The 53,873-nt window shown below is 53.5% G+C and overlaps 1 protein-coding gene and 1 long non-coding RNA gene across 5 annotated transcripts; one reads left to right on the plus strand and one right to left on the minus strand.

Annotated features, from left to right (window-relative positions):
* Positions 1-760: 760 nt before the first annotated feature.
* Positions 761-52,624, plus strand: MRC2 (mannose receptor C type 2). 4 transcript variants are annotated; one of them, XM_030296254.1, is made up of 30 exons: positions 761-1,119; positions 29,471-29,872; positions 30,564-30,737; positions 30,936-31,100; positions 31,322-31,435; positions 31,919-32,062; positions 34,661-34,849; positions 35,005-35,159; positions 36,097-36,204; positions 38,141-38,256; positions 38,729-38,877; positions 39,451-39,668; positions 40,355-40,497; positions 41,534-41,636; positions 41,901-42,039; positions 42,169-42,204; positions 42,520-42,680; positions 42,767-42,834; positions 43,563-43,663; positions 43,962-44,104; positions 47,759-47,873; positions 48,005-48,168; positions 48,333-48,441; positions 48,975-49,213; positions 49,382-49,550; positions 49,645-49,794; positions 50,133-50,252; positions 50,447-50,626; positions 51,134-51,160; positions 51,282-52,624. In XM_030296254.1, exons 1-30 carry the CDS (start codon positions 993-995, stop codon positions 51,503-51,505), a joined length of 4,452 nt encoding a protein of 1,483 aa, XP_030152114.1. In that variant the 5' UTR covers positions 761-992; the 3' UTR covers positions 51,506-52,624. The 4 variants fall into 4 exon arrangements, with proteins under 4 accessions (XP_030152114.1, XP_030152116.1, XP_030152113.1 ...); XM_030296256.1 differs by having other exon boundaries at positions 51,285-52,624; XM_030296253.1 differs by lacking the exon at positions 761-1,119 and having other exon boundaries at positions 28,614-29,872.
* Positions 15,860-17,802, minus strand: LOC115501274. The gene is made up of 3 exons (XR_003964761.2): positions 17,453-17,802; positions 16,463-16,674; positions 15,860-16,225 (listed from the first exon to the last, which is right to left on the minus strand). It is a non-coding gene; the product is annotated as an uncharacterized LOC115501274 (long non-coding RNA).
* Positions 52,625-53,873: the final 1,249 nt, after the last annotated feature.

The following is a 53,873-nucleotide window of genomic DNA, read 5'->3' on the forward strand; positions in this document are numbered from 1 at the left end:
AAATTTCCATTCGGCCCTCTGCGACCGGCCAGCAGTATGGTTGCTGGTAAGAGTGAGGACGTCTGTCTTCAGTGGACAGATTTTTCTCTGGGTTTCTGGATGCAACCCCAACTAGCAAAAGCACTGCACCCCTTTGCGCCAAGGACGCTGACCCAGGGGTCGCGCAAATGCTAAAACGACGTGCAAGTGTTTGCGCTCCGCACACGGCCGGGGGCCCTGCCTCCCCCTCCCCCAATCTTCGCCCTGGTGGCCGAGCCCTGGGCTCCGCCCCTTTCCCCCCAGACCCGACCAAGGGTCCTCCTAGGCGTGGAGGTAGCGGATGCTCGCCAGAGCAGACGTCCGCAGAAAGGCGGGATAGAGGGGGCGCCCGCGGCCGGGCTCTGGCCGCCTGGGTCGGCCGCGCGCCCCCGCCCCACCGAGCCTCGCAGCCCAGGTCCCGCCACGCCGTGAAGTTTGCGGAAACTTTTGCAGTCGCTTCCCCGCCCGCGCCAGCCGGGGAGCTGTGACGCAGCGTCTGGGGCTCCAAGCCCGGACTGAGAAGAGAGGGAAGGCGAGGCGGGGAGAGGGAGGGCGACGGAGGACGAGAGAAAGAGCGCCCGCCGGGGTCCTCCTCGACCCCGCGGATCCTCCTCTCCGCTTCCCCTTTCTTTCCCCCTTGGCGCTCTCTCTGCGGCCCGGGCCCCGGCCCCGCGCCCGCCGGCGCCTCCTCCCCTTCCCATCCCACGCTGCCCGCTTCCCTTCCCCTCTACCCCTCAAACCCTCCTCCGGGTTCTGCGCTCCTCCCTCCGCCCTCCCTCCCCGCCCCCCCCACCCCCGCTCCGGGCCAGCCTCCTTCCCTCCTCCTCCCCTCTTCTCCCCGAGAGGCATCACTTCGTCCCGACCCGAGGAAGACGCGAGCCCCTCGCGGGCGGTCGTCACAGCCCAGCGCCCGCGCTGCCACCGCGCGCCGCGCCCGTGCGCCCTCGGTCCCCGCGTCCCCCAGCGCCGCGGGCATGGGGCCCCGCCGGCCGGGCCCCGCGCCCTGGTCTCGTCACCTGCTGCGCTGCGTCCTGCTCTTCGGGGGTCTGCACCTCGGCCACCCCGGCGCCCCCGGGGACGCCGCCGCCGCCGCCCTCCAGGGTAAGGCGCTGCCAACTTGGCCAACTTTGGGGGCCGGGCCGGGGGAGGGGGGGGGCGCCGGGGAGCGGGCCGCTCTCGACTTTTCCCTCCTTTTTTTTTTTCTCCCAGAAGCGCGTGTGCGTGTTCGTGTGTGCGTGTGCGTGCGTGTGTGTGTGTGTGTGTGTGTGTGTGTGTGTGTGTGACTGGGTTTTTAAAAATCGTCTCCGCTTTTCTGAAAGCGGGGTGGGGAGGAGAGGGGAGGAGGAGCACGCCGGGAGGTGGGGGAGGACCTGAGTGGAACCAGATGTGGCAGGCGGCGGGGGAGGGGAGCTCGGGGGTCTCGAGCTGCCTCGGAGGAAGAGGGCGGGCTCCGGGAGGACCCCCGCGCCCGCCCTCCCGGACCACCCGGCGCCGGCCCTGCCCTGGGCCCGGAGACCTGCAGGGCGCGTCCGGGGAAACCAGAGGCTCCCTCCAGGCCAGTCTCCTTGCTTTGCCCCAAGACCCATACGTTATTATTGTTTTCGAATTATTCGTAAGGGCTCCTTTGCCCTTCCTGGCATCTCGGGGGCGTTTATATTTTCTTTTCCACACTTGTTTTTCAAGGACAGCTTGTGGCATGTGGCAACCTCACTGTTTGAAGGAAACACTGTGGGGCACTTTTGTGCCCCCAGGATGCAGCGACAAGCTGGGCACTGTGTGTGTGTGTGTGTGTGTGTGTGTGTGTGTGGTGGTGTGTGGGTGGCTCTGACCAAACTGGCACCCCTCCAGAGTAGACAGACCTTGGGCCCCAAAAAAGCTGCTAAAGATGCAAAAATCCAACCAACCAACAAAACAAAAAACCGAACTTGTGCCTTTTCTTTCTGCTGCTCTTTCAAAGGGTGACAGTGACGTGTGGGGACAGACAGACCCCTCACCAAGAATCTGAGAACTAAAGGGAAAGATCTACTTCCGGGGGGGGGGGGGGGGGGCGGTGCAGGAGTCAAAGCTGGAACCTCCCGGGAGTGTAGTTACTACAGCCCCAGTGCTGGGCCCAGCTTCATCCTGCTTTATGTTTAATTTGCGGATGGGGGTCAGTGGAAGGGGACAGTAGTGCAGTGTTTGCAGTTTTGCGCAAAACCCAAACAGCCCCCCGGAGGGTCTGGGTTCTCTAGCCATGGCCTATGCTTGCTTGCTTGCTTGGCCTGGGCAGTGTGACGTAGAGGACCAAGACCCGTATTTGCCCGATTGTGCTGTCCGGATTGTGTGGATGGGAGCGATGGGGTTTGGAGTGACCCACATTCACGCCATGTAGACACCCCACCCCCCACCACTGAACTCCACACCCACCTGGAATTGAATGTTAGACGCAAACCAGGCAGCATCTCCCTACCCCCCGCTGTCCCCTGCCTCCCTGCCCTCCTGCCTGTGTCTTGCTCCTCTGTGAAGGATCGCCGAAGAGGCAGGGTGGGAGGGGTGGAGGAGGATGGCCCTTCCAACAGCCCAAGAGCACATTTGAAAGTCAGGCCCTGGGAGAGTGGTGGCCTAGATGCTGACTCGGCCTTTTCCCTCTTGGAGCTTTTGACAGAGGGAGCTGGAAATGCCTGGGGAGAGGCCCCATCAGGGAGGGGGAGAGGGTCCCCTCTGCCTTGCCATCCCCCCTCTTCTTGCCCTCCCTCGGACTGCGTCTCAGGACGTGTAGCCCCCACAGCCTCAGAGGGGCCCCTTCCCAGTGGCATCGCATTAAACACCCCCGCACGAAGCTTAGGTGTGGGCAGGGAGGTGGCGGTGGGGGGACGGGTCCCCACAGCGGCAGTGGAGTGACGGGAAGGAGAAGTTGTTACCAGTGCTATCCCTGCACATCATTGTTCCCTCGGCCGGAATGCCGCTCCTCTAGGCCGCAGTCCTTCCTCATGCCCCTGTACCTGATGAATTTGGTAGCCACGGGTGGGAACAGTTTACCGCCATCAGGATCCTAATGGTCCAGGAAATGCTTGGGGGGGGATGGATTGGGCTTGGCAGGCCGGAACTTAACCCTGGGGGGTGGGGGTTGTCTGCGAGTGGCTGTCTGACCACCAGCAGGGGAGCCCTGTGGGGTGAGAGTATGGGGCACCACAGCGCCCCTTGGGGGCAGCGAGGCAGCAGTTTGGCAGTGCCTTTGTGGGTATGTGATGGCAGAACCCGTCTCTTCTCCAGCTCCGTGGAGTGCCCCACACAGTGTGGCTAGAAGACCTCTTTGTTAATTGCAGGGTTGGTGCGGGGTTTTTTTTTTTTTTTTTTTTTTTTGTAACATTCACTGCTCAAGGCTGAACCAGATACTTGGGGGGGGGGGGGGGGGTGGTGGAAGGTACAGAAGAGTGTAAGACGCATCCTCAGAGCAAGTTTTGTTGGAGGCGGGAGAAACTGAGTGGGGCACAGGGTCCCCAGGGCTCTCTGTGGGACCAGGCTTTGCAGCGGCAGGGAGGGGAGCCGAGAGGGAGACGCGGAAGGTGGGCTAGCTGTCTGGGAATGATGTGGAAGCTTGCTAGGCTGGGGTGTAGAGTTGGTGAGTTGGGTGGAGGAGAGGCTTGAAAGGGGAAGCCGGCCAGGTGGCTGGGAGGCTAAAATGAGGGAACCACTTGCTGGTGGGGGTGGGGAATCCCAGGGACCCCCTGGGGTTTCTGAACAGAGGAGGAACGGGATGCGGATTGGAAAGAGGGTTGCTGGGGTCCCGGGGATCAGGTACCCAGGTTGAAGGGTGAAGAGACCTTGGGAGGTCTTCCTGTGGGGACAGACCACTGTCTAGAGAACAGGGAGGGAGACGTTCCTTCTGAGAGGCAGGCAGGTATCCCTGCTGCTGCCCGTCAGCCAGACAAATAGCTTGCACCGCTCCTGGTGAGTCACAGAGTTCAGAGCCTCCTTATTACCCGCCAGCCCCCCAAGACCCAATCTTCCCTGCTCCACCCCGCTTGCCTTCTGTGGGCTGCCAGGGTTAGGGTGGCGCCTGGCTTGAGCCGCAGTTGATGCTGGGGAGCTGGCCCTCCGCCTCAGGCTCACCTGGACAAGGCGAGGGCGCAGGCAGGGGAGGAGGAAGCCCAGGTCTTTGTCCCCATCAGTGCACATTAGAGAAATCTTCCCTTTCTGATGCTTGCATGGTGCAGGGATTTGGGCCGATGAGATGATTTCAGAAGTGCCATGAAATTCTCAGAAGAGTATTCGTTTGGATTCACCGCTAATTTAAGCCCTGTTGCACCCTGCGGAGGGATGAGGTGATAACAGCGATGGCTACCATTATTCATGGGCCGGGCGCCTCGCCCAGGGCTTTATAAGCAACAGCTCTTGTATCTCACAACCCTGGGAGGGCGTCACCACCACCGGCAGTCAGCAGATGCGAGATGTTAAGTCATGTGCTCGAGAGCACACCGCCACATCGCTAGAAGGTGGTAAAAGCAAGATGCGAACTCAGGTGTGGCTGCTGAGCCTGAACACTTCAGTACCAGAACATGCTGCGTCTCCGAATTACGTGGTATGTGTTAGGAAAGGCTGGAAAATTCTGCTGGGTGGGTTTTTCCCCACTAGCTCTAAGCCCTCTAGAACATCCTCTCGATGAGTCTGTCCTGAGAGGAACCCTAGGAAGACGGTAGAGCGGGCAACCCTGTGTTTATTTATACCTTGGCTGTGTCAGGGGGCTTGTCTCTCCCCCAGTCCCACTGGGCCCAAGACACAGGGACTGAGACCTGCTCAGCGTCCTCAGGATATCTGAGATGCCCCCTCTGAGGAGGCCTCCGTAAGCGAGTGACGGAAGGGGTCTGATGGAGGAGGAGCCAGCCCTCCTCCCCCCGCCCTGCACCCCAGCTTCCCAAAGGTTAGGGATTCATAGGCTCATTCATTTGGTCTGAGGATCGTGGGGCTGCGCTGAGAGCAGGGATGGCTGTGGCCGGTTCTTTTGAGCCCACCTCCGCCTACCCCTCTGGTGGGGGTCCCTGGACTTGGAGGGCCTGGGCACTGCTGACAGGAAGAGTCCCTTCCTGTTTGCTCCTTCATGAGATGGGAGGGGCCGCTTCCCATGACTGGATCCTATAAATCTGGGTGGGGTGGGCCATGGCAGTGGTGATGCAGCTCTTGGATCTCACCCTGGGCACTGCAGATCCCCATTACTCCTCACTCCTCAGTGGTGTCAGTAAACAGGCAGGCTGGGTGAAGGCCACACAGTGGCATCTGTGACCCTGGGGACCTGCCGGCATCAGCCAGCTCCAGCCACTTAGGGGACAGATTGAGTCGGCTCCCAAGCTTCACACGTCGCCTGATGGGCAACGCCAGGGGGGTTCCTGCCCTTCCCCCTCCTCTCCCCTTGGCTGTGCAGACCCCTCACATCCTGCTTGGCCGCAGGGTGGGGGGATGGGGGGGCTGCTTCTCTGCTTCACCTCAGCCCTGCCCTTCCCCACTTCGGTTCCTCTGACTGTGCATTCTGCCCCCATAACTCTGGTTGTGTTGCTAGATGATGGCTAGGAGACCATAGCCTCTTCCCAGGTCCCCCGGCCCCCACACCTTCCCCCTGTCCTTAGCATGGTCTGCTCCATCTCCCCTGAACCTTCCTCTGCCCCAGGATGCCCTTCCCTTCTTCCTCCCTGGCTCCTGCCACACTCTGCCTTTCGAGACTCAGGAACCTAGGGGCGCCTGGGTGGCTTAGTCGGTTGAGCATGCGACTTCAGCTCAGGTGTTGGTCTCACAGTTCGTGAGTTCGAGCCCCACGTCAGGGTCTGTGCTGACAGCTCAGAGCCCGGAGCCTGCTTCGGATTCTGTGTCTCCCTCTCTCTGCTCCCCCCCCCCCCCCCCGCCGCCCCCCCCCCGCCCCTGCCCATGCTCTGCGTCTCAAAAATAAATAAACAAAAAAAAGGGCTCAGGATGCTGGGAAAGACACAAAGGAGTCTTGGTCACTGCCTCGGGCTCACCTGGGCTAAGGGGAGACCAGCATCCAGACACTGCACGTGGGGCTAAACCCCAGCATGGGGTGGGGGGCCCTCTCTGTATCTCTTTCTCTGGGTCACCTCTGGGATGACACAGTGACACACTTTTGTCCTGAGCTTCCTACAGGTAAAAACAGGAAGCCAGATTCCCATCTGTTCCTGGCACCCTCCCGAGAGTGTCTGGAAGGGGAAGCTGATGTGGTTCCCCCCACCCGGCCCAAGTGTAGACTGAGGCAGAAGCAAGGTGTGGCCAGGAATGTCCCACCTCCCCTCAGTCCTCCAGAAATGTAAATCAGGACTGAGGTAAGGCCGCTCACCAACTGTGTGAGTTTCTTCATTTGTAAAAGGGGAAAAATAAAACAAAACCCCCTCCTTAGGGGTATCATATTACACAGAGATGAGATAATATGGGTATGAGATGCATGCCTGGTACGGAGTCAATTTCCTAGCAAACCGTATTAAATTATTGCTATTTTCATTATTATTAGGAAGGGAGAACATGAATACCAAGGGACTTCAATGTGAAAAAACACAGTCCTCAACAGATGAGATCCTAACTATAGCACTTTTGTTTTGAGATCAAAGCCGGTCTAAACCCGTTACATCTCAGTGACACTTCGCCAGCTACTCTGAGTGCCTGAAAGTAACCATATTTTTTCTGAACCTCAATTTAAATCCGAAAGGAAAAAAAAAATCCTATCCTCAGTTGTTCTTGCTCCTAAAACCCTTCAATCCCCCACCTTCCCTCTTCACTTCCCTTCTTCATGAAGCTTCTCCAGCTGACCTTCACGTAGGAACTGAGGAGTTTCCTAGACTGGACTTTCAGTGTGAAAACCCAGACAGTCCCCGGCAAATGGAGCTGCTTCCTGACCCCCGGCCACTGTAGCATGCTGCGTCTCGATGGTCATGGTAACTAGGCTTCCGGATTATTAATTTCAGTGACCCTCCTCAGGCCTCACCTTGCAGCGTGGGGGTGCGGTTGATACCCTCGGTTTAGAGAATGCATGCTTGGTGGAAAACAGACCATACGGAAGTGAAACATAAACAGTTTGGGGTCCTCCCTCCCCTCAGCCCACAGCTTACAGTAACCCCTGTCATGGGGTCATCTTCCGGTTTTTATGCATATGCACACACACACATAAATACTCCTTTTAGACAGTTGGGGCCTCATTTTATACTCTATGATGTGACAAAGTAATTTTTATTTTATAATATTCTTGTGGGTCTTTCCATGACAGGCTAGAGAGCTGCCGCATCCTTTTTTTTTTTTAACTTTTTTTAATGTTTATTTTTAAGAGAGACAGAACGCGAGTGGGGGAGGGGCAGAGAGAGAGACGGAGACCCAGAATCCGAAGCAGGCTCTAGGCTCTGAGCTGTCAGCACAGAGCCTGATGCGGGGCGCAAACCCACAAACCACGAGATCATGACCTGAGCCAGAGTTGGATGCCCCACCGACTGACCCTCCCCCCCCCACCCCGGGCGCCCCACTGCCACATCCTTAATAGTGCCCAGGATTCTGGTGAAGGGGTGTACAAAGAAACTCCTTTCCTACGGATGGACACTTTTTGAAAATCCTCTCCTCCTCTGGCCTTTGTCACTCAGTTTGCATCCGTGGTCTCTGCCTCCTGTCTTCCCCTCCATCCTCAGTGCAGAGCCCAGCATTGCTGCCACATTTGTTCCTAAAAGGCAGATTTAATCCTCAACAGAACAAGGTCTGAACTTTCAGAATTGGGAATTTGAGGGCCTGCTGAGTTCGGGTTCTACCCTTTCTCTTCAACCCCTGGCACAAATCAAACCGACCTACTTGCTGTCGTGCAGAGATGGCCCTGGTTCTGCCCAGCGCAGCCTCTGCTCAGGCTTTTCTCCCAGCCTGGAGTGCCTGCTTCCACAGGTCCGAGTCCCGGCTCATACCTGAGGCCTCAAGTTGCCCTCAGCTGGAAGAAGCCTTTCTTTCTAGAACTCCTCTCATGTTTCATCACTGCCGCCTGCCTGGTGGAGCCACTCCTTCCCTTCCTGGACTCCAGGACAGGCATTTATGGCCCCACACTGGCCCCGCACAGTGCCTTGGACACAGTGCATTTAGTAAGTAGTTACCGAAACAAAAAAAGGAAAGAAAGAAAAGAGCAGACCAGTGTTCAAAGAACCTCCCGTCACCGGTTTTACTGAGGTATAATTGACCTGTAACATTGTATTGGTTTAAGGTGTGCAGCATAATATTTTGACACACATATATGTTGTGAAATGATTGCCCCATCCATTGCCTCACATGGCTACAAAATTTTTTTTCTTATGATGAGAATTTTTTTTTGTAATAGAAAGGCAATAAGGAGAGCTATGCTTCCAGAGTTTTAGATGACGTCACAGTCATGAAAAACATATGGCATGGAATTAAACAGAAAAGAATCCAATGGACTGGAATAAATTCCAGAAGTAGACTTAAACTTGTTATAAGAACTTAATGGGAGAAACACCAGAAACAACACATTAGTGGGGGAAAGAATCTTTACTTTTAAATATTATTGGACAAGTAGATTATAATTATTACAGTTTTAATTTCAATCTATAGCTGATTACACTTAAGGGAATTTATAGGGCCTGTTGTCACACGGAAAGTGAAAAGATCGCTAGCAATTAAAGAAATTAACTTTCTTTAAATATGTAATTAAACTAGCAAAAACAGAATACCTAAACTTGACAGCTATGAAGACACCAATCTGTATGACTTAGGGCACTATAAATTGGTTCGGTTTTTCAGGGTTCAGTCTTTCAGACAATATGTAAGAAACTAGTTATGTAAGACTCCATATCCTTTGACCTCATTATTCCAGTTTGGGGAATTTATAAGGCATTAATCCCAAAGAAAAAAAAATGCTCATAGTAGTGCTATTTATAGTAGCAAAACAAACTGGAAACCGTTTAAATGCCAGATGGTAAGATAATGGATAAGCACCTAAGATGTCTTAACACAATGGACAATTTATGTAGCTCTAAATGGCAAATACACACAACTAACGTCAGTGCATGCAGATATGTCTAAGAAGGCAAGTTCTCATGACCACAAGGCAATCTTACAAAATACTATGCACATGCTAGTAACAAGTGGAGACGCATGCCTTATCATGGACCTTCATTTTTCGTTTATTCACTTAACTTTTGGTTTTGTTTTCCTGAGTGCTGACAATGTGCCAGGAGGACCCCCAGGGGTGGCTCAATTAGTTAAGCGTCTGACTCTTGATTTTGGCTCAGGCCATGGTCTTGCAGTTTGTGAGTTTGAGCCCCACGTCAGGCTCTGCACGGACAGCTCTGAGCCTGCTGGGGATTCTCTCTCTTTCCCTCTCTCTCTGCCCTTCCCCCATGTGCTTTCTCTCTCTCTCTCTCTCTCGCTCTCGCTCTCTCAAAATAAATAAATAAACTTTAAAAAAAGAAGAAAGATGGGAGCCATAGACATCTCTGCAATCTCAGACATGGGGTTGGGAACCTGTCTGAGAGGAGAGAAGCCCTGAGTGAGACCAGCCTGGGCAAATAGGAATTCAACTGGAAACAGCCTTGCAGTCAGTCATGGCCCCCAAGAAAGGATTTTCTGGTATAACCCCAAAGATGCTTAACCTCATTTCTGAAGGATCTGAGGCTAGAAGAGCAATGCTGGTTTAGAAGAGCCTGGAAGCACTTTATAATAGCCAAACAAACAAATGTACATTGAAAGAAATGTGGATAAATTACAGAGTATAGACACACAATGAAATATAATGCAGCAGTGAAAGTAGTGAACCTCAGCGACATGCATCATCATGGGTGAATCTTGGAGACAGAATGTCGAGTGGGGTAAAAAATCCCAGAGTACTACTTTGATATTATACTTCCTCAAGCCATTGGAAAAGCTGAGAAAATAGTGAACACCCATATACTCTTTACCTAGAAGCACCAACTGTTAACGTTTAGTCACATTTGCTTTAGCTCACTGTGTGTGTGTGTGTGTGTGTGTGTGTGTGTGTGTGTGTGTGTGTGTCTGGTGAAGCTTTGAGACAGTTGTAGGCATGACATTTCACACCTAAATACTTCACCATCAACTCAAAACATAGACGTTATCCTTTATAACTATAATACCATAATCACATTCAAGAAATATACAACCTTTTTTTTTTCTTACATGCAGTCCTTGTTTGGATTTCTCTAGTTGTCCCAAGAATACCCTTTACAGCTGTTTTTTTTAAAGTCCAGGATCCAATTTGTTGTCATGTCTCCTCAATCTCTTTTATTCTAGAATAGTTGCTTGGTCTTTTTGTCTTATAAGCATTGCATTTTTTTAATGACTTCAGGCCAGTTGTTTTGTAGAATCTCCACAGTCTATATTTGTCTGATGTTCACTCATTACATTCATGTTAAACATTTTTGGAAAGAAAACTACATGGGAGATGTTGTGTCCTTTCCATTGTGTCACATTAAGTATGTTTGTTCCTCTGTTGGTAATGCTAACTTTGGTTGCTTGGTTCATGTTGTTTACCAGGTTTGTCCACTAAAAAGTTACGTTTTCCCCTTTGTGTTTAGTAGATAATCCAAGGAGCTTCAACTAAAACAAGGAAAGGAACAGCTAAAAAAGCAAAGTTATTAATAGCAGCACTATTCATAATAGCCTCAAACTGAAATCCAGCCCCAACTAAAAACTACCCAAATGCCCATCAACAGTAGAAGGGATACATTATAGTAGCCCCACACAAGGGCATAGTATAGAGCAATGAGAAGGAACAATCTGCAACTCCGTGCAACAGTGTGGATGAAGTTCACAAACAATGAGCAAGACCCAAGGGAGCTCATGATCCCACTAATATAAAATACAAGAGGCAAAATTAATCTATGCTGTTTGAAATCAGGAGAGTGGTTACCATTAGTGAAAGCAGTTGTGACCAGAGTCTTAAATAAAATTTAAAAAGAACAACACACAGGGAAGAGTGATCTATTATGTCTTTGGCAAGGAGCTCATAGAGGCCAATAGGGAAAAACACAGGAATCTCCAGTAGGTTTTTTTTTTTTTTAAGTTTATTTCAGGAGAGAGAGAGTGAGAGGGGAAGAGAGGCAGGGGGAGAGAGAATCCCAGCTGGCTTCACGCTCTGTGAAGAGCCCAACGCAGGGCTCGATCTCACAAATGGTGAGATCATGACCTGAGCAGAAATCAAGAGTCTGGCGATTAACTGACTGAGCCATCTAGGTGCCCCTCCCCGGTAGTTCTAAGGCATCTAAAATCAGAATAGGTAAGACAGCAAAGGCTGTGAACAGAGTTTTGCAAAGAAGACGAGTAGCAGTATCTAATAAGCCTATGGAAAATGTTTAAAATTACTAGCAAACAAGGTACCATTTTCACCCCTGACGATAGTGCCAATAAAGATTGATGTAACAATATGTTCAATATAACATTATTTATAATTATGAAAATCTATAAATTGAAGACTATTAATAGTGAATAAATGAAAGGTAGTATACAGCGCCTCATGGAATAGCATAGCCATGAAAATGGTTTTTACAAAAGTTTTTAGAGACAGAAAAATCCTTTTGCTGAGATGTTAAGGACAAAAACAAGATTCAAAAACGTCTGTGTAGGTGTGTGATGTGTCTGCATATATAATGTGTATATATATATATATATATATACACACACTGTACACATATATGCATATTATGTGCATACACATGAGTATATAGTGTATTTTGAGTCTATAGATAAAATTGGTAGAAAAGTCATACCAAAATTTAGCAGAGGTTATAGGTCACATTCTGTTCTATACCATATTGTGTTACGTATTATCCAACAAGGGTGATTATAGATAAGGCCTTTTTTTTGTTTGAACACGTCTGCGTGTTTGGCGATTGGGAGGCAGGGGGCAACTTTCTCCTCGTCCAACCACGTGACGCCAGCAGCACTCCCCTGACTCCCACCGCGTAACTGGTCCGAGCCCGGAGCACGTGACTCGGCAGAGCCAATCAGGGGCGCGCTGGAAGGGCGGGCCTTTCTTGGGCGGCCCGGACGCCAAGGTATCTGTCTTGGGCTGCGGTTCGGCCAGGCGACAGCGGCCTGGCCCCGGGAGGCGGGAGGGATGCTAGGGAGCGGGGTGGGCGGCCCTGGGGCCTGAAACGCTGACCTGCCGAGACCTTGGCTGCGGTTTTCCCCCCGCTGTTACCCACCCTCCTCTCCCGTCGTTTTTTTAAGTGCCGAATCGGAGTAGGGCCTCTCCACCCGGGGCTCAGCCTTCGGGGCGGGTTTTCCGAAAACGCAGGCAGGTTCCCGGGGCGAGCGCAGGGTCGCGGAGCGGCTGTGGGGACCCACCTCCACGCTCTTCCCCTTAACAGGAAGAGCCTGTTTGGAAAGCCCCTCCAAACGCGAGGCTGCCCCTCTCTACCTTGTACTTAGCCGTCGAGTGCGTACAGAAAGGGGGCTAGGGGAGAGGACCCACGACGCTGAAGTGCAAGTTTGCACTTAGACAACAGCAGGACACAGCACTCTAGAAGCACTCAGTAGCACTACGTACGTCCCATACTGGAGAGCACATCAGAAGGGCGCCAGTTAAGGGGACAGGCTTTTGGAAGGCTTTGTGCTTTTTAAAATTGTATACGTTTCTGTATAACACTGTTTGTGCAACAAATGGGAAATGGAGACTACACGAATATTTACTGAGCGCATCAAGTCGGCCAGAGTCAGTGTTAAGCAATTCCACGTATACAATATTTTAAGTCTCCTATGCCTCCCTTTCACAGATGAGGAAATTGAGCCAGAAACACTCAGAGCCAGGATTACATAGCTGGTGAGTGGCAGAGCCAGGGATGTAATGCTGGCCTGTTTGGTTCCTTCCATGGTCTTCTTTTATTTTACAAATAAGTATTGATTAATATATAATGAACGTTTGGGAACCCACCACCTAATCCAAGACAGAGGACATTCCAATACTTCTGTCTAGCTATGTGCTTCTCATCTGTCTTCCTTTTCATTCCCCCCAACCCAACTCTGCCCTGAACTTTGTGTTTATCAATCCCTTGGTTTTAAAAGTTTTAATTCTTGAAGTATAATATAAATATAGGAAAGTGAACATATAAATGTTCAGTTCAATGAGTTTTCACAAACAGCACACCCATGAAGCCAGTGCTCAGATCCAGCAAATAAGAGCATTACTAGTATTATTAGTATTCCAAGTGCTTGTAAAGATGTTCCATGGCCTAATTAGACATGAGCATTTTTTCTTTGTGAACTGTGTTCCTATCCTCGATCATCTTCTCTCTTCAGATCTAAGCGGCTTAAAATTATGCAGGTGTCTGTGTTTTTCTCATTGACTTACATAAGCTTCTTGCTGCATTTGTTACAAGTATTTTCCAGTTTGTTCTTAAGTTAAATTTTTTATTTGGGTGGCACCTGGCTGGCTCAGTCACACAGCATGTGACTCTTGATCTGGGGTCATGAGTTTGAGCCCATTTTGGGTGTAGAGATTACTTCAAAAAATACATCGTAGGGACATCTGGGTGGCTCAGTCGGTTAAGCGGTTAAGCATCTGACTTCGGCTCAGGTCATGATCTTGTGGTCTGTGAGTTCCAGCCCCACGTCGGGCTCTGTGCTGACAGCTCAGAGCCTGGAGCCTGTTCCAGATTCTGTGGCTCCCTCTCTCTCTGCTCCTCCCCCACTCATGCTCTGTGTCTTTCTCTCTCAAAAATAAATAAACATTAAAAAAATACATTTTGGGGTGCCTGGGTGGTTTAGTCAGTTGAGCGTCTGACTCAGTTTTGGCTCATGTCATGATCCTGGGGTAGAGGGATCGAGCCCTGCATGGGGCTCTGTGCTGAGTGTGGAGTCTGCTTAGGATTCTCTCTCTCTCTCTCTCTCTCTCTCTCTGACTCCTCCCCCACTCGTGCTTTCTCTTTCTAATAAAAAAAGAATACATTTCCGCGATTGTAAAAAATTGCACTTACTTACAGCATTAAAAAAATCAAATAGGAACAAGTTACCAAAAAAGAAAATTTACCTGAAATCTCATCACTAAGAAACAACCACTGTTAACATTTTGGAGAATATCCTTCCAAATTGCCTCCCTTCTCTCTCCCCCTTCTTTTACGAAAGTTGACATAAATGTTTTCATGTTGTTTTGTAACATTCTTTTGTATGCCAATACGTTATTGATGTATTTCTACCCAATGCTTCTGTTGGTTGGGTAGGATTCCATTGTATGGTTGTACCATAACTTATCCCTTGTTGGACATTTGGGTCATTTCTCATCTCGCTGTTGTGGATAACTCTGTATGCATCCTAGCACATTGGATCTACAAAATAATGGGTATCCTGGCTCAGGCTGGGGAGGTGGCTTGACTGACATCAGTTTAATGCATCCGGACTCACCCAGCTTCTTTGTTGTTACGAGTCTCTGCTCCTTGGCACAAGGACTAGGTGTTTTGTCTCCCCCATCTGTAGACTTTCCCGGGGAGCATCTCTTCTGGTTTATTTCTGTAATCTCCCTTTCCAGATGGGCTGAGTTTAGTGTATAACTCTGCACATATAGGTTGAGGTCACTTAGGGTTACATTTGAAACAAAGGACAGACACACACACACACACACACACACACACACATTCTCTATCTTTTTAAAATTAGCAAATATGTTCATTGTAGAAAATGCAAGGAAGAGAAAAAAACCCACCAGCTATCTCTTAAGTCAGTGATAACCACTGTTGACACTTAGGTGTATACAGTGGTTCCGAAACTCTGGGGTGCCTGGGAATCTTGTTTACAATCCAGATATTCCTTTACTCTGCGGTTCCAATTCAGTAGGTCTGTTGCCAGGCCTGGGCACCTACATTGCTCCCCAGGCAATTTAGACACTCAAGTTTAAGAACAAGAAAGTACCAATGTTTTCCAGACATTACTTGATTTAAAAGAAAATAGAGGGGTGCCTGGGTGGCTCAGTTGGGCAACCAACTTTAGCTCAGGTCATGATCTCGCAGTTTGTGGGTTGAGCCCCGCATCAGGCTCTATGCTGACAGGTCAGAGCCTGGAGCTTGCTTCAGATTCTGTGTCTCCCTCTCTCTCTGCTCCTCCCCCACCTGTGCTCTGTCCCTCTCTCTCAAAAATAATAAGTAAGCATAGACATTTTTAAGGAAAATAGAAGTGAGATTGTTTTATTTTAATATTTTATTTTAGTTTAGTTTTTAAAAATATTTATTTAAGTAGTGTCTACACCCAACATGGGACTTGAACTCATGACCCTGAGATCAGGAGCCGCATGCCCCACTGACTGAGCCAGCCAGGTGCCCTGCATTTGTGCTTTTGAAGGCTTTTGATATATGTTGTCAAATTCTCCTCCAAGAAAGTCACCCTCCTACTACCATGGAGGTTACTGCTACTTCTATAAGCTCACTTTTTGCTGGGCAGGTTGGTGAGGCCTTTCTGTCCGTGAGCTCAACCAGTACTGCCAACTACCTGGTGGGTAGTACCCAGCTCGGCTCCTGGCACAGGCTGACCCTTTTCTCCACTGAAGAGATGACAATACTGAGGGATGAAGAGGTCAAATAACCAGTTTGAGAGCAGGGATTCAAACCGAGCCTTGTATCTGGAGCCTGAGAGCTCTTAACCACACCATGATTTTGTTTATTTTTTATTTATTTTTAAATACATCTTGTTTTCTTTTTCTTTTTTAATTTTTATTTTAGAGAAAGCACACGTGAGCAGGGAAGGTAGCAGAGGGAGAGAGAAAGAGACAGTGAGAGAGAGAGAGAGAGAGAGAGAGAGAGAGAGAGAGAGAGAGAGAGAGAATCTCAAGTAGGTGCCACACTCCTGGAGGAGCTGGACTCAGGGCTCGATCCCATGACCCTGGGATCACGTCCTGAGCCGAAATCAAGAAGTGGCCATTCAGCCAACTGAGCCACCCAGGAGCCCCACCACACCATGATTTTAAATTGATATCAGAGAGTGATGGTTGTGGGAGCAGTACTTTTTTTTTTATATGGTTCTAAAAAATGTACGAAAGAAATCAGGAAAAGGCATCGGAGGCTGGGGAAAGAGAAGTAATATGAGGGGACCGGCACAGACGTTCCTTTGTAGGTCAGGTCTAGTGTGTTACTGTGGGTCTGGGTGATGTCACAATGGTGGTGGCCGTAGTGCGGTGTTGTGTATGAGATCCTTTGTTGCCGTCCAGGGCAAAGCAAGTTACATTCACAAACATTGGACGCTGAGGCAGGTTCTGTGGGATATACAGAAATATTTGGTTTCTTCAAAGGTGATAAGATCCCCTGTGTCTTCCTTCCCTCAGTTTTATTTGCTCTAGAAACATTGTAACAATATAATCGAAAGTTATGTGTAATCCCAACCTCCTGGCACAACAAATAATTTTGTGTTTTCACTTTATTCCCTTCTGTTCATTGTCCATATGGAGATCTGTTTTTAAGAGGGTATAATTTAGAGGATGTTAAACCCTTACCCATAGGACACAGCTTGCCTTCTCCCTCCCCTGGTCCTGTTCAATTCAGCACACACGTAGGGAACACCTGCTGTATGCCATGCACTCGGGAGGCGCGTGGATGAGACACAGCTCTTGTTCTCCAGGAACTGGTCACTGAGGGAGACACACCCTAAAAGGATCGTGTCAGTATTCCATAGACTTCTCTCCCTGTAGATCTCCCCAGGAGGAGTCTGTGAAGAGTCAGGGAGAATATTTTATAATTCAGTTTACGGGTAAGAAGACAGAGTCCCCTAACGTCATTGAGATTGTAATGGCAGGATCAGAACCTGAACTCCTGAGCCAGATCTGAGATTTCCTTTCCAGCCTCCTTCTTGTAGGTAACGGGGCCCCGCAGCCGCATGACTGCTTGAGCCCCAGAGAAAGGTCCCTTGCAGACTCTGTCCACCCACTGTCCCAGCATCTGCCAGGCTGAGGGGTGTGGGCGCTACCCCACTCCCTTCCACACTCTCCCTTCCAGCTGCGTATTTTGTGACCTCATTTTCCCTTTACAATGGCCCTTGGAGTTTATTTCTGCAGAACCGGAATGTGGTAGGGACCAGGGTACACCCCAGGCCGCCCTAACTCTCCCAGAGACCCCCTCGCTTTGCCCTGACACACTTTGCGGCCTCTTCCGCCTGTAGCTCCCTTCCAGGCACACCTGGGGAGGGGCCGAAAGTTGAGAGGCCAGAAACAAATGGTGGTTGCCAAGGCACCCACGGGAATTGGGGGGAGGATCCTGCGTCTGGACTGTGAATTTATTTTTCTTTTAATTCTGTGGAAGACCAGCTTAAACACTTTCGTCCTTGGCCTTATTTCCTCTTATCGTTTCCTCTCATCCAGATAGCAGCATCTGCTAAGCCTGGTTCCCAGGCTCTCTGCTGCAAAACACAGATTCTTGAGCTCACAGCCGCAGTCAAGGCAGAGGCTCTTGCTTAAATATCAAAAAATAGTTATGGCCCTTCCACTTACCAAGGACTTATCAGGTACAGAGCATCTTCAAGCATTTTCTTGCATAATCCTGCCAGAAACCCAGGAGACGGGCCTTATTAATGTCCTTCCAAAAGCAAGGCTTGCAGAAGTGAGGCAGCCAGCCCCAGGGCCCACACAGGGATTTGAACCTGGGTGGGTACAGATTGCAGAGCTCATCTCCTAACTGCTCCACCGCTGTGCTTCCCGGAGAAGGTGTGGGCAAGGTGCTCTCGGCCCGTCATTCCAGAAGCCGGCAAACATTGATCTTCGGCATGTCGTGTTAGGGAGATCCTGAAGAGTGCCACGCTTTGCTTCTAGAACCAAACAGGTCATCTTTGGCTGCTGCCACGTCAGAAGGTCAGGAAATAACCAGAGAGCAGAGGAAAAGGGTCATTATGAAATGTGTCATGATTTCTCAAAGTCTTGTGCTGCGATTCAGAAATGTGTTACGAAAGGGATACGACATGTCACAGGGACATTGTGCTTGCAATAGAGCCTCACTTAGAGGACCCTCCCCCCCTTTTTATTTTTGGTTTTGAAATAGGCATAGCTGTCTGGTCATTTTTTTTTTTTAAGTTTATTTATTTATTTTGAGAGATAGAGAAAGTACAAGTTGGGGAGGGGCAGAGAGAGAGGGATAGAGAGAGTATCCCAAGGAGGTTCCACACTGTCAGTGCAGAGCCCCAGCCCAACCCGGGGCTCAAACCCAGGAACGGCCAGATCATGACCCTAGCCAAAGTCGAAGCTTAACTGACCAGGCCACCCAGGCGCCCCCTCTGGTCACTCTTAATAGAGACCAGGATACTGAAGAACATTTCTCCTCTCTGATAAAAACAGTCGTGCAAGCATGATACTATGTGGCTGCTTTCATTCTACCTCAGTGTTGGGTTGGGGGCTGGGGGGTTTGCAAAAGGGGTGGGTGGGGACTGTGGCAAGCTAGTGAGCGCCCTCCCAGGTGGGCAGCTCCACCCATGAACCGGGACTGGCTGCCTGTGGACACACTGGAAACTGGAAATCCAGATTATTATGTAAAATCTGTCTGTCTGTCTCTGTCTCTCTCTCTCTTTAAGTAGGCTCCATGCCCAATATGGTGCTTGAACTCACAACCCTTAGATCAAGAATTGCATGCCCTACTGAGCCAGCCAGGGGACCCTCTGAAATCTCTTCAGTTTTAAATGTTGCCTCACTTTTCTTTCACACACTGTGATGACCAAATATAACCCACCTGTAGGTTATCAATTTAAAGCACCTGGAATAAGTTGTTCAGTGCTCAGCTCTGTACCCGGTCCTCTTGGACTCCCCTCTGAGCTCTGCCCCTTATCAAGCTGTTATCAAGCTGTCTTAATCTCTCATTTAATACCTTATGTTCCTCATCTGTCAGGTGGGAGATGGTAATTTTACCTACTTCTGAGGGCCGCTATGAGAATTAACGAGAAAAGGCTTGAAACCTGGCACCTGATACCTACCAAGCCCACAGTAAACATTAACTTTTATATTTCAATACTTTTACATCTCATTATTTGTGTCTCTTTCCATAAGTGCAGGGTGACGTTATGTCCTAGTTTGCCTGGGACAGCCCTGGTTCAATCTTGTGGTACATGTGTAATTATCATGAACTCCCCTTTTTATTCTTAGTATTAGACAATAAATTATATGGTCAACCTATTTAAGCAAATACTGGCATTGTGCCATTTAGGACTTTAACAAATTGTATTTCAAATGAAAAGATCATGGTTCCAGTTGTATGAGGATCTTTGGACAAGTCACTTAGGCTTTCCATGTTTCTGTTTCCACATTCTTGTCAAAGTTTCAGAAAAAAGAATGAATCACTGAAGTATAATTAGTAAAAGTTTCTTGTGCACACACCAAAGATTGCAAACCAGGAGGACTCAAACCAAAACATGGAATGAGGCTCAGAGGTATATTATTATGAAGCACTTAGATAGTGTGGAGGCAGTGGCTGTTTATACTTCACAGCGATTAATTATAATATTAGAGCTTTCTTTTTTTTTTTAAGTTTATTTATTTATTTTTGAGAGACACACAGAAAGTAAGTGGGGAAGGAGCAGAGAGAATGGGAGAGAGAGAATCCCAAGCAGGCTCTGCACTGTCAGCACAGAGCCCGATGCAGGGCTCGAACTCCCAAACCGAACTCACCAACCGTGAGATCATGACCTGAGCTGAAACCAAGAGTCCCATGCTTAACCGACTGAGCCACCCAGGCACCCCTAATATTAGAATTTTCTTAAATGAAAGGGAAATGGTTCATGGTTATCTCGTATGAATTTTGGGGATCCATTTAAGTTTTGCTTATAATTTTCAGAGGCACAGGTTAAGTATTGACCCAGTTCAAGTTAGATTTGCTTGTGTTGCAAAATAAGCTAAATTAAGCTTTGCTTTTATGACTAAACTGGTTTTGTCTGCTCAGGGAATTTTCGAGTCTGGTCTCCCTATGTGTTTGATTTCATTATTCTAAAGGATTGACAGGATGAATTCTAAGATTTCCACAGTCTGCGTTCATTTTGTCATTTGACAAACATTTATTGTGAGTCCAGACTATGCCAGGCAAATGCCCAGCATGTGGAGAGGCCAGAGACGGAGGCCAATAAGGACCTCTCGGGCAGCGGGGTGGGAATCCCTACCAGGTTTTAAAAGTGTTATTTGAAAGACTTATCTAGAAATTGTTCACAAAATGTTTCTAGTGAATGGAATGTTTATATTTGAAACCTCAGTTTCTAGCAAACAAACCATTACATGCAGTGTAATTCTCTACACATTTCTATCTTGTGAGTGGCTATCTAATTTTAAAAAATTATTTCAGTGTGGAAAATTGGAAAATACAGAAAGGCCCAAAGGAAATTCTTCCGTTGACTCTTCAATGAGCCAGGGGCCATCTAATGTTTTAGCTTTAGGTTACTCCTCGCCCCCACACACCTGAGGCCACTTTGTCAAAACTAAACTTTAAAAAGCTGCTCTCCCCACATTTGCGTATTTCCTAATAAAGTAATTCTCCAGCCATCCATCCATCCTCCATCAACCAGGTATGGAATACCCAACCTGGCGCTGTGCCTGGGGCCCCAGACGGCTCTCCTGTCAGCGATATAATGAAATCGTCCGTTCGCGACTTCCTCCTGCAGATAAACCAGCGTGGCTCAGCACTGGTAGGGGCGTGCTTTCATGCGTCGGTGGGCATTGCTGGGCAGGTGACTAGGGCGCCTCGCCTCCAGTCCTGAATCTGGCTCTTCGCGGGCGGGCCAGTGGGGTTGGACGGTGCCGGCCCAGAAAAAGCCACTTCCTGCCGCGACCGGAGCGGGCCGTCGTTGTGAAAGCGGCCCCCTGGGGGAAGGAAGTGACTTTGCGCGGTTTATTTTGGCTGCGGGCTGGCAGACGGCGCCGGGGGCCGCGGGCCGCGCAGACCCCGCGTTCGCAGAGCGGGGCCGTGGAGCCGGTGGGCGGAGGCCCCGCGCCGAAACGCAGGGGGCGCGCTGCCGAGAGGGGGCGCGGGGAAGGGGGGCGGCGCGGCGCGGATGGGGGCGCGCGGCCGGGAAGGGAGGCGGCGCGGCGCGGAGGGGGGCGCGCGGCCGCGAGGACCCAGAACTCCCGGGGCCGGCGGCCCCCTGCCCCCAGGTCCTGGGGCGGGGTGAGGGAGGAAGGGGTCGAGGTGTGCCCACCCCGGGGATGCTCCCGTGAGGAGCCCAGCTGGGGAAGGGGCACAGAGGACAGGCCTGGGAGCCGACGGTCCGTCCGGAGCTTAGAGGCGTGATCGCTTCTGTAGGGGCCCGGCGGCATCCCCGTTTCATCCTGCCAGATGGGGCCCGGGAAAGGACAGGCCGCAAAGATTGTAATGCCTTAGTTTGAGGAGACAAAAGCCGGCAGAGGGTGAGATCAAACACCACTAAATCGCCAGGGGGGAGGCCAGGGCCTGAGAGTATTTGGTTCCCAGAGAGCCCGGAGGGTGGGGGCTGAGGGGTGGGGGTGGGGGGACCCGGCAGAGTTGCAGGAAGGTGAAAATCGCCTCTCCGATTTTACGAATAATCCAGGTCGCTCCCACCCGCTTCACGTACCCCCTCTCTTGCGTTTATTACGTGGACGTGACAAGTCCACCTCAACCCGTTCCCCGCCCAGAGTCTGCTTTAACATCTTCCTGGGACGGAGCAGGTCACATTTTGCAGCACATACGTTTTAAGGGGGGAGAAGAACATCTCTAGAAATGACTGATAGAGGAAGCTCACCATGGCTGGAGGGAGAGAGGGAGAGACACCACACACACGTGTGACAGCAGCAGAGGGGGGCTGCGTGTGCCGAGTTTGGTCACATGCGCTTTAAGCAATGGAGAGCAGGCAGTTTGGCCCCGCTGGAATGCAGAGGTGGTTGGGAGGAGGGAGGAGAGTGTGAAAAGCCTGGAGGGTGGAGAGTAGACGGAAGCCCACAATCGCCCAGGATTTGGGTGGAGATATCGCACAGTTGGACAGGGCATTGGGCCCCTGTGTCCTGTAACTGTCCTGCCCTTCTGTGAAGGGATGCCCCGCCTCCCCCATCCGGGTCCAATGTGCGCATGGACCTTCTAGCAGAAGGTAGGGCAGGGTGGGGTGCTGGGTCCCCAGGGTTAGCTTTTCAACAGGGAGGGGCTGGCAGCTTCTGCTGACTCAGGGACATTTCCAGGCCTGGCCTCAGGGCCAAGCGGCTTATTGAAAGCAGCTGCTCCTCTTGGCTGGTGGCCCTACGGCCCCTGGCTCTCCCTGGGATGACCCTTTGCCTCTGCGTGGCCTGAGGAGGCCTGAGGAGAAGGGCCAACTACAGAGACTCAGTGGTTAGAGGTCACCCTGCCATGCCCCCGGGGACCAAATCTGGTCAGCCCCCAGGGCTCACCAGCTGGTCCCTAGGAGCTGAGCCAGGCTGGTGACTGGGTCCCCAATCTTTGCTCTTGCCATTCCCCCACCTTGGAACACCTTCCCTTGCTCTTGTCTCTGCTGGTGCCTCTCAGGGTTTTGTTTGACATGCCTCTCGTTCAGCAGATTTTGAGAGTCTGCTGAGTGCCAGACACTCCGCTAGAATTAACTTCCCCTCTGCTTCCTTCAGCACCATGTCTTTCTTGTAATGGAGAGCAGCCGTCTTATCCGAGGTCAGACCTCTGGCTGCCTTCGCTGCTGGGCTGAGTGCCGGGAAGCTGCTGGGACGGCTGAGAGCTTTGCTCCTGAGAGACAGAGACAGTTCTGAGTCTTTTGCACTCAGCCTCAGGACTCCGCCAAAGCATTGCGTGTACCTCACAGCAGATGGGAAAGGAAAAGAGGCCACGGTGAGAGTCAACAGGGAGGGAGGAGACAGGGGCTCCTCAATGTAGGGCACATAGCCTTAAAAGCCAGTTGCTTCTGAGCACAGGCATAAATGTCCAGGCTGACGACTTGGAGATGTCTGAGAAGGAAGGAAGTGTGGACACTGCAGCAGAAAGATTGCTGTTATCTGGAAAATCCATGCTTTCCAACACCTTCATCCCCAGCCACGCGGTACGAATTGGACCTGGGGGTTTTACACACGGGCTGACGTGTTGCTTGTAACTTTTTCGATTGCTTCATGAGTTCTGCCTCTCCGGCTTCATTGTAAATGTCACGAGGCCAGAGGCTGCATTGTCTAATTTCCCCGTCGTACCTAGTCATAAATGCTTGTCATCTGCACAAGAGAGAAAGCCTCTGGGGGAGCAGGCAGAAGGGTGATTAAGGAGGATGGGGTGGGGGTCTGGCCTCCAAGTACCTCCTCTGACAAGCCCAAGAGGCCCATCGCTGGTCTGAGGGTCAGAGGGAATCCTGGAACGGTAGCCTCTGGGGAGTAAGGAGGCTGGGAGAGAGGCTATGGCTCCAAGACGCAGGGTTGTGTGTTTGTCAGGGTCCTTTTGGTTACAAGGACAGAAACCCTTGTAGACAAGCTCAGCACAAAAGGGGAATGTGGCTGCCAATGAGCCGGAGTGATTCACAGGCTGGAAGAAGAGCCACAGGAACTCTGGGTCTGGGACTGGGTATTCAGCACATGAAGACTAGTTTCCTCCCCTTCCACTGCTCAGCTGTGTCTCTTTCTCCAGTGTCCCCATTCTCGTCTGTAGCAGGAAGGTCTTTCCCTCATGGTAGGAGACATGGCCATTGGCAGCCGCAGTTTAGCGATCACAACAGAGAGAGAAAAATCACGTATGCCAGGGGAGGCCTCTGATCAGCCCTGTTTGAGTTATGTGCCCAGTCACCGTGCCAGGGGGATGGACACCGTTACTGGCCAGGAGTGAGCCTTGTGCCCACTCACGTAGCCAGAGCAAGAAAATTATAAATAAGAAGAAGAAGGGATGGGAAGTTCATTGGGCAGACAAAAACAAAGGCCAGAGACTGAGAGAAGTTCAGTGAGGTTCAGGGATTCTGTTACCATCTCCATATCTTCCATGTAGAGCCCAGTGCCAACCAGGCCATATGGTGGTGGGGGCCAGATTATGTCTCTGTTGCTCCCCACTGTACTCTCAGAACCTGGCACCGTGCCTGGCACCTGTGAAATTCTCAATACGTGTTTGTTGAATGAATGAATGAATGGATGGATGGGTGGATGGATAGATGTGCTCAACACATAGCTTCCTGCCCGGTTTCATTCATTTCTTTATTCACCCACTGAGCAAGTACACAAGGAGCCACACACAACCTGGTGCACAACACTGTGCTGGTCGTGGTGTGGTTGCAAACAAAATGCAGGAGGTCGTCCTTGTCCTTGAGGGATGTACGTACCACAACCCTTGTGAGGGGCATTTCTACTTCCTGTGCTGACACCTGATGCTCCCCAGGGCATGTGGAGTGAGGCGAAGGGATGGGTAAGGCTGGAGGGGGCCTTCCCGGGATGGGGGGCGCATCAGGCCTCTGTACCCTGAGCTCCCTCTGCTGCCTCATGCGGGCTGGCTGAGCACAGGGCTGCAAAGAACACGGTCTCAGCTCAAAACACCTTTGTGCCCTTCCCTCGCCCCCTTACCATTTCCAGCTCAGCCAAGGCTGGGCTTGATCTCTTCCTGCATTGGGCCCTGGAGAAAGAGCCTCCTTTCTGTGAGGGCCCAGGCACTGCCCCCTAGACTTTGGGTGGAAAATGCTCTCTCAGGAACTCGCCCCACTCAGGTCCCAGCTTGGCAAAGTCCCCGGGATCCACCTCCAAGAATCCCCCTCAGCTTCCCCTTTGTAGCTCTCTTGCCTTCCACCCCTCTGCTCCCAAATTCCTTGTTCTTTTCTCATTTGCTGCCAAGGCAGTTCTTTGACTTGCATTCTTCACCCCTGCCTCCTCCAGACCCTTAGTGTCTTCAGAGAGTCTCCCGCCCCCTCCAGAAGCACAGCTCTCTCTGACACCCCCAGACACCTGGCTTTTAAGGGCTTGTTTGCCTCATGTTCTGCCATGTCCAAACCCACTGTCCTTCTCTAACTAGGACAGTGCTGTGTGTTTCCTCCTGGCCCCAGCGTTGCCTGGGACATGCCACACACACGGCAGGTGCACCAGGAAGATACGTGGATTTGAACCCAGAACCTAGGATGTCCTAGGATGGAGGGGACTTGCAGGCGTGGTTCATGTGACAGAGGAGGAAACTGACACCTTGAAAAGTACTGCGACTGGGCGTCCTAATCTCTTCTCCTCTCTGGGTCTCAGTTTCCTCATCTGTCAAGTGAGGGAAAGGTGGCCTGACCCTGGGACTGCCTCCCCCCGGCTGACACAGACCCCTTCAGACCCCTCATTTGCCATTTATTATGATGCACAGCCTGGCTGGAACGCTTCAGCCCACACGTGGGTTTTCTGGTTGGGGAGGAGCAGAGGGTTCTATCCCCCTGGGCTGCTGTGGGCTCCTGTGATGTTTTGGGCTGCATTGTCCTGTCCCATCTCTGAGAAACATCTACAAAAGCAAGCACTATTTTCTCCCTTTTCCGGTCCCAGGCCCTTTCCCTACCCCCTGCCAAGGGCCACCTTCTGTTCCTACTGACTCTTCTCACTGGAGGGGACGTTTTGAGAATCAAACACCCAGTCCTTAGAGGAGCCTCAGGCAGGCCTGGATTAAGTCATGGGGCCAGTTTATGGTTCCAGAGTGTGGCTGGAAGGGAAGCAGCAGGCTGTGGGGAGGGAACAGAGGACCCCCATCCTGGTTTTGTTGAAGAATAGAGTGACCAGTGCCCCTGCACCATCAGCCTTCTTACCGTGGTGTTTTGAGCACTCAGTGACAGAAGCTGTGACAGTGCTCTGTTTTAGGAAAATTAATTTGGCAGCTGGATCAAGGAACAGAAAGATAAGACTGATTGGTTGTGATTGTTATCTAGGCAGGAGATTCGTTCCTTCATTCATCCATGTGTTCATCCAGTATTTATTAAGCACTACTGGGTGTGAGGCCGAGTTGTAGGTGCTTTGGGTGCAGTGGTGGAAAAGACTGAGAAAGTCCTTGGGAGCTTATGAACAAGAAGAGAGCCACACAAGATAGAAACATGTCAGATAATGAGTTCTGCTTCTGGAAATACCAGTGTAGTTGGTAGCAGTCTAACTCTCTAGTCAAGGGTACTTATACACAAAGGATATAATATAAAACACAGTGGTTTGAGAGCAATCAAAAACAGGTAGATTCTGGGGAGGAAAAAAATCGCCAAAAGAAAAGAAGTGGATGAAGTGAGAGGTTCATTTAAGCAGCATATCTCCCTGAGAGCACTGCCCTATTTGAGGACCTCAGACAGAAAGTGGCAGTTTTACTGGTCACCGTTTGGGGCTTCTGGAAGCTCGTAAACTGTGCATGGGAAGGGCGAGGCATTCGGGAACCCACCAAGAAACAGCAGCTGAGAGACAGAGGTTTCAGATGCTGCCTGGTCCTGAGGGAACAGAGTTTGGAATTCAAGATCCACTAAGTTAGAGGGGCTTGGTAATTGCCTAAGGTTTTCCTTTGAAACTCCAGAAGGGTCTCACCTTATGATTAAACCCAAGGCTAACAGCCGCACCCTAAGACTAAAGGCGAAACCAAAACAACCCCACCCTAGCAAAGCCTAAAGCCAAGCCTCTGCAGGATCAAGATGATCCACCAGTAATTTAACTGCCTGCCAGAACAAAACTCAACATTCTTTTTAGGAAGATAAAAAAAAAAAACAAAAAAAAACCTCAGACTCCCTATAACATGTCATCTACAACATCCTGTATACAATAATAATAAAAAAAAATCCAGACTCTTTATAACATTACCCACAATGTCCAGTATGTAACAAAAATCACTAGACATGCAGGCAGCTGGAAAAGTGACCCATAATCAAGAGAAAAAATAATCATTAGACAAAGGTGCACAGAGAACCCAGATGTTGAAAAAAAATCAGAGAATAATAAATAGTGAAGATAACTACAGTTGAGCAATATGATAGAGAGTAACTGAGTAGCTACTACAGGTCCGAAGGGCCTCTTTAAAGATGTGACTTTTCTGAGAAGTGAAATATCAGGCAGGAAAAACCATGCAAAGACCTTGAGGCAACAAAGTACGAAGCCTGGGGCTCCTGGCTGGCTCAGTCAGTGGAGCACATGACTCTTGATCTCAGGGTCGTGAGTTGGAGCCTCATGTTGGTTGTAGAGGTTACTTAAAAAAATAAAACCTTAAGAAAGAAAGAAAGAAGGAAGGAAGGAAGGAAGGAAGGAAGGAAGGAAGGAAGGAAGGAAGGACCGACCAAGCCTGTTCAAGGAAGGGAAAGGAGAGCATTGTGATTTGAGCAAGGAGCAAGTGTGATCCAGGATCAGACTGGTAGGCAGGACCAGATCATGTAGGATCTTGTGGCTCATGGTAAGAAGTTTGAATTTTATTTGAAGAATGATGAATTAATTGCCTTTGAAGGACTTTAAGTAGGAGGGAAACTTACCTCACGTATGTTATTTTATACCTTACTACGAGTGAGGCTGTTTCAAATAGTTACGAGCCAGTTGCATTTCATTTTTTTAGCTGTGTATGTGTGTTCTTTTCTACTACGCTGCTGATATTTTCCTCATAATTCATTCTATTTTTTGTAGAAACTTTTTATATTAGGGAATAAGCTATTTGCCACCAGTAATTTATGTATATATTTGTCATTGGAATTCTGGCTTTGTTCATGGTATTTTTTTGCCATGGAAAAGATTATTATGTCATTGAATTCATCACTGTTTACTTTATGACCTTTAACACTCCAGTATTATTTTTTTAAAGATTTGGGACTCACTTACATCTTTAAAAAAATCATTCCAGGGGCGCCTGGGTGGCGCAGTCGGTTAAGCGTCCGACTTCAGCAGGTCACGATCTCGCGGTCTGTGAGTTCGAGCCCCGCGTCGGGCTCTGGGCTGATGGCTCAGAGCCTGGAGCCTGTTTCTGATTCTGTGTCTCCCTCTCTCTCTGCCCCTCCCCCGTTCATGCTCTGTCTCTCTCTGTCCCAAAAATAAATAAACGTTGAAAAAAAAATTTTTTTTTTAAAAATCATTCCAGCTGGCCAAGAGAATGACTTATAGAGGGATGATAAGACCATGGTGGAACAGAAGGAGCTTGAGGTTTGGACTCCGAAGACCAGGACCAAATTTCAGCTCCTCTCTGACCAGCCTCATGATCGGTCAAATCATTTCACTACCCTTAGTCAATTTCTTTACCTATAACATGGAATAGTAATGATAATAAATGGCAACAGCAATAATTTACAGTGCTCTTACTGTGTGCCTGACCCTGCTCCAAACACTTTACAGGTATTCTCTCATTTAACCTTTACAATAGTCTGATGAGGAAACTGAGTCAGAGAGAGGGAATGCGGCTTCCCCAAGTCACACGTTAAGTGGCAGAGCTGGGGTTTGTACCCTAGCTGTCAGATTCATGCCTTTAAGACCTGGAAATTATCCCGAGGGGGTAGTGGTTCATGGATGCAAAAATTCCTTGGTGACAGGGATGTGCTGTGTGTGTGTTGTGTACAACTAGGTGATGAAACGTGGATGTCAGGCCTGGGCTTGCTTCCTGGCTGTGTGACACCATGAGCAGGTCACCTCATGACTCTAAACTAACCATGATCCTCTCTCTTTTTTATTCCTGTCTCCCTCCCTCCCTCCCTCCCTTCTCCCTCCCTCCCTCCCTTCCTTCCTTCCTTCCTTCCTTCCTTCCTTCCTTCCTTCCTTCCTTCCTTCCTTCCTTCTCTCCCTCTCTACCTCTCTTTCTCAGCTTTACTGAAATGTAAGTCATGTCTCAAAGAACTCATCCACTTAAAATACACGATTAATTGGGTTTTACTTTATTCACAGAATTTGGCAGCTATCATGACACTCTAACTGTAGGACATTTTCATCATCCCAAAAGAAACCCTGTACCCCTTAGCAGTCACCCCCCATTCCCATCACAGCCCAGCTCCCAGGCAACCACTGTCAACTTCCCATACATTTAAGTCTCCATTTCTTAATCTGTAAAGTCAGTGTGCTCGGGGGCAGGTTGGGTTTCACTGCCTTCCCCAGAGTGTCTGCACAGTGAGGCGATGGGTGAATTGATGAGTGACTGGGGGAAGCTCTAGCTTTAGCCCAGCTAAATGCTGCTTAAAAAATGGTGTGCAATGGTTCTGGGAGGCATGAGTGGTTGGATATGGAGGTGGAGGGCATTCTAGAAGATTCTAGAAGTCAGGAAAGGAAGGAGCCAGTGAAGCTGAGGGGCCAAGGGGAAGAACAAGACCAGTTACTCCAGGCCAGAGAGGAACTCTGGTGGGAACACCACACTGTGTCACGGAGCCTGGGATAAAGTTGTGATGTGCCGAGTGATGTCAGTGTGTCCACTGCTCCTCACAAGATCTTGGGAAAAGTACACAGCGCCCAACTTGCCAGGTGGAGTCGGGCTTGCTGTTTGAAGGTGGGATGGAGGGCTGAGTCCTGCCTCTAGGCTGAGCATGGGGCTAGAGCAGAGGCTGGCCATGCAGCCGGTTTCAGGCTCAGGGGCAGCGTCTGAAGGTGGCACTGGCCATCAAGAGCCAGCCAGGAGAGCCCTGGGATGGCATCATGCCCTGCCTTCCCTTCCAGAACCCAACGTCTTCCTCATCTTCAGCCATGGACTGCAGGGCTGCCTGGAGGCCCAGGGTGGGCAAGTCAGAGTCTCCCCAGCCTGCAACACCAGCCTTCCCGCCCAGCGCTGGAAGTGGGTCTCCCGAAACCGGCTCTTCAACCTGGGTGCCATGCAGTGCCTGGGCACGGGCTGGCCGGGCACCAACACCACAGCCTCCCTGGGCATGTACGAGTGTGACCGGGAGGCCCTGAACCTCCGCTGGCACTGTCGCACCCTGGGTGACCAGCTGTCCCTGCTCCTGGGGGGCCGTACTGGCAACACATCCAAGGCCGGCAGCCCCGAGCGTGGCGACCAGACCCGCGGTGGCCAGTGGCGCATCTATGGCAGTGATGAGGATCTGTGCGCTCGGCCCTACTATGGTGAGAGGCTGCTTGCCGGGAAGAGGTGGGCCCCCGCCCCAGTGTCAGGAGGACCGGAGCCACAGAGTGACAGATGTGGGAGCGACAGATACAGACCCTTGGCAGCCGTATCTTTAATTGTAATGGGAAGCATTTGGGAATAATTAAGAATATTAACCTCAAAGCATTAATTTTTAAGGACTTAAAAAATTAATACATGCTTGCGAGGACCTCAAACGGTGCAAAAGCGTATCACGTAAATTTAAAATTCCCTTCTCCCAGGCCCACTCTCCAGGGTAGACCCTAGAGTAACCCCATTGGTGTCTTGCTCCCCATTTTGCAGGGGCGACCGGGGACCGGGGTCACTCGGTAAGGGGCCTTTTGTGGTGGACAGCTCTGTCCAGGGGGGTCCTCTTCCTGTAAGACATCCTGAGTTCTGAGATGGAACTTGTGGGGAGGGGCAGCTGGATTTTGGACAGGCATGAGGGGCGCTGGGGGGACCCCTTCCCAGCGCTGTGGGATGAGCAGCAGGACCTCTCCCAGGCTCCCTGGCTGATCTGACGGCGGAGGGGGCCTCAAAGCCTTAAGCGCCGCTTTGGCCTTCCCATCGCTGCCATCCCTAGCTCCCTGGGGTAGGCGGTTTTCCCTGAGGGGGGAGGGAGGCGGGCAGCCTCTGGGGTCCAGATGCCAAGACACTGGCTCCGTTCTGCAGAGGTCTACACCATCCAGGGAAACTCCCATGGGAAGCCGTGCACCATCCCCTTCAAGTATGACAACCAGTGGTTCCACAGCTGCACCAGCACGGGCCGTGAGGATGGGCACCTGTGGTGTGCCACCACCCAGGACTACGGCAAGGACGAGCGCTGGGGCTTCTGCCCTATCAAGAGTGAGAGCAGGGTGGAGAGGGTGGGCCAGGGTGGCTCCTGGAGGGAGGCCGACGGCGAGGGGCCTCAGCATGGGTGGAAGAACTTGCCGGACTGGGGTGATAAGATGCCCCTCCTCGTAGCGCGGAGCAGCGCGTGTGGGGTCTGCACTCCTTGAGGGACTCCCGTGTGGGACCCATGTCCCGCTGTCGTGGTGGCAGGTAACGACTGTGAGACCTTCTGGGACAAGGACCAGCTGACTGACAGCTGCTACCAGTTTAACTTCCAGTCCACGCTGTCGTGGAGGGAGGCCTGGGCCAGCTGCGAGCAGCAGGGGGCGGACCTGCTGAGTATCACGGAGATCCACGAGCAGACCTACATCAACGGTGAGGCGGCAGGGCAGTCCCCGGGGTGGGGGGTGGGGGGGCGGATCCTGGGTCTGGCGGCCCGGCAGGGCAGGGCGGCGGCAGCCTGGGCCCTGCTGCCCCTCTTTGGAGGGCCCTGGGCCCTTCCTGCTGGTGGGGCACGGATGCCCTTGGGGGGGCCACACAGTGGGAGGGCCGCGGGTGGGCCAGTCCCCTTCTCACTGTCTCTGACTTGCTGTCAGGGCTCCTCACTGGCTACAGCTCCACGCTGTGGATTGGCCTTAATGACCTGGACACCAGTGGAGGCTGGCAGTGGTCGGACAACTCGCCCCTGAAGTACCTCAACTGGGAGAGTGGTGAGGCGTGGGGTTCGGGCGCAGGGTGGCCGGGGGACCGCACAGGCATCTGGTCTCCTATTTATTCCTCCCCGGGAACCCTTCTCCAGGCCGAGTGGGGGAGGGGCGGCGGGGCAGGTTCCACCCCCTCCTGGACCGGGTCCCGCCCCATCCGGGCCCGTGCGGTGGCCTTGCGTAAACTAGAACCAGAACCCGATGCCCTCTCCTCAGGGCGCAGGGCCTGGGGCACGGGCTGGATTTCAGGCCCCGTCCGTCCCTTCAGCTGCACCCAGGGCACCGGCAGCCCGGCCAGGGCGGCCCCGGGGGCCTGTCACCAGTGTCGAGAGGAGGGTTTGGGCCCAAGGGGGGAGGGGGAGGCGGAGGTGAGAGGCAGCGAGGGGCCCCGAGGGAGCCGGAGGCTGTGAGGAGGGCCCGGAGGAGGCCCGGGTGTGATTGAGTATCTCTCTCCCGGGCTGCTGGCGCCCTCCCCTCCCCTCCCCACAGATCAGCCGGACAACCCGAGTGAGGAGAACTGCGGGGTGATCCGCACGGAGTCCTCGGGCGGCTGGCAGAACCGCGACTGCAGCATCGCGCTGCCCTACGTGTGCAAGAAGAAGCCCAACGCCACGGCCGAGCGCCCGTCCCCCGGTGAGCGGAGGTCCCGGCGCGGGGCGGGGGACGGGCCTGTCGGGCGGCGACACAAGGGACACTCTGCTGATGGACTAACCGGAATGTGGTTAAATGCTGGTAATCCGCACGGGCCTTGCAGCAGTCCCACTCAGCCGGAGGTGACAGACATCTCAGCACACAACTGGAATATCCCGAGTTATGTACCACTATAAAAATGTGTGTAACAAATGTTAGAGAAGACATGCCTAGAGAAGAAACTGCTTAAGCTCCTGAGAGTTAAGGAGGGCTTCATGGACGTGATGTTTGATTTGGGCTTTTTAAGTTGACTGTAAAGAGGTGTGAGGGAAGGGCATTCCTGGCAGAGGGAACAGCATGTGCAAAGGTGCAGAGGCATGGAAGTATACAGCAGCTTTAAGTTTGGTGACGATTGCAGTCTAGTTGGAGTGTAGACTCTACATAGGGTGTGGTGTTTGGACCGGCAGCATGATGCTGTTATAAATGCAGACTCTCAGCCCCTCCACCTGGCCTCCATTTTCACAGGATCGTCAAGCAAGGTGTGTGTGCAGGTGCAGCCAAGGCACCCTGGCTTAGAGGGCATGCTGAAGAGAACAGTTCAGAAAGGCAGGTTGCAGCCAGTCCCTGAAGGGTCTTGGCTGCTGGGTCAAGTTTGGGTGGGGCCAGGTAGGCTGTGGGGAGCCTCTGCGGGTTTTTAAGCCAGGGAGTGTCTTGCTCACATTTGTGATTCACAGAGATAGCTGTAGGGGCCTATGGAGGAGGTTGGGGTAATGGGCACAGCACTGTTCTGGGGACTGCTGCGTGTGGCTTTGGGCAAGGAGCTCTGTCTCTGAGCACAAATCGCGAATAAGCTCCTACCCCTTGCAGGGTTGTTGTAAGGCTGGAGACAGGGCCTTGCCCAAAGGAGCGTGACCGTGGGTAGCAGAAGATGTTCGTCAGTGTAGGTTGGAAAGGCTACGACAGGAGTCGAGTAGCCGTGGGAGCCACTGCTTTCTCTCCTCCTCCCCTAGGGATTGGCACCCCACACAGAGGGCACCTCCCCTCTAGCTAGAGGGGGCCTGGGGCAGGCACCAAGTCAAGGTCTTCTCAGACCTAGAAGGAAGGAGGGCCCTACTGTGGGCAGGCCTGCCCTATCTGTGGCCCCCTTTGGGCCTAGCTCCTCACCAAGTCCCCTGTCTCCTGGATCTCCCCAGTGTGACCCCACTGGGGGAGGTCTCCTCTGAGGCCTCCTGGATCTGCAGATGTGTCTGTGGCCTTGGACTGACTCTTTCATCCCACTCTGCATGAGGCATCTTTTCCGAGCAGTTTCTCAAATGCGTTCTGTCTTCTGGGTCTCATCATGCAAGGCATGTCATTCCAAAGGCAGGCACCATTGTGTCCGCAAGGCATCCATATTTCCTGAGTTTCTTTCCTCCCAACAGCCGGAAGAAGGCCCCGTTGGGTCTGAACTTGGGTTCTGTCTGTGGCGGCAGCCTTGGGTCTTAGCCGGGAGGCCCAGGAGATGATTGACAAGTCAGAGCCGAGGAGTGAGTCAGCTCAGGCTCAGGCCTCTGAGAAGCACTATGCTGGACCCTGGAGCGTCTCACAGAATGGAGTGGATCCCAGAATCCCGGTCTGGGGTGACGCTTCCAGTGGGTGCATGCTTTCCTGCCTGGCTGGGCAGAGTCCTGCCCGAGCCTGACATTGTGGGTGGTTTAGTAAAGTCTTGTTTTCTCTTGCCAAGGCCCAGGTGAGGGCTTGTTTGCTTCAGCTGCTCTGGGACCCGGATCCCTAGAGAGTGACCCTGAAATGCATGGAAGTGGGGGTGAGGAAGAGCCTGTCCCTGGTTAGTTTCTCAGCCCTGAGTGGAGCTGAGGGTAGGGGAAGGAGCAAGTGACTTCTTGGGCCTCTGGCCTGGTGGCCCCACTTCCCCATCCCTACATCCTGGACTGCCGAGGTCGGCCCTGGGTCCACACTCAATATATGCTCTCTGAGGTAGTGACAGTGGTCTCATTTATTAAGCAAGGTGGACATGAGCTAAGTTTGAATCTTATAATAGGAAATACCATTAAAAATGTTTTTAATGTTTATTTTGAGAGAGAGAGAGAAACAGCATGAGCGGGGGAGGGGCAGAGAGAGGGAGACACAGACTCCAAAGCAGGCTCCAGGCTCTGAGCTGTCAGCACAGAGCCCAACATGGGGCTCGAACCCACGAACCGTGAGATCAAGACCTGAGCCGAAGTCGGTCACTCAACGGACTGAGCCACCCAGGCACCCCAGGAAATCCTATTTACAGAGGAGGAAACTGAGGCTCCCAGGGCTGGTCTGACCTGAGTCTCCCCACTCATCTCTTTCTGAAAGCCCTAGCTGAAGGGGCTGTCCTGTCCTGGGTGAAATTTGCCACCACTTCCCGGGGCTCTGCTTCTGGGCTTCCAGCAGCCCTGGAGGGCTTTGTCTTTTTAGAACCTTTCAGCATTCGGACCTGTTCTGGCGGCCAGGGCTGATCTGAGGCAGGTGTGGGGGGGAGGTGACTTCAGGGCCCTGCCCATGTTGACACTCAGCGGGTCAAGGCATCCTGGCTGGGTGGCTTGGTCCTGAACGGCACCTCGTGGGTCTCCGCAGACGTGTGGGCCAACGTGAAGGTGGAGTGCGAGCCCAGCTGGCAGCCCTTCCAGGGCCACTGCTACCGCCTGCAGGCTGAGAAGCGCAGCTGGCAGGAGTCCAAGAAGGCGTGTCTGCGGGGCGGGGGCGACCTGCTCAGCATCCACAGCATGGCCGAGCTGGAGTTCATCACCAAGCAGATCAAGCAAGGTGAGCGGCTGCTCGTCCACACCCGGAGTGGAGGGCACGGCCTTCCCAGCACCCATCCGGTCCCACCCAAGAGGCTGTGGGACTGTCCCTCTGCTGCTGGTGGCTGAGGCTGACCTCTCCGTGCCTTCTCTCCCCTGTCCCCTGCTGCATCCCAGAGGTGGAGGAGCTGTGGATTGGCCTCAATGATTTGAAACTGCAGATGAATTTTGAGTGGTCTGATGGGAGCCTCGTGAGCTTCACCCACTGGCACCCATTTGAGCCCAACAACTTCCGGGACAGCCTGGAAGACTGTGTCACCATCTGGGGGCCGGTGAGAACCCCCTCTCCCCACCCTCCTGGTGCCGCTGTCAGCTTCTGCCTCTGTACCACCACCCCATGGCCTCTCAGAATCCCCCACTTCCCCACCAGCCCCTTCCCTTCCATGTGCAGAGATCGCGAGGATTTGAATCCTCCCCACCCCCAACTGGCTGGGGCACCTTGGGCAAGTTACTTAACCTCTCTGTGCCTTGGTTTCCTCGTCTGTCAATGGAACACTAACAGTGCGAACCTCAGACGATCATTGGGAGGATTAAAGGAGTTAATTCTCGTGAAGCCTTGGGATTCTGCCTGGCACGATCTTGGTCTACCGGCTGCCCTTCCCTACCGGCAGGTGGCATCAGAAGCCACATTTTGTGGACACGCTCCATTGGCTGGGCTGCTCTGTGCCAGCCCTACCCAGCCCAGGGTCCTGTCTCCTCAAAAAATTATGGGGTGATGGCTGTTTGCCATGGTTTGGGCTCAGATGCAGTGTGGGTAGATGTAGGAATTGATGTAGGGCTTCAAGTAGAGACAAGAGAACCTTTAAAAAGAGACCAAGTCAGAGGGACAGAGGATGGACTCCAGGGACAGACAGGACATTCTGCTGTGAGATGCTGCAAAACGGTGCCAGGACTGTAGAGACAGAGCCATCTGGCATAAGGGACGCTATTTAAAAATTTATAAACAATTATTTGTTGAGTGTCTGCCACGTGCCAGGCATTCTCCTGGGGACTGGGACACAGACACCTCTGCCCTCTGGATGGAGTTAAAGGCAGATAAACTGCTGGTGAGGAGACTGGGGACACAGGACAGTCTGGAACACAGAGAAGACAGGTCTCTTGCTCAGGATCACACAACAAGTTGGAGGCAGGGGCAGGTCTAAAAGTCAGGTCCGCCAAAGGGTTTGGGGGAGGGGGTTGCTGAGACTCTCCCTCATCCTGTGTCCCTAGGAAGGTCGTTGGAATGATAGCCCCTGTAACCAATCCTTGCCGTCCATCTGCAAGAAGGCAGGCCAGCTGAGCCAGGGGGCCGCAGAGGAGGACCACGGCTGCCGGAAGGTGAGGGTGCTTCTGGAGCTGCCCCTGGGTGGGGCCAACCAGAGGGGCTCCCAGAGGAGGGAGGGAGGGGAGAGTCTCCCCCGGCCTCCTCCCGTGCTTGGCACATCCCTCCTTCCTACTCTCCACACTGCTCTGTTCCGGAAAGAGTGATAGTGGCTGAGGCAGGGTGGGGGTAGGGTGGGGGCTGTTGGGAGGAAGCAGAGCTCCCCACCCCCGCTCTCTTTGGGGAAGCTACTTCTCAGAGGCGGCAGAGAACAGGAGATGGGTGCGGGCAGGCCCCCAAGTCCTCACCTGAGTGAGACTGCCGGGGTGCATCCCCCACCCCCGCCCGCCGGCTCTGTCTCTGCTGGCCCACACCTTGCCGTCTGACACACGGAGCGTTTGTCTGTCTCCTGGAGGAATGAAGCCCTTCTGGTGTCTCCTTCCTTGCATTCCTAGCCCCAGGGGCTTCCAGACGTTCAGGGAGGGAGAGGGCCAGGACTGCCCACGTTAGTGGGGCGGTGCGTGTATGAGTGAGGGACCCATGTCCTCCTCCAGGCCCTCCCAGGCTCCCTACAGCCTGGCCCTCAGCCAAGCAGGGGCATAAGTGGTCTGGATGAATAAGGGGAGGTTACTCAAAAAAGACACTTAATGATGTTTTGGCCCCTGGTGGCTCCATCCGCCGAGGCCACGTTCCTGCCAGCCCCTTGCTGCCAGTCTGGCTCCTCACTCTGTTTTCCTTTACCACACCCCCACCTCACTTGAACCCCATGCTCTCCCCCGGGGAGGAGCCCGATACAACGACAGGCACGACCTGAAGTGGGGAGGAGAGAGAGCAGGGGCCCTGCTGAAGCATCTGGGGGGCCGGCATGGGCAGGGACTGGCCCAGGGGCTCTGTCCTGGCTTGGGTGAGGTGGGGGCAGGGGAGAGAGGAGGAGTGACTAACGGCTCTGGCCCCAGGGCCACCTGAAATGTGCGTGCAATGTTGAGCAGCCCCAGTTAACACCCTGGGAGACCTGGGGTCTTAGCACAGCCTCCCCCCACCCCGCCCCGCCCCACCAGCTTCTCTTTTGCTTGGGCTCATGCTCTTGGGGCTGTAACTTTCTCCCAACCTCAAATCCACCCCAGGCCTTCCCATTTCAAGAGCTCCTGGAGGTGAAGGCCCTGGCAGGCACCTTGTGTCATCTTAGGATGGAACAGGGCTGTGGTCAGGACAGGAGCAGCCTTTGTGGTGTGGGTTCAAGTCTGAGCTCCACCTTGTACTGTCTGTGTACAAAGTCCGATCACTTAATTTCTCTGAGCCTCGGCTGCTGTTGTGAAAGGCAGGAGCAGAGAGCTCAGGGTGGCCCAAGGGGCGGGAGGTCTGTTGGGTGAAGCCTTGCCTGGTCCCCTGGGGGTTGGATGGTAGAGGACCAACCACCGAGGAGCAGTGGTCTCTTCCAAAGCTTCGCTGCTCCTCGCTGAGGGTCCGTCCCCCCCACCCCAGGCTAGCTGCCTCCTCTGCTCACTGTACCTTTTCCAGGACCCGAGGATTACCCAGCCTTTCCTGGCAGCTCTCCCAGCTTTTCAGCTCTGGTTTCGCAGCCAGCTGGCAATTTTCCCACCGTGACTCTTGGTTTAAATGCCCGAGAGAGGAGTCCAGTGGGCCGCCCATCTTTCTTCACTGGCCCACAGGCGGGTCACTGGCTGCCTCCAGACCAGCCGCCCTTGGGCCATGCTTCCACCTCTGGTCTGGCAGTTGTGGGTGATGGTAGGGAGTGGGGAAGTGAAGTGGTAAGATGCAGAACACAGCACAGGAAGAGCCGTCTCTGGTGTCCAACCAGTCCCCTCTGTCCTGTGCCCAAGCCTGTGGCACATTCAGTGATGCCACCATGGCATCCCCCACCCCAGGAATTCTGGCTGAGGGAGGAGAGTCCTTCCCACTGACGTCCGTCTTTTGCCCACTCTCTCGAGCCAGGGTTGGACATGGCACAGCCCATCCTGCTACTGGCTGGGAGAGGACCAAGTAAGCTACGGTGAGGCCCGGCGCCTATGCACCCATCACGGCTCTCAGCTGGTCACCATCACCAACAGGTACAGGCCGGGACCGTGTGCCCAGACCAGCCCTCAACGCCTGTCTCAATGCCTAATGTGGACCTTGCACCAAACGGGGTGGCGTTGTAACATTAAGCACAGAGGGACCTGAGTCCTGGGAGCCTCAAATGGCTTCAGGACCTTTTTTCTAATATTGTCATGAGAATGATTCCCGTTTATTAAGTGACCCCAGTGTAGGGCAGGGCCTGGGCAGGGGCAGGAGCAGGAACAGGTGTAGATATGGGTTGGATGCCCAAGAGAGGCCTTGGCTGTGTCTGATTTTCTCTACTTTCTTCTCAGCAAGGCACGAAGGTGCAGGCAGTGGGCGGGGAGCTTGGTTGCTATGTGTCAGCTGTAGGGTCCCCATGGGTCCCCCAAGTTACTGGTTGGGGGGGCAGGGCATCTGGCCTGTGGCCCAGGGAGTGGTCAGGGGTGGGGCGAGCTCCCTGCCTGACCAGCTTCTCTTCTACAGGTTTGAGCAGGCCTTTGTCAGCAGCCTCATCTACAATTGGGACGGCGAGTACTTTTGGACCGCCTTGCAGGACCTCAACAGCACCGGCTCCTTCCGCTGGCTCAGCGGGGATGAGGTCATGTACACCCACTGGAACCGTGACCAGCCTGGTGAGCCCTTCCCGCACGGCACTTGGCCAACCCCTTCTTTGACCTTCCTTGGTGAAGCCAGGAGGCCATATGGACCTGCCCTGCCGGGACCGAGTCCCAGGGCTTCCCAGTAAACTGATTATTGGTACAGTGTGGTGAAATGGTTAGGGGCACAGGCTCTGGGGCCAAACCGCCTGGTGCATCTTTGAGCCTCAATTTGTCATCTGTCAAATGAGGATAAGGTACTTTGGGGTTGAGATGGATTAATAGATGTGAAGTGCCTAATTATTGTATGTGATGCTAGCACAGGTGCTTTTTATTATGATTATTGCCATTTCACATTCATTATCTTTTGTAGCCTTTTCAATTCCCTGATGAGATAGATGGTCAAATAGCCTCAGAGAAGTTAAGCGACTTGCCTAAGATCTCACGCAGGAGCAAACACAGAGCTGGGACTCTGCCTCCATTCCCTTCCGGGTCCCTGCTGCCGGCCGAGCTGGTCACCCAGTGTGCAGGGCCCGGCTGGGGTGGTGCCCTGTGGGGAGGACTGGACCACGAGTCCTCAGCAAACGGGTCTCTTGCTCCCCCCTCCAGGGTACAGCCGTGGGGGCTGTGTGGCCCTGGCCACGGGCAGCGCCATGGGGCTGTGGGAGGTGAAGAATTGTACCGCGTTCCGGGCCCGCTACATCTGCCGGCAGAGCCTGGGCACGCCGGTGACGCCTGAATTGCCTGGGCCAGACCCCACGCCCAGCCTCACCGGCTCCTGTCCCCAGGGCTGGGGGTCAGACCCCAAACTCCGGCACTGCTATAAGGTAGGCAGCCTGCCGGCGTGGGAGGAGGGAGCAAAGGAGCTGCACGCCCGGGGTGAGGGCAGCCCCAGCAGGGCCCAGGCTCGATCCAGGCAACTGGGCCCCAGGGACAATGTTTCCCCACAGCAGCTTGCAGACAGAGGTAATTTCTGATGACAGGCTTGTCAGTGGAATGTCAGGTGTGGCACATAATAGGTGCTCGATATACATGTGAGGGATTGAAAAAAAATCATGGAGATAATCAGTTTCAGAGGTTCCCAAATGTTGGGGCTGGGATGTCTGCTTTTCAGCATCATCTGGGCAGCTTGATAAAAATAAACTCCTGGGGCTGCCACTGTGGAGATTGGGATTTGCTAGATTGGGGTGGGGCCTAAATTTTTAAACCCTGCTGGGTTCGGGAGCCACTGACATAGTCCAAGGTTTTTTGTTACATGAGGAAACTGAGTCCAGGGAGGGGAAGGGACTGGCCCACAGCACACTGTGGCTGGTTCAGGGGTCTGGGCAGAGGTATTCTCTAGGAGCCGGCTGTGCTGGCTCCCCTCCCCGGAGCTCATTCTCTGAGGCGCAGGCTTGTCTTAGGTAGCCTGCACCCCCGTCCAGTGCGGCCCCAGCCCCCTTCCCCACTGCTGTCATGGGAGGGCGTGTGGACCCATGGGGACAGCTGGGACACCTGGACTTCGTTCCTGTAGGTGTTCAGCTCAGAGCGGCTGCAGGATAAGAAGAGCTGGGTGCAGGCCCAGAGGGCCTGCCAGGATTTGGGAGCCCAGCTGCTGAGCCTGGCCAGCTATGAGGAGGAGCACTTTGTGGCCAACATGCTCAACAAGATCTTTGGGTACGGAGCCTGGGGCGGTGGCCTGCACGCACCTGTGTGGGCTCTTGGTTCTGCCGGGCGCAGGGCAGGGGGCAGGGTGAGGGCGCCCCCGGTGAGGTCTGTCCGAGGGCTCGGAATGACCTGTGTATCTGCAGCGAGTGCCAGGACCATGCTGTCCTCCCTCAGGGAGCCATCATCTCCCTGGACTTGGAGACTTTGTTGCTCACCAGTGTCAGGGAGCCAGCAGTGGCCCCCTCAGACTCACAGACTTTGACAAAAGTAACTGCCCTTCCCATCCCTCTGCAAGCTGATCCAAGTTGAGCATCAACACCCAACACCCCCAACACCATCCCGTAACAACCCACTCTCCTCAATAAACCGCTTTTCCTGAGAAAGAGGAGGACAGAAGCTACAAAAATGAGCATTTGCCCATGGGGGTCCCTCCAGGACCCTGTGTCTGTCCTGTGGGCTCCCAGCACCCTATGACACAAAGCACGTTTAATCCCTTGGCACTGGGAAAAGGCCAAATGGACCAGGCTTCCTGAGATCTTAATTCCAGGGCCATGTCTTCCCAGCAAACATCAAGGTTACGTTATTTGACGTAAATACAGCTCTTGTCAATGGCCTCTCACCACGTCTCAGGCACTGCACTAAACATTTAATCCTCATTCAGGCTTGTTTTCAACCCTACGAAGTAGACATTGCCACTGACCCATGTGGGCTGATAGAGAGGTTGGGTTATTTGCCCACTGTCACGGAGCTGCTCCACGGGTGACCCTGGACTGGAATCTACTTTTATCTGAGTCCAGAGCCCCAGGTCAATGCTCCATCCCCGTCGACTTACTGAAATCCTGAAGTGAAAGCCCACAGTCTTGCTGGCAGGGCAGGGCAAACCCCACCGGAAGGGAGCCAGGCCACCCTCCCCCAGTGAGCTGGGCGTCTGGTCCAGCGAGCTCAGTTCTCTGGGTGTGAAGCCCAGACGGGAGAGGCCCCAGGCCCTTGGGACTGCTCCTCTTATCCCCGTGTCTTCTGTCCCCACCCCTGTGTTGTGCTGAAGTGAATCAGAGCCCGAGATCCACGAGCAGAACTGGTTCTGGATTGGTCTGAACCGTCGAGATCCCGGAGCGGGACAGAGCTGGCGCTGGAGCGATGGCTTGGGGGTGAGCCGGCCTAGAGGGGACAGGCCAGCAGGTGGGCGGGGCTCGGTTGTAGGCGTGGTCTTTCCGGGCAGGACTGGTCCTGGAGGTGGGCGAGGTTTAGAGGATTTAGGGTATTTGGCTTGACCCCGCACGTTAAAGAAAGGGGGGCGGGGCGTCCAGCCCAGGTTAGGGGTTCCCAGCTCAGGTCGGGCCCTGTTCGTCTGTCCTTCGGACGCTGAAGCGTGTGCCTCGTGCCTGATAACTCTCTCGTATCTCGACCTCCAGTTCTCTTATCACAATTTCGACCGGAGCCGGCACGACGACGACGACATCCGGGGCTGTGCAGTGCTCGACCTGGCCTCCTTGCAGTGGGTGGCCATGCAGTGTGAGACGCAGCTGGACTGGATCTGCAAGATCCCTCGAGGTTGGGTGGGATGGCGCTGGGAAACGGGGGGGGGGGGGGGGGGGGGATGGGGTGAAGGGCGTCGGTGCCGGGAATCCAGGGGAGGCGTCTCCGTTCCCTGCAGCGTCTCTGTCCCTGTTGTCCCTGTAGGCACAGACGTGCGGGAGCCCGACGTCAGCCCACAAGGTGAGGCCCCCGCCCCGCCCCCCCCACCCTGGGCTGTGTGGAGAGGGTGAGGGGCGTCACCTCCCGGGCAGGGCCTGGCTGAGATGGAACGAAAGGAGTTAGGGATTCGAGCCCAGGGAAGGGGAATCGGGACGCCTGGAGCCCTGTCGGCCTCCGTCTCCAAGCAGGGGCAAGCGTGGGCCTGGAGTGGTTCCTGCCCCGGGTCCTAGCGGCTCGAAAGCCACCTACTGCCTGCCTTTGGACCGGGACTTGCCCACCGGGAGAGCAAGCAAACCCTGGCTGGCCGCTACTCGCATGCTCACACTGCCCCCGCAGGCCGGCGGGAGTGGCTGCGTTTCCAGGAGGCCGAGTACAAGTTCTTCGAGCACCACTCCACGTGGGCCCAGGCGCAGCGCATCTGCACGTGGTTCCAGGCCGAGCTGGCCTCCGTGCACAGCCAGGCCGAGCTGGACTTCCTGGGGCACAACCTGCAGAAGGTGAGCACTTGAGCGGGCAGGGGCCTGCGGGCAGGACCTGGAGGAGAGGCCCTGCCACCCCTCATCTGCCTGACCGGTTTCCCCAGTTCTCTCGGGGCCAGGAGCAGCACTGGTGGATCGGCCTGCACACTGCAGAGAGTGACGGGCGTTTCAGGTAGGAGCCTTCCTTGGGGGGGGGGGGGGTAGCGGGGGGGGGGTAGCGGGTGGGGGGGGTGCACATGCCTGGATGGCCACCCACGGCCCAGGTGGGAGCTAGGGAGGCTGAGGACAGAGGCAGATAGACCTGAATTTGAATCCAGCTCTGTTCCTCACTGGCTGTGTGGCCTTGATTGAATGGGCCTTGATTTTCTCACCTAAAAATGAGAATAATGCCGCCTGGTAAGATTGCTCTGAGGATTAGAAAGAAGGTATGTGAAGTCTTTAGCACAGCATCCAGCATATAATTGGGCACCAAATAATGGCAGCTCATATTATGCTGGGGCCACTCTTGAATAAGGCCCCCTCAGGACATGGGCAAGAACATATGATGTCCAGAGGGCTCTCTCTGTATTCAGTACCCACCTACCATGCATGAAGAGGCTTGAGGCAGCGAGGACCAGGAGCACATAGGTATCTCAGCACACTGTTGCCCTTGGGCCTCTGCTCTGGGATTCTTGGGCTTTTCTAGGTAGAGAATGAGAGCCCAGGGAGGGCTGGGCTTTCCCTGGAGGCACCAGGTCTCTGGGTCCCCAGCTGCCCTGAGCTCAGTAGCCTCATTCTCAGCCTGGAGCCCCTGGACTTGGGCCCTTTCCTGCCCCCCTTTTGGTGGCCTTCATTGCTGCATACAAGGGAGGTTGGGCCCAGGGCCAATGCTGGAGTCACCTCTGCCTGGTGCCATTGCAGGTGGACAGATGGTTCCATTATAAACTTCATCTCCTGGGCACCCGGTAAACCTCGGCCCATCGGCAAGGATAAGAAGTGCGTGTACATGACCGCCAGCCGAGGTGAGAGCAAGGCGGGGGCAGAGAGGGTGCAGAAGCCCAGGAGAAAGTTGATGTTGGGGGCAGTGAGGTGAGCCTAGGCAGGACCGACAGTCTCTTCTCATTCTCTTTGTTCCCACAACCCAAGAGGGGCTAGACCCAGAGAGGGGACCTGTCTCCACGGTCCAGCAGCCATAGAGGACTAGAGTTTAGATAGAGCTGGACACAGGCACCTGACCCCCATGCTCTTTTCTTAGGGCATGAGGTAAGGGTGCTGCCCGCCCTGCCCTATGCTAGAGCGACCGCCCCCCTCTTTCTGCAGAGGACTGGGGGGACCAGAGGTGCCTGACAGCCTTGCCTTACATCTGCAAACGCAGCAACAGCACTGGAGAGCCGCAGGCCCCAGACCTGCCACCCACGGCTCTGGGGGGCTGCCCCTCTGGCTGGAAGCAGTTCCTCAATAAGGTAGGAGATGGGGAGGGGGCCCCCCAAGGGAGTCAGGTGAGAAGATGTGAACATGGCAAGGCCGACTTTCAGGAGTTCTGGCCCTTCGGCAACATCAAATTTGTGGCCCCTTGCCTATGCCCACCAACGTCTCTCCTGCTTAGCCCTGGTGCCGGGGTTAGACTCCCTGGAAAACAACTTCTTTTGGTAGGACCTTCTAATCCACCAGGTAGAGTGTCCACATAGTGCGGTGAGTTTTCGAGGTTAGTGGTTGCCAAACATTTCGATAATGTTTGATAATTTTGATAATTCCTGTTAGGAAACAAAATACTGAGAGTTCAAAGAATATGTATGTACATTGTATATATGTGTGTGAATATGTATATATTTACTTCTGTACTAATGTGATTAATGTTATATGTATTAAAATATGCACAAGAACAAAAGAATATAAAGCATGAGCTAAAGATTAAAAGAGAATACAGGTATTTTTTTGAAAAAATATTAAAAAAAAATTTTTTTAATGTTTATTTATTTTTGAGAGAGGGAGAGAGAGACAGAGAGAGACAGAGAGAGACAGAACATGAGTGGGGGAGGGCAGAGGGGGAGAATTTGAAGCAGCCTCCAGGCTCTGAGCTGTCAGCACAGAACCCGATGAAGGGGGGTGGGGGTGGGGGTTGAACTCACAAACTGTGAGATCATGACCTGAGCTGAAGTTGGATGCCCAACTGACTGAGCCACCCAGGGGCCCCTTGAAAAAGTATTTTTAAGTTAAGTTTAAAAATGTTTTCTATATTAGTGGTATGAGAAAAGGCCTCAAAAATGATCAATGATAATAATTTTTTGTATTTAAGTAATTTAGATAAGAGAAGGTAATTGTATTATTTCATTATTTAAAAAAATATCTTGGTCTGACACTTTGTGATTCGGGGCTTCACAGGTCTTCGAATTATTTTGGATTTAATGGTTATTGTAGATGAAAAGGTTGCCTCACAAAGACAAATACATCAGAATGAAAAAGTTCATTCATTGTTGGTTGGACTTTTTTCATTTTCCAGTCTTTCTACCAGTTAAACAAAGGTTTTTGTTTAAAAATCAGCTACGAAGTTTCCGCATTCTAAACTAATCTGCCTCATAAACTAATCAGAAGACCTGATTAAGATGGTTTAAGAACAAGCCTTTGGAAGATTTTTTTTTGAAACGCCATTTAGGAAATTCTTTTCCCAAGGGTTCTGAGTGTGCAGATAGGAAAGTTTGGGGTGGTAACATGAATCCGAAGGGATATGGTTCCAAACAGGGCTTCAAAATGTTCCTTCAAGAGTGTGAATTTCTTCCCCAAAGTGGTTACTTCTGCACTAGTGGGTTGATTTATAGATCTGATTAGACCTTCATTGTTTTCACCTCGTGGTGAAAACACTGCTGAGAGGAGCAGCAGTTTTTTGTTTGTGCTGGCATCATGAGTATGAGCTTCAGTCCCTGCTTGCTTTGCCGAGGTTGTAAAACCACTTAGCCGGATTGTGAGGATTAGATTAGTTAACCCCAGATCATATAATCCGTAAATCTTTGTCCTGTAATGGAGTGCAGCCAGCCCTTGGTGTCATGGAGCTCTTACTGTCTTCAGAATATTCAAGAGAATATTATACCTTTTCTAGAAACAAACACGTGTATTATTAAAACTTCGGAAAACACAGAAAGAAAAAATAAAATTCACTCACTCATCCTCTCCAGAAATAACCACTATTAATATTATTACTCCGCTTCTTGCCTTTTTTCCACATAATTGAGATTGTACTACGTAACACGATCAAACTACGTAACACGATTTTCTTTCTCAGGGCTGTATTTTGAGCATTTTTCTCATGTCATTACCTTTTTCAGAAACTTACTCTTGTGGCTTCTCCTACCTGATATAAAACAATATATCATATGTAGGTAATTGGTCTCTTTCTTTAAAAAAAAATTTTTTTATGTTTATTTATTTTTGAGAAAGAGAGCATGTGAGCGGGAGAGGGGCAGAGAGAGAGGGAGACACAGAATCCGAAGCAGGCTCCAGGCTCTGAGCTGTCAGCACAGAGCCCGACGCGGGGCTTGAACTCACGAACTGCGAGATCATGACCTGAGCCAGAGTCGGACACTTAACTGAGCCACCCAGGCGCCTCTAACTGGTCTCTCTGTCTTAATGCATCAGCATCATTGTGAAGATACCAGTTACTCCCCTGTCAGAAGCCTTTGAATTATGAGAGGCTGTTTGCCCCTTTGCTCCCTGGCCCCAGATACCTTGCTCTGCTAGTTTTTTGCCCTCTTTGCAGCCCCATAGCATTTGGATGTAAGGATCCACCTCTCCCACTAGCCTTAAGCTCCTGGAGGGCAGGGCCACTGGCTCCTGACATATCACTAAATATACTTGCACATGATAGGAGGTCCTGTAGTGTTTGTTGGGCTGGGCTGAATACTTCCTCTCTTTAACTCCTGATACTTGCTGATACGGGTGTGACCTTGCTGCTTCTCATCTTGTGACTAATTTTGCTAGTTATTTAGAGGAGGCCTCCGTGTCTCTGAACTGCTTCTGTGAAACCAAATGCATGGGCTTCATGATAAACCTCTCCCAAACTCTTGGGTTATTTCTGGGCTTATAGTTTTCTACCCCAAATCTGATGTTTGCATCAGTAAGCTCATGCTAGAGCTGGTCATAAGAGTAATAGTAAGAGCTTTTACTTGTTAAGCTCCTGCTCCTGTGTTGTGCACTGTTCTCTTTAACCTTTAAAATGACCCCAAAAGACAGATTTTTTTTTTTTTCCCATTTTACAGAAGGGTTAAGTTAGATCTGGAATCTGAGCTGCACGTCCCCCGGCCCTCTGTGACTCCAAAGCTTCCTTCCTTTCTTTCTCCTCCATCCTACCAAGGAAGAAATCACTGGAACTCATTCATTTTTAAATAGTCTTCACTTGAAAGATTTCCCACACAGGGTTCCTTCGACCTTACAGAAGTAGTGAAGGTGGGAACAGAGAAACAAAATTACAGAGTTACAGGCTGCTGCCTAATAAAGATCATTCGAAAGTAAAGCTAAGGTTGGGGGCGCCTGGATGGCTCAGTCAGTTGAGAGTCCGACTTCAGCCCTGGTCGTGATCTTGCGCTTTATGGGTTCAAGCCCCGTGTCTGGCTCTGTGCTGATAGCTCGTAGCCTGGAGCCTGCTTCAGATCCTGTGTCTCCCTTTCTCTCTGCCTCTCCCCTGCTTGTGCTCTGTCTCCCCCAAATAAATAACCATTAAAAAAAAAAGATAAGGATATCATACAGGTGAACTTTTAAGTTCATGGGGTAAAATAGCGGATTTCAGGCAACACTCAAAAACGTGTTTAGCCGAGATTGAGACAGACCTTGTCTCCATGCGTGGTCCAGGCTCTGCTGTCATAGGTAATAGAGACTTTGGTGACCCAAAGAAATCCTGCCACTGACAAACTCTCCCGAGTGTAGGGACATGTGTGTGAATGTGGGGTGCTGGGCTGAGAGGGCGCCAGAGCCTTGCTCAAGGAGCCCCAGATGTCCTGATTCTGATTTATTGTTCTCACAGCCCCCAAAGCCTCCCAGGGCCTGCCACTGAGGGCTGCACAGCAGAGTTTCTGGGTTTGTGGGACAGGATGGTGGGGCAGGACATCATGTCTCCCCCTCCGCCCCAGTGTTTCCGAATCCAGGGCCAGGACCCTCAGGACCGGGTGAAGTGGTCAGAGGCACAGTTCTCCTGTGAACAGCAAGAGGCCCAACTGGTCACCATTGCCAACCCCTTAGAGCAAGGTAGGGCCAGCCCATGGGAGGGCCCCAGTATCCTCTGACGCGATCCCGCCCCCCCTCCCCCAGGATGGCTAGAGCCGAGTGAGCGAGGGGCTGTCCTGTCACTCATAATTCTCTCTTCTGGGGAACTGTAGCCTTCATCACAGCCAGCCTGCCCAATGTGACCTTTGACCTTTGGATTGGCCTCCATGCCTCTCAGAGGGACTTCCAGTGGGTGGAGCAGGAGCCTCTGCTGTATACCAACTGGGCACCTGGGGAGCCCTCTGGCCCCAGCCCTGCTCCCAGTGGCAACATACCGGTGAGGAAGCCCCTCCCTCTGCACCCCCACGCCAACCTGCCGCACTTGCCTTCACTCCCGGGGTCCCCCTGTCTTCCAGCCTCTTTGCTCAGAGTGCAGCCTTTCCAGGGCAGTGGCACAGGGGAAAGCTGCCGGGGCTCCCCTGAGCAGTTCCTTTCCCCCAGACCAGCTGTGCGGTGGTCCTGCACAGCCCCTCAGCTCACTTCACCGGCCGCTGGGATGATCGGAGCTGCACGGAGGAGACGCATGGCTTCATCTGCCAGAAGAGCACGGGTACGTGTCACCAGCGAACTCAGAAACGTCAGCACTGGGGCCAGATGCTGTGGGCCATGCCAGGAGGAATGAAACATAGTCTCATAGACCCAGGACCCCCCCCGCCGAGGTCACCCCCAGAGTCTGGTATCTGCTTGGGAAGCAGATGGGCAGAGAGGCCAGGCGCCAGTCAGAGGGAAAGGCAGTGAGTGCTGAGGGTCTCAGGAGGAAGGTTTGGGAGGATGGAGGGCTGACAGGGGGCAGCTAGACACTGCGCGTGCCTGTTGTCAGGAACCTGAAGTTCCGCATCTGAGGCACCTGCAGCCCGTGCATGTTCTACATGGGTTCCTGGGGTAGGACTAGGTTGCTCCTCCGTTTATCAGCAAGAATGTGTTCTTAGGAACAGTGGCTAACATTTCCTGTTAGTCTGTGCCAGGCACCGTGCCCGGCAGAGACCTGGTCTCTGCCCCGTGGCTGGTGCTCTCTCAGCTTCGTGCCTGGAAGTGGGGTGAGGGAGGCAGAGCCTGGCCTGAGCTCTGCCCCCTTCCCTGTAGACCCTTCCCTGAGCCCATCCCCAGCAGCGTCGCCCCCTGCCCCGGGCACTGTGCTCTCCTACCTCAACGGCACCTTCCGGCTGCTGCAGAAGCCTCTGCGCTGGCATGACGCCCTCCTGCTGTGTGAGAGCCGCAACGCCAGCCTGGCCCGCGTGCCTGACCCCTATACCCAGGCCTTCCTCACTCAGGCCTCCCGAGGGCTGCGCACCCCGCTCTGGATCGGGCTGGCCAGTGAGGAGGTGGGCCCCCAACACTTGTCCTGACGCCGGGGCTGGGGACCGCTCCCCTGATTTCCCTCCCTGTCTCCTCCTGACTCCTTGCCTTACCTTACCCACCTCCCCCTACCCCCCCATCCCCTCCCCCCACTGGCCCCCTTCTTCCCACCCTGATGGCCCCCTCGTGCCCAGGGCTCCCGGAGGTACTCCTGGGTCTCAGAGGAGCCGCTGAGCTATGTGAGCTGGCAGGACGGGGAGCCCCAGCAGCCAGGGGGCTGCGCCTACGTGGACGTAGACGGGGCCTGGCGCACCACCAGCTGCGACACCAAGCTGCAGGGTGCTGTCTGTGGTGGAAACAGTGGTGAGTGCCCAGCCGCTGGGGCCGAGGGGTGGGCAAGGCGCAGGTTATCCCGGGGAGGACTCTGGGACACTTCTTCAACCCTGCACCCCCGCAGGGCCCCCTCCTCCCCGAAGAATAAGCTACCACGGCAGCTGTCCCCAAGGGCTGGCCGACTCCGCCTGGATTCCCTTCCGGGAGCACTGCTACTCCTTCCACATGGAGCTGCTGCTGGGCCACAAGGAGGCGCTGCAGCGCTGCCAGAGAGGTGGGCCGGGGCAGGCGAGTGCCCACGCGTGGGCATTTCAGGTGGTGACCCCCGGCGTGGACACTTACAGACTCCATGGATGCAGTCCCCCTGCTACGTTCCACCTGTAGGCCGCACTCACACATAAGCGCCCCGTCGTGTTCCGATTTACAGGGACCACATGTGACATTACACGCACGTAACACCTGCCACGCACACGCTGACGCCCAGACTCCACACCATCCTCTACCCAGGCTGCCAGAGAAGAGGGGTGGGGCCTCTGGGAAGGGGGAGGGGGGGGTCTCCGCCACCCCCTGGGGAGACCTGTCTGCCCTGACATGGGCCTCCCTTGTGTCCAGCGGGTGGGGCAGTCCTGTCCATTCTGGATGAGATGGAGAATGTGTTCGTCTGGGAGCACCTGCAGAGCTCTGAGGGCCAGAGTCGGGGTGCCTGGCTGGGCATGAACTTCAACCCCAAAGGTGGGTACCCTGTGTGTGGCATCGGGAGGGTGAAGCCTCAGGGTACAGGGGGGAAGCCCTCCTCCAGGGCTTGGTGGGGGTGAGGGCTTGCAGGAGATGGGAATTGGTTCTAGAACAGGCCTGCTCTCTTGCGCCCGCTCCTGCTCCACCTTGTGTCCTCTCCCCCACACCCCTCAGTGTCTTGTTTCCCATAGGAGGCACCCTGGTCTGGCATGACAACACAGCTGTGAACTACTCCAACTGGGGGCCCCCCGGCCTGGGCCCCAGCATGCTGAGCCACAACAGCTGCTACTGGATCCAGAGCAGCAGCGGGCTGTGGCGCCCGGGCGCCTGCACCAACATCACCATGGGCGTCGTCTGCAAGCTCCCTCGAGGTGAGTGCGCTGGCAGATGCTGCGCTCAGCCCCCTGCCGCCCCCACACGGCCGGCCGGTGCTGGGCCGGGGCCAGGGGCCTGCTTCTCATTCTGCCGGAGACACACGGACACACACGGCGGACGGCGGACGGGAGGGCGGGAACCGACAGGCCCCGGGGCCGCCAGGACCCTCCCCCGGGATAAATTGGTCTGTAGGAGGGACTGGCCCTTCCTACAAATTTCCAAACTAGACAGCAAACCCATCATTTTGTAGCGGTTAAGGGCAGGGACAAGGTTCAAGCCCCGGGCAAACCACTTTACCAACTCTGTGACCTTGGGCAAGTTACTTGAAGCCTGTGGCCTCGGGGTCTTCCTATGTAAAATGAGGATAATAACAGTACCTACGAAATTAAACGAGCTCGTGAGCTCATAACGTGGCTGGCACTCGGGAAGTGCTGTCTCCGTGTTTGCTTATTATTTCTGTTAACTACTTCGGTTATTGACTGGTCCCTCCCTCTCCCCTGCAGCTGAGGAAAGCAGCTTCTCTCCATCGGGTGAGTCTGCAGCTGGGCCCAGACCAGCCCTCTCCCCGCTTTTCCCCCGCATGCAGGGCAGCAGGTGGGCAGGTGGGCAGCCGGCGGGCAGCCTGTCCCCTGAGTGTCCGGCTTGCCGCAGCAGCGCTCCCGGAAAACCCGGCGGCCCTGGTGGTGGTGCTGATGGCGGTGCTGCTGCTCCTGGCTCTGCTGACTGCGGCCTTGATCCTCTACCGGCGGCGACAGAGCGCGGAGCGTGGGACCTTTGAGGGCGCCCGTTACAGCCGCAGCGCCTCTGGCCCTGGCGAGGCCACTGAGAAGAACATTCTGGTGTCTGACATGGAAATGAACGAGCAGCAGGAGTAGAGCCAAGGGCGTGGGCAGGGTGGGGACAGGAGGAGTGGGGAGGCTGGGCCCTGGGTCAGCGGGGCCCCCCCACCAGCTACCAGCCCAGGTGGCCTATGGAGGGGTGCCTTTGGGATCACTGTCGGGAGCTGGGGCTGAGCAGGGCCTGGCTGGTGGGGTCCCTCCCTCCCATGAGGGCTGGGCTGAGACCTGGCTGAGTGCAGAGTGGTGTTTCCCTTTTGGGGGGCCTAAGGTCTTGTCACCTAGGCCTGTGCCCCCATGGTGACTGGAAGCAGGACGGGAGCCTCTTTCTGCCCCTTTCTCCCCAGGCCCCACTGCCCAGGCCTGCTGACCCACGCCCCAGGACCCCCTTCTCATTGCAGAACCTGAGGGTCCTCCCCTGAGCCCTCAGCCAGCCTCTGTAGCTTCTCTCCTTTCCTGGCAGCCTAGGCTCCCAGCCCCTCTCCCCCATCCCCTCTCCCTGCTTCTCATGCAGCCCTTCCTTCTGAGCCAGAGCCCCAGGGTTTGGGGAGCCCTGTTGCTCATGGTGGGTGTCAGCGGAGGGAGCCAAGCATCTGTCACTCCTGTGCCTGCTGGAGTGGCCCATGGGGCATGGCAGGAGGGGCCTAGGTTGGGCCTGAGAACCAGGGCACCACTGGGGTGTCACCTGGGCTGGAGACAGGACTGGGAGAGACGCCTGACCTTCTGGGGGTGACCGGGCTGAGGTGTCATCTCCTGCCGGTTAGGGGAGGGCTCTGTCCCTAAAGAGTCCCCTGTGGGGACCAAAGTAAGTTCCCTAACGTTTCCAGCTCCTGGCTCTGGTTGGGAGAGAGGAGGGGGTTGCTAGAGCCCCGGGGACCTCAGAAGCAGGAGACCGCCCTCTAGTGGGGCCCAGAGGAACAGTGCCCAAGCTCCTGGGGGGCCCAGTCCCAGGGCGCTGACAGTGCCTTCCGGAACCCCGGCGGGGGCTGGGGCGGGCGGCCAGTCCCTGTGCCACGGCGCGGGGCAGCGTGAACACAGACTCAAAGACGTCCTTTTTTGTAGTTCTTAATTTTTTTAATGTGCCATTATTGTGAAAAAAAGAAAAGAGAAAGAAGCAAACAAATAAAACACCTTTAAGAGGCTTGAGAGAGAAGGGTTCGTGCTTTGTTCTGTCGTCAAAAGTTCCTCGTGTTGCCTCAGAGATAAATGTCGTGTTTGGAGTTCGTGTTGTGTGCTCTTTCTGCAGTCCACCATTTTGTTACTATGCCTTGGCCCCATGGAGACCCCTGCACCCTTGTCTCTTCTTCTGGACCCTTGCCTTTCTGGACCTGCTCCCCACGTTCCCTATTCCTGGGGACGTGTGTGTAAGTAAGTGACAGCTCAGGAACCACCTGACGGCTATGTGAGCTTCGGCAACTTAGCTCACTTTTCAACGTGTGTAAGATAGGAGGACAGGATGAGCTTCCTGGGGCTGCTTTAAGGATATTGGAGGATTAAATGAGATCATCTGTGCAAAGCAGTTAGCAGCCCAGCACCTCTGAGCTCAGCCAGTAAGGGCCTCATAAATGCCAGCTGTTACTGTTATTTCTGGGCGGCGGCCTCCAGGGCAGCCTTGGAGGTGCTCAGGCCAGCCCTGGGCTGGGGGTTCCACATCACCATCTTTCAAGGCAGCCACATACCTGTCTCTGAGCTTCGAGAAAGTGCACATTTGTTCTTGGGGAGTTTGGGCTCTGAAACCCCCCAGAGGCGGGGTCGGTGGCTTGCAGGACCTTTCTCCCACCAGCATTCACTCCGGATATTTGAGCTGCAGACAGCAGCGAACAAAGAGAAGGCTCTGCTAGTCAACGATGCCAGGTACGTGCTAGGTGCTGTGGGGAAGACTGAACTAGGCCATGGGAAGGGGGTGTTAGTTTGGACTGGCTGGTGGGGTAGAGTCTTATCAGAGGAAGTGAGATGAACCTGAAGGAGGTGAGGGAGTGAGCAATGGAGACACCTAGGTAGGTCCAGGCCGGGGGGGGGGGGGGGCGGTGCGGGCTGGGCCCTGCTGTGTGTTGGTCCCTGGTGCTTCAGAGGACCAGCAAGGAGGCCAGGCTGGCTGGAGGGTTGGGAAGGGGAGCATGGGGGAGTCCAAGGCCTTGAAGGCAGTGGTAGAGAGTATGGACGTTGTTTGAGGTGTAATAGGAAGTCGGTGGGAATGGCTAATCCGATTGTCCTTTGAAGATGGTGGTGTGGACCGGTACCTTTGAAGATGGTGGTGTGGACCGGTGTGGCCAGGTTCTGGGCGCCGGCACATATTACGTGCATGTTTTACCTTGTTTGTGATTTTTGAAAACAAGTTTCTGTTTTTTGAGTAAGTTGTAACACCACGTGGTTCAGAGTCTAAACCTAAACAGTATGAAAAGATACA

Source organism: Lynx canadensis, chromosome E1, assembly GCF_007474595.2.
Source record: "Lynx canadensis isolate LIC74 chromosome E1, mLynCan4.pri.v2, whole genome shotgun sequence".
Taxonomy (NCBI): Eukaryota; Metazoa; Chordata; class Mammalia; order Carnivora; family Felidae; genus Lynx; species Lynx canadensis.

Bases quoted from the DNA above. Each gene is read 5' to 3' on its own strand.
- MRC2 (XM_030296253.1), top strand. From the start codon at position 29,341: ATGGGGCTAGAGCAGAGGCTGGCCATGCAGCCGGTTTCAGGCTCAGGG. The intron at 38,257-38,728 runs GTACAGGCCGGG...TCTCTTCTACAG, and splicing joins CTGGTCACCATCACCAACAG to GTTTGAGCAGGCCTTTGTCA. The intron at 48,169-48,332 runs GTGAGGAAGCCC...CCTTTCCCCCAG, and splicing joins CTCCCAGTGGCAACATACCG to ACCAGCTGTGCGGTGGTCCT.